General features: G+C 41.4%; 2 protein-coding genes across 4 annotated transcripts in view; both read right to left on the bottom strand.

Annotated features, from left to right (window-relative positions):
- Positions 1–19,444, bottom strand: part of CILP2 (cartilage intermediate layer protein 2) — a 29,532-nt gene extending 10,088 nt beyond the window's left edge. Inside the window, exons 1-5 of one of the 2 annotated variants that reach the window (XM_087952597.1) lie at positions 18,926–19,444; positions 10,530–10,631; positions 8,950–9,213; positions 7,923–8,114; positions 2,769–2,963 (exon numbers count right to left, since the gene is read on the bottom strand). In XM_087952597.1, the coding sequence (XP_087808723.1) occupies positions 2,769–2,963; positions 7,923–8,114; positions 8,950–9,213; positions 10,530–10,631; positions 18,926–18,989 (817 nt within the window). In that variant the 5' untranslated portion in view covers positions 18,990–19,444. The remainder of the gene's footprint in view (positions 1–2,768; positions 2,964–7,922; positions 8,115–8,949; positions 9,214–10,529; positions 10,632–18,925) is intronic. The other variant, XM_087952598.1, reaches the window with a different exon arrangement.
- Positions 19,445–23,025: 3,581 nt separating this feature from the next.
- YJEFN3 (YjeF N-terminal domain containing 3) lies at positions 23,026–55,606 on the bottom strand. Of its 2 annotated transcripts, none has more exons than XM_087952596.1 (6): positions 55,356–55,606; positions 42,811–42,916; positions 39,778–39,888; positions 33,284–33,397; positions 27,913–28,063; positions 23,026–23,663 (listed from the first exon to the last, which is right to left on the bottom strand). In XM_087952596.1, the coding sequence occupies exons 1-6, from the start codon at positions 55,418–55,420 to the stop codon at positions 23,464–23,466; spliced, it is 747 nt and encodes a 248-aa protein (XP_087808722.1). In that variant the 5' UTR covers positions 55,421–55,606; the 3' UTR covers positions 23,026–23,463. The 2 variants fall into 2 exon arrangements, with proteins under 2 accessions (XP_087808722.1, XP_087808721.1); XM_087952595.1 differs by having other exon boundaries at positions 42,811–42,919; positions 55,356–55,602.
- Between the last annotated feature and the right edge of the window lie 16,483 nt (positions 55,607–72,089).

Below are 72,089 nucleotides of genomic sequence, written 5' to 3'. Positions count from 1 at the left end.
GTGTGAAAAATGGTCATAAGTCACTTTTTTCAGTGCCATTGTAACTTTGAATGGTCACTCCACACAAGCAAAGTACCAGCAAAGGAGGGGGGAAAAACTCCAGAGACGTTCCTGAGACAGGAAGTCCAGTCCTGCCAAGAATGTAATAAGGGTTAACGGAGAGGCAGTTTCTGTAAGCAACACCAGAATGTTTCCTTCCTGCCTTCCTTACAGGATTAGGCCAGTAATTTCTTCTAACAACCGGTTCTCCGAACTGCTTAGAATGTTAACAACTGGTTCTAGCGAATAAGTGCGAACTGGTAGAATCCCATCCCTGCATGAGTCCTCACGCGGCCTGTTTTGGATGCAGATAAGGTTGCAGGGCGCATGTGCAGGCTCGGGGAGGACCAAAGATGGTCCTCCTGGAAGTTCGGGAAGGCTAGAAATGGGCCCATTTCCAGCTTCCAGAGAGCCTCCGGAGTCCGGGTAGGCCATTTTCACCCTCCTGGAGGCTCAAGGAAAGTGTGATGACCCAGGGTGGGATATAAAACAAACAGTCACAGAAACAGGTGAAGCCCCTTTTATTCCTTCAGTTTGCTTCCAAGCTCCCAATATCTTTGACGGAAGACAAAAACACTCCCACACAAACAGTTACATGAAGAAGGAAAAAAGCAACACAAACCAGGCAAGATAAGGGCTGGAAGATGTCCACAGATAACACACACTGGGAAGGATGCCAAACTCAGAGAGGAACTATAAACTAGAGATATTTACATGATTTGTTTCCAGTGTTTGCCAGTACGCAGGTCCAAACTCTTATTCAGTTGTCACACCTGCAGCCCATGAAGAGGATCAAGGCCCTCTCCTCCCGAGGAGACCACGTCTCTCCCTTATCCTCTCCTCCCTGAGTGCCCTAGGACAGGGGTCCCCAACCACTGGTCCGCGGACCGGCACCGTCCGCGGAACAAGTCTTACCAGGCCGCTGGTTGCTGGGCGCCGCCATCTTTTTGATAAAAGTGCTTCCAGTGAGCTTTTCCGGGTAGAAAGCTCACCGGAAGCACTTTTTCATCAAAAAGATGGCGGCGCTAGCGGTGAGCTTTTCCGGTAGAAAGCCATTTCTACCGGAAAAGCTCACGAAGCTAGCGCCGCCATCTTTTTGATGAAAAGTGCTTCCGGTGAGGTCACCGAAGCACTTTTTCATCAAAAATGATGGCGGCGCCCAGTTGATGCCGTACCGGGCCACGGCATTAAAAAGGTTGGGGATCACTGCCCTAGGATGGAGAGGGGATGGGCCTGGGTCCTACTCTGACTGCTCAGCCGGCCTCTGCCCTTCCCCAGCCTCCTCCACAACCTCCGGAGCCACACTTCCACTCCCTGTCGGCTGTTCCTCCTCTCCCTCAGAGTCAGTCTCCACCAGGGGCAAACACACACACACACACACACACCTGCCGTGGTGCAGGAGGATGACTAGGCCACGCCCACCATGGCCATGCCCACCCAGCAACCGGGCAGAGAACCCATTGCTAACATTTTTGAAGCCCTATTGCCCCCAACAATCTGGGTCCTCATTTTACCGGAAGGATGGAAAGCTGAGTCAACCTTAAGCCCCATCAGGATTCAAACTCCATGAGTGAGCAGCGAGTTAGCAAATGTTGCAAAATAGGGAATGTCGGGGGCAGTGGCACCTTTCTTTCAGCCAAGGCCGAAAGCTGCCTGACCTCCATCTGATTACCTAACTTGTATTATTATTTTTTCCTCCTGTTCAGGGAGAATTTCTTCGAGTTCAGAGGAGGGATTGCTTGACAACCTATCTCTTCCTAAATTGCTTTTTCTTTTGAGTACGGGCTCTGCTTCCCTGGAAGCTGCAAATCAGCTCAGCTCTGTAATTGTGATTAGTTAATTAGCACCCAGGCCCGGCTTGTGCTGCTATCTGAAATTGCCATGATCCTCCTTTTGTATCCTAAGCATCCAGGAGCATTTTTAAGCTTGGCTGGCATCCAGGCAAGCCTTTCAAAGTGTATTCGCTATTGTGTGCTTGTAATCTCTTCCTTTGCAATGAGCAGAAATACAAACATTCATTTCCCCTGGCCAATTATTATCCCAGAATCGAGGTGTGGATTCTGAAGGGTGGGGAGCGGAGGTGGTATTCAGCCAGTTCTGACCAGTTCTGGAGAACCGGTAGTGGAAATTTTGAGTAGTTTGGAGAACCAGCAAATCCCACCTCTGACTGGCTCCGCCCCCATCTACTCTCTGCCTCCCAAGTCCCAGCGGATCGGCTGGGTCTTCTTTGGTTGCCCTTCTCAGGAGAACGGAGCTGAAAAGCAGGTTAGTGGGGTGGGGAGGGAATGGAGATTTTTCAGTAACCTTCCCCTGGAGTGGGGTGAAAATGGAGATTTTGTAGTATATCCTTCCCCTGTCATGCCCAGCAAGCCATGCCCACAGAACCGATAGTAAAAAAAATTGAATACCAACTCTGGTGGGGAGTGTGGAAAAGGCCTATAAGAGTTGCCCCCTTTTCCCAGCTTTCTTGTGAACTGAATTTGAACCTTCCCTGCTGTTAGGACTCCTCTGGCTATCTGGGCTTGTATCTTCATGAAATTGTAAGTATTTAGGAGCCATTTCTTAATCTTTTCTAAGATCTATTAAAGTCCTGGCTTCTCTCCTTTGGTATTCATCCTGCAAATTCCAAATTAGGTGTTTGACATGCAGATTAACAGAAATGTTGCCTTTAAGAATTTGTGGCGGGAACAGTGAGGGCCACAGAAATATGTATGCACAAGTCACCTAACCTTCAAGGCTAAGTACAGTCGGAGAGGTTTTATTTCCTGGACAAGGTATGTCGGCACATATCTTCACCTCCAAGGGACGCCCAACACAATGTGAGTGCTTCGTTTTTTGACAATTTCGATGACGCACTTGCTTCCTACCACTGCCGCATGTTTTTGAGCAAGGACTCCAGGCTCCCCATTGGCTCCATTTGAGTTCTGAGGGTGAGAGAAGCCACTGGCATTAATAATCAATTGTGCTTTTGCTTTCATGGAACAACCTGTCTAAAAGTTTCTGAAACTGGCATAGTTGACATCAGCCCCACCTATTTTTACTTGGACTGAGTCCTCTGGAAATCAATAGCTTTGGTGTTCTCTGAGTGGGGTTGTTTTCTTGCAAACATTTCATTACCCAACTAGGTAACCTCATCAGTTGGTAGCAGTGACAATATTACCTAGTTGGGTAATGAAATATCTGCAAGAAACAACCCAACTCAGATAGTGCCAAGGACGCCACAGTTCAACCTTGAGCTACAGATGTCTCTTCTACTGGAAATCAATACAGGTAGTTCTCGACTTCCATCAGTTCATTTATGACTGTTCGAAGTTACAAAAGCAATGAAAAAAATTACTTATGACCGTTTTTCACACTTACGACTGCTGCAGCATCCCCGTGGTCACATGATTTACATTCAAATGCTTGACAACTGACTCACATTTAAGACGGTTGCATTGTCCCAGGGTCCAGAGGTGGTATTCAGCAGGTTCTGACCAGTTCTGGAGAACCGGTAGCGGAAATTTTGAGTTGTTCAGAGAACCGGCAAACACAACCTCTGACTGGCCCTGCCCCCTTCTATTCTCTGCCTCCCGAGTCCTAGCTGATCGGCTGGGTCTTGTTTTGTTGCCCTGCACAGGAGAATGGAGCTGGAAAGCCGGTTAGTGGGGTGGGGAGGGAATGGGATTTTGCAGTAACCTTTCCCTGGAGTGGGGAAGGAATGGAGATTTTACAATATCCTTCCCCTGTGATGCCCACCAAGCCACGCCCACCAAGCCATGCCCACAGAACTGGTAGTAAAAATTTTTTGAATCCCACTACTGCCGGGGTCCCTTTTGTGACCTTCTGACAAGCAAAGTCAATGGGGAAGCCAGATTCATTTAACAAACCAGGTTACTAATTTAACAACGGCAATGATTCACTTAACAAATGTGGCCACAAAAGTTGTAAACTGGGGCAAAATTCACTTAACAAATTTCTCCCTTAGCACATAAATTTTGGGCTCATTTGTGGTTATAAGTTGAGGACTACCTGTAGCTTTTATGCCTGTGGAGACATGCATATGATTGTGCTTCAAAATCCGTGAAGAAGAAAATTCAGGGATATCCTTTGTCCCCATTTATTTAGATATCTCATTAAAGAGTTTTACTTGAGGGGTGTCTTCATATAATACTATGCCACTTTTGTGTTTAAATGTACTTCTCTTAAACAAAACAGAAGTCTATTGGTATCCATCACTAAAAAAAAAAGAGCTGTTTATTATAATTTTTGCGAATGCATATTATACTGATGTTCCTCAGATTTTAGTCCCAACCTCAAGGAAGGCTGTGAAAATTACTTTGGAAGGTCAGATCTCTTGGCACTAGGAACAGTTTGCCTCTTAAAGCATGAACATTAAAGGGGCTTTAGACACCCAGCCCTGCCTTGCATTGGCAAAGCTCTTTTGGAACTGGTGACAAAAGTCCTGTGGTTTTTTTTCCCCTCCCCTTCCTCTCCAGCGTCTGCTCCCAAACCACAAACACTTCTTCTGGTTTCTTTTTTTTGTTATGAATTTATTCTATGACTTATGCAAAAAAAAACATGTGTGTTAAACCACGTAAAAGTTCAACGTCTCAATTCTTGTTCCTGAGAAGGTAAGCAAAAAGAGACAAGCAGTTGGCCTGCTTCTCCAATCCAAAGCTCCAGACACACATTTTGAACAGAGAAAATGCTGGAGTTTTTCCCTAAAAGATTGTCTGCCCACCAAGTTATTCAGCGCCACTGGAGAGTTGTACCACCTTTTCAACCAATCAGAATAGAGCTGGAAGGGACCTTGGAGGTTTTCTAGTCCAACCCCCTACTCAAGCAGGAGAACCTATACCATTTCAGACAGGTGGCTGTCCAGTCTTTTCTTTAAAAACTCCAGTGTTGGAGCACCCACAACTTCTGAAGGCAGGCTGTTCCACTGCTTTATTGTCCTCACTGTTAGGAAATTTCCCCTTAATTTCAGGTTGCTTCTTTCCAGGGGTAGGATTCTACCAGTTCACACCTATTCGCTACAACTGGTTGTTAACATTCTAAGCACTTCGGAGAACCGGTTGTTAGAAGAAATTACTGGCCTAATCCTGTAAGGAAGGCAGGAAAGAAACATTCTGGTGTTGCTTACAGAAACTGCCTCTCCGTTAACCCTTATTACAGTCTTGGCAGGACTAGACTTCCTGTCTCAGGAATGTCTCTGGAGTTTTTTCCCCTCCTTTGTTGGTACTTTGCTTGTGTGGAGTGACCATTCAAAGTTACAAAGGCACTGAAAAAAATGACCTATGACCATTGTTCACACTTACAACTGTTGCAGCATCCCCACAATCATGAGATGCCAGGCAAGGAGATGCGTGTCTCGATGTGAGTGATATTGAGTTGGCCACACGCAGCCAGTCACATGACCACCAAGCCATGTCCACCCAGTCACATGACCTCCTAAGCCATGCCCACCACCTAAGCCACGCCCACAGAACCAGTTGTTAAAGATTTTGAATCCCACCCCTGCTTCTCTCCTTGATTAGTTTCCATCCATTGTTTCTTGTCCTGCTTTCTGGTGCTTTTAGAAAATAAGGTTGAAGAGCAAGACTATAATGTAGTAGCAAAAATGACAATGACTGTGGGAAAAGAGGAAGGGATGAGCTCTTGTTCACAAAACACAGCACATAAGAATAATGTAAGATACTTTATGTGTAAAAAAAACCTATCTAAAATAAGTTTAGAAAGTGGAAGCAAATGTGTCTTCAAGAAAATAAATAGGAATAAATACATTTTGACAAAATGATACTTCTTTATTCATTAGATTGGATCGATATACCATCTTAGTGGTTAAATAATATTCCTTCTACTTTTTACCTTTACCTTTAATCCAATAATGTATATTAGTCTCAGAGAAGGACTGGCCTCAAATCACCTCAAATCAGTCTAGTAGCACCTTTTCTGATCGACACATTTTATTAAAAAGCATATGGTATATAACTACACCTTCATTTTTGGCTACCAAGGATTAACACAGCTGTCTTTCTGCAGTGTTGTTGTGCTGCAAATCCACTCCCATACTGGCTACATTACACAAATATAGCAGGAATTTGGCCAGTCACTCTCTTTTAGCCCAACCCATCTCACAGAGTTGTTGTTGTGGAGGAAAAAAGCAGAAATAAGTATGTTTGATTTGATTATTTATTGTACCCTATGACTATTATTAAGTATTCTACCTTATGATTCTTGACTCTTGACGAATGTATCTTTTCTTTTACGTACACTGAGAGCTTACGCACCAAAGACAAATTCCTTGTGTGTCCAATCACACTTGGCCAATAAAGAATTCTATTCTATTCTATTCTATTCTATTCTATTCTATTCTATTCTATTCTATTCTATTCTATTCTATTCCATTCCATTCCATTCCATTCCATTCCATTCCATTCCATTCTATTCTATTCTATTCTGTTGCTGTCTTGGGCAAATTAAAGTTGATAAAGTAATAAAGATGAAATAAAAATCTAATAAAATAAAATAAAAGATACCTGCAGGATTAAACCCCTTGTCCTCCAGAAGTTTAGAAGGAAGGAAGACTGTGTAGCAAATCATACAGGGCAGCAATGGGAAAAGCTTTATTTGATCAATTTTTTTATTGTTAGTGGCACATGCTCTTCTCACTTGGAACCCTTCGTTGGGCATCACAGGTCAACTGCCATCCCTGGAATTCCCATCACCAATCTCAAGAAAACACACTGTGCCGGGCTGATATTTTGGATCATTTTTTTTTTGACAAAGAATGTAGACAACATTGATAGATGTGTGCGTACTTAGGGTCAAATTCACCTCTTAGCCCCATCAGAACAAAGGATCGAGTGTCAGATCTTCTGGACAAAAATGTTTCATGCTTGCCCAAAAGCGTACTTGGCAGGAAACCTTGGCAGGGATCATGTTAATTAAAAAGGAATTGCCTTGCCCATAAAAACAGAAGCTCTCTGGCCCTGACCGCAAGACCATTGCTAACATTCCTTGCAGGTGATGTCTTGACCCCAAACCTGGGCATGGTACAGCTGTGTTCACTGCCTAGGCAAGTAAAGAGTTCTTCTTCCTTGAAAAATGTCAGAGGCTTCACAGAGAAAAAAAAATATTCTAGATGGCATCTATGGCCTTGAGAGGCAGTTTGGTGTAGTGGTTAATGCACCAGGCTAGAAACTTGGAGGCTGTGAATTCTAGTCCTGCCCGAGGCCCAAAGCCAGCTGGGTGACCTTGGGCCGGTCATTCTCTCCCAGCCTTAGCAATGAGACAATGGCAAACCACTTCCAAAATCTTGCCAGGGACTTGTCCAGGTAGTCGCCAGGAGTCAAAACAAAAACACACAAAGTATTGGAATTCAGAGATCAGATGTGGGTGGGAAAATGTCAGGGGGTGTAATAAAAAGGAGAGGAGGGAAGAATCTTTAATCAAATATTTCTCTATTTTGGTAATAAGAAAAACCATACAAATTTTGTCTAAATGTCTATGGAGATTCTCAGTCATCCAGGTCATTAGATTAGATTGGATTGGATTGGATTAGATTAGATTAGATTAACAGAGTTGGAAGGGACCTTGTAGATCATCTAGTCCACCCCCACCACCCAAGCAGGAGACCCTACACCATTTCTGACACATGGCAGTCTAATCTCTTCTTGAAAGTCTCAAGGGGTGAAGCTTCCACGACAACTCATGGTTGTCCCAAAGATGCTTTTTTAAAGAGGCAACTGGACTTTCAGTTGCCTCTTGGAAAAAAAATCACACACTTTCTCTAAATTCTTGTCAGAAATGATCCAAAATATCTTCATGGTCACCAGATCCCCATGTTCCCCACCCTGACCCCAGTATGAAATTAAAGTAGGTTGAGGGCCAAAACGAACCTTGACAGGGTTCAGATCTGCAGGTCCGACGTTCCATGGATTTCCCAGGGCATTTTGACAGCTGTCCTGGCACTGGTGAAGAGTTCTTCAGGCAGGTCCGGTGTCTGGTTTCGATGCCACTGAGGCCACATGCTGTCAAGGAACAGGGACTCCAGGGAGACCAGCTGGACCATCCTGGCTTCTGCACAGGATCTGTTGGGCAGAACAAGTTAAGGGGAAAAGAAACTCAGAACGAGAATTGTGTCTAGAAATGTGATGGTTTGGGCAGTAAAGTCTTTACAAGGGAGGACCAAGGCTTTTCTTCCTAGGTTCTGTTATGTTGAAGATGTCTTCTTTCATGGAGACCTAGAGTCCAATCGCTTTTATTTTATTTTATTATTTATTTTATTTTATCATTTTTTAAAATGAAACACATTTTGTCATGAAAAGAATGCAGGCTAGATTTCTTTGGGTACAAATAAAAAACTAAGAGGTATTCACCGATATTTCTTTGTTTATTTTGGGGGCAAAGGGTAACTACCATTAGGAGGGAGGGAGGTACACTTCGCTGTCATCGTGGATCTAAGAAAAAGTGGGATGCTTGTAGGTAATTTAATGATCAAAAACTGCTTTTAAAAATGTCTGTACCTCCAGATCTCCCTGAGTTGCCAGAATTTGGGGAACTAATAACATGACTAATTAAATGGCTGCTATCAGTTGCCTTGTCAATTATCTTGGACTGCTCATGAAAGCTTAGATTTTTCACACTTTTAATGCCATGGCCATAAAAATCAGACAGAATGACTAAGTAAGAGTTGAAAGGGACCTTGGATGCCATCTAGTCCAACCCCCTGCTCCAGCAGGAGATCCCTAATAACAGAATTGGAAGGGACCTCGGAGGTCTTCTAGTCCAACTCCTACTCAAGCAGGAAACCCTATAACATTTCAGACAAATGGTTGTCCAGTTAAGAAGAAACTTCCAGTGTTGGAGCACCCACAACCTCTGAAGGCAAGTTGTTCCACCGATAAATTGTTATTTCCCACTTACCCACAGGGCAGAGGAATCGGACATGATAGTTGGAGCAGGTCCTATTGCTGGGCTGCTCTTTGTTGAGGCAATGGAAGCCTTCTTGGGGGCTGAAGCGCACGACTTCTCCCACTTCCTTGGGAAGCTCCCACTTAGTGGTGCGGGCTTGGATAGAGAGGGGCCGGGCACAAATGCGCTTGGGGTAGTAGAACCGGATGGCCTCCAGCGTCTCGAAATCCCCTTCGCCTCCAGGATGGTCCACATTGAACCAAGAGGTCCATTCCCCTGCAGGTAGAAGAGGAGGAAAAAAGACTCCCATGACTCTCAGTGGTGTGCGGAGGGCTGCTACTCTACAACAGGGCTTTCCACACCAGGCCATCCAGAAAGAGGCCCATTTCACAGATGGGTACATCAAGAAATCAAGAATTCCCTTTTATTAGGACACGGGTTTCAAAGGATCAAAACAAGGAAAAAAATAGATTCATAATATCCACTGAGAATGGCAGAAGAAATAATTTTCAAATGAGCTTTCTCCGCTTCATTTCTGTTTCAAATTTATATGATGCTCAGCTACCCACAACTTGGGCTGTCTCACAACAACTAAAATAAAGAAAATATAATTATAAGCAATGATGTCAAAAGAGAGTAGTTGTTATATCAATTGTGTAAGCTAAGGACAATTGTGGTTCAGTCGTATATTATGCAAACACAACAATTATTAACCCAAATTCTTACTATATAGGTAGTCCTTGACTTACAATCATTTGTCTAATGACTGTTCAAAGTTATAACGCCACTGAAAAAAAGTGACTTATGACAATTTTTCACGCTTACAGCCATTGCAGCATCCCCATAGTCACATGTTCAAAATTCAGACACTTGACAACTGGCTCATATTTATGATGGTTGTAGTATCCAGTGGTCATGGGATCACCTTTTGTGGCTTTTTGACAACCAAAGTCAATGGGGAAGCCAGATATATTAACAACCATATTAGTAACTTAACAACTGGAGTAATTTATTTAACACCAATGACAAGAAGGGTCATAAAATGGGGCAAAAACGTGCTTACAATTTTCTTGCTTAGCAACAGAAATTTTGGGGTCAACTGTGATTGTAAATTGAGGACTACCTGTAATGAAATTTTTCCTAATACTAAAATTAAAGCTTTTGTTGAAAATAAAACGTTCATTTTTTCATGATTTCAGAACCATGTTTTATAAAAGGAGAAGGAGGGTTGTAAAAAACCCAGAAAGCTGTTAATTCCAATTTTGGAATTATTTATATTCCTTTCTAGTCTAAGCACAATTAAGAAGAAATCAAAGAGAATTAACAACCAAACAAAAGACAGTTATCAATAGAATGGAATGCTGGGCATGAAGTATAGCTTGCAGCATCAGAAGTGTCCACCAGGGAGGTCAAAAAAGTCAAGATGTTGGCCACAATTGCAATCAAAACCCCGCCCCTTTTTATACATATGACATCACAAATATTACAAAGGGGTGGGGCTTTGCTTGCCCAGTCACAGCCACCATGTTGAATCTTTGCCTTATGTCGTCAACTCATGAATTAGCCTTCATATTTTTAAAAAGGTGACCCACCAACTGTTTTTTCATCAAGACGTGTCCTGGCTTTTATCCTTTTTTTATGTTTATTCAGTTGTTTTGTCTTGGCTGACTCAGAGTCATTTTTCATCTGCGGATCTGTGAAGAAAACCACAAGTTCAAATAAAAAATAATATTTTTATACTTTGAGGTTAAGCAGTTGCTTACTGATTAATATATACCTCACTGCATCTAGAAAACACTCCTAGGCCAACACCAATCAACTAGGTTTATCTGACTAGGTTCATCTATTCAGCTAAATTCAAAATTTTTTACTACCAGTTCTGTGAGTGTGGCTTGGTGGTCGTGGCTTGTTGGGCGTGGCAGGGGAAGGTTACTGTAAAATGCCATTCCCTCCCCACCCCACTAACCTGCTTTCCAGCTCCGTTCTCCTGTGCAGGGCAACAAAAGAAGACCCAGCTGATCAGCTGGGACTCGGGAGGCAGAGAATAGATGGGGTCGGGGCCAGTCAGAGGTGGTATTTGCCAGTTCTCCGAACAACTCAAAATTTCCGCTACCGGTTCTCCAGAACTGGTCAGAACCTGCTGAATACCACCTCTGAAATAGACTAATTCTATCTATCAGACTAAACCATCTGGCTCTGGTTGGAAATCCAGCTGCATTATTTATTAAATAGCTTTACAGTTTTTGACTGGCAGATATGGTAGATAAGGAGCTGTAATCCACAAGTGGAGATGAAATTAAAAGGGAGTTCTCTGAAGGCTCCTTATTTGTCCCCAGGATAACAACCAAAGCTGATTATAGGACTACAAATTTATGTATGTATGTATGTATGTATGTGTATGTATGATTTATAAAACTTATTGGCTGCCAATCTTACCATAGGGCCATGATGGCAAACCTATGGCATTCATGCCACAGGTGGCATGCAGAGCCATTTGTGCCGGCATGCAAGCCACAGGCAAACTTACCTCACTGCGTATACGCGTGCCTCACAGCTGACTTTTCTGCTGGTTTGAGGCCTTTTTCGGCCTCCCAGAGGCTTGGAAAAAGCCTCTGCAAGGCTTTTCAGGATGAATAGGCCTGTTCGTCACTTCCTGTAATACCGGAAGTGACGAAATGAGCATATTATTCGGTGGGGATTGCGTGCGCATGAGCAGGGGGTGTGTGGGGGGGCACACATTGCATTCTGGGTGCTGGCACGTGAGTGCGTGTGTGCTAATGCGCGCACAATTTATGGCACAGGAGCCCGAAAAGGTTAGCCACCATTGCCATAGGGTAGCTCTTGGTGGCTTTCGGTCATAAAAATATGTTTATACGTATACATTTAAAATAAATTCACACACACACACACCCTTAAGCAGGCTCTCTGCTCCATCAGTAAAGTCACGGGAAGTCTTGATTTATTAAACCAGAATGCTCCCTTGCTACCAAACAGCTCTCAAGGGATCAATTGGCTAAACTGAAGACTATAAAACTCAGCCGTTTAAGGTTCATTATATCAAAGCACTGCCATTAAAAATAAAAACAGCACCCACTGGCTAGACGGAGATGGAATTTCTTCAGCTGTATTGAAGAAGGTGCTGGACAAGAAGCAGAGAAACTCAGGTGCTAGTCTCCTACCCCCATCCGTGGAAGCTCATTGGCTGACTTTGGGCTAGTCCCTCCCTCTCGGTCCAAGAGTCAATCAGGTGTAGCAGCGAAAGTGCTGGGCTAGAAGCATATTCTAATTGCCCCTCGGCTGTGACAGCTCATTGGCTGATTTTGGCCCAGTCCTTCTCTCCCGCCACAACTTACTCTCTACAACAGGGGTCTCCAACCTTGGCCTTGAACTTGTGGACTTGAGTGCCAGAATTCCTCAGCCAGCTTTGCCTTAAAATAGCCAAGGTTGGAGATCCTTGCTCTACAAGGTTGTTGTAGAGAGGGAGTACTATGTACACTGCTGATAAAGGCAGGGTGTAGTTCTAATAAATAAGCTCAATCTGCTACATCTGATAAATAAGGGGAAAAAAGGACCCAAAATCTGCTTAAAGCAGGGGTCTCTAACCTTGGCCACTTTAAGACTTGTGGACTTCAACTCCCAGAATTCCTCATCTGGCTGAGGAATTCTGGGAGTTGAAGTCCACAAGTCTTAAAAGTGGCCAAGGTTGGAGGCCCCTGGCTTAAAGGATGCTCACTCACTGGCATCCAAAAACTGCCCCAATGGCATATAATTCCTTTTCTTTCATCCTGCACCTGGCAAATCAGGCATTGTTACTGGGCCCGCTGCTCTCCTCCATGAGATGCTCTATTTACCCCAGCATCTGATTTCCAACTACAGCCCACAAAGAGGCATCATTTCTGCCATGTTTGTTTTGTAGCACCATATAAACTGGAAGAAAAAACTACTATGGCTTATGTAGTTATAGCTAAGTCTTCACTACCCATGTCCCCTTCAATACTGTTGGACTACAGTTCCCATCAGCTGAAATCACAGAGCCTAATTACAAAGTCAAATGTCCCTTGCAGTGACGCAGCTACTGTGTACTGTATTTACTTTACAGCAAATTATAATCTATCTTTACAAAGACACAACATGCCCACCAGTGGAAATATTTGGATAATGTCTTACTAAAAAAAAAAGTCGATAAGCTTAATGAGGAAGTCTCTAACAAAATCCAGTTGCTCAAAAAGAAAGAAATAATTATTTTATTTAGATTGACAGGACAATATCCACTTGGTAACAGATTAAAATGAAAGCTCTGCAGGATATATTGAAAATTTAAAGGGCTTGTTATCGGAACGGTTTAATGTTGAAATTATTTATAGTATGTTATTTTTTTAAAATCTTTAATTTTTTAAAAAGGATATCATGGTAAATAGTGATTTCAGCAAAGATATATCATTTAAACTTCACTAATTAAATGGTTGAGGAAAGTTACTTTGCTTATTCCATAATTTAAAACTGTGTTTCTCTCATGCTGGCTGGGGAATTCTAAAGAGTTGAAATCCACACATTTTAAAATGGCAAGCTTGAGAAACACTGCTTTAAAGGCTAAATGTTGGTTCCTTTTATATTCCTTTCCCAGACATTATTGATTATTAAAAGGAAGAAGGAAAGGACATGACTCTGGTGGCAGGGACTGCAGGACTGCCGAGCAGAGCAACAGAGCTCCTGCCCTACACATATCTGACAGCTTTTCCCTGCTGTGCAGCCATGCTGGGAATCTTCCGGAACCAGCTAAACCTCATGCTGGGAAATTGAAATTTATCTCACCTTGAAGGTCACACAATTCAGAGATGTAAACTGAGCAAATGTCAGCAGAAGGTAGAAAGAATAAAATAAAAAAACTCTCTAGGAAGAGTAAAGTGGTCAAAAGAAAAGGCAAATGTCTCTTTCCCCCCCCTCAATATTGGATATTTTTTATTTTGCCCTCTCTACTTCTCCAGAAAGAGCATCCCCAGGGAGTTCAGGAAAGTCACAATGGTGGCTGGGACCACATTTAAAAGCTGTTATTTTGTCTTTTTTGGACTCCCGTGGGTGCTGTGGTCCCAACTGTTTTTATTTTATTTTAAAGCAAGCTTCAATCCTGATATAATCATATCTTCATGCAAAGTAGGAAACAGATGGCTCTTTGGAGAAATATTTGCAAGACAGATACTTAAACATGTTGATGTTTCTCAGATAACCATCTGTGTGGAGGAATGGACAAGCATCCCTATGAGGAAAGGTCAAAAGATCATTCTAGAATTACAAGGTTCAAAAGGGCCCTTGAAGGCCTTAGGAAGGATCAACCCACTATTCATGGCAAAACTCTAGATGCTGATGGCTGTCCAACTTCATTCAGAAAAGGGATCTTCTGATTCTGTTTGATGGGAAGCCAGTTTGGGGTAGTGGTTAAGGTACCAGGCTAAATCCTAGTCCAAGGCATGAAGTCAGCTGGGCGACCTTGTGCCAGTCACTCTCTCTCAGTCTTAGAAAGGCAGCAATGGCAAACCGCTTCTAAAATCTTGGCAAGAAGACTGCAGGGACTTGTCCAGGCATTTGCCAAGGAGTTAGCACTGATTCCCCCTCAACACATACACACAAACACACACACACATATACAAATGATCCAGCCACTTCCTTCCCTGATAATATTAAGATACACGTAGATACACTCACAACCACAGTTAGGACCAGGGTTTTCGTTGCTAAGGTAGGTGGTTGTTAATGAGTCACACACAATTTTATGACCTTTCCCCCCACCCCCCATGGTTAAGCAAATCACTACAGTTAAGTGAATCATGCAGTTGTTAAATGCGTCCAAGTTTGCTTGTGGGAAGCCCACTAGGAAGGTTGCACATAGTGATGACATGTGCCTGAAACACAACAACTATAGTAAATACATGCTTTTGCCAGGTGCCCAAATTTTGATCATGTGATTGTGGGGGTGCTAATTGAGTACCAGGACTGGTTGTAATTCACTTTTTTCACTGCCATTGTAACTTTGAATGATCGTTAAATAAAGGGTTGTAAGTCAAGGACTACCTATATATTGTATTATATTCAAAATCATACCGAGATAAGAAGAACCCTAGTGGATTAGGCCTTGGATCCATCTCATCTGGCATTCTCTGCCATCACTCACTGGTCAAGTGGATAGGAATAGCACTTATATACTGCTTCACAGTGCTTTGCAGCCCTCTCTAAGCGGTTACAGTGTCAGCATCTAACACCTTTAAATGGTGATTTCGGGTGTTCTTTCTGGGAGTTCCTGGTAGCTACCTCTCCCTGGTGTTTGCTGACTCTCATATTTCTCGTTGGGAGAGGGAGCTGATGAAGAAATTACACCTACTAGGTTTTACAGGGGATGCTCTGGGAGATTATGGCCTTAAGGACGCCCAATTTAGGGTAGTCCAACAGCTTGTGGACATTGATTTGCAATATCTACGAGCCAGAGCTAACAAAACTTGCTCCCCTCTGATCTTCAGCCAATTTAATAATTACGGACTGAGGATGGCTTCCTATTTTTACACTCTAACCATTCCCAAGTATAGAAGAGCTTTCTCCCTAGCTCGCTTTAATTTTTTGCCCTCAGCACTACTGGATGGGCGATTTAAGAGGCTCCCGATTAACGAGCGGCTATGCCCCTGTGACAGAGCTGAGGTTGAAACTGTGGAGCATGTCCTTTTATATTGCCCTATGTATAACGCAGGCAGATCTAAGTTACTATCTCTCCTTGAAACAGACCCTTCTAGACCCAATGTTAGTAATTTGTTCTTATATTGTCTAGGGGATGGCTCCTCATATATCACTTCTTTGGTTTCCAATTTTTTTTAAAGAGCTGTAACCATCAGAGGAGAACGCTGTTATTCCCCTTAGTCAAGTTTTTGGTGACCAATTGTTCATGATTAATTTTCCCATGTTCTTCTTTTATTGTACTTGTGTTTTGGTCTGTGACCGCACATAAAGTATTATTATTATTATTATTATTATTATTATTATTATTATTATTATTATTATTATTATTATTAGTGGTTACAGCGTCAGCATCTTGCTCCCAACAATCTGGATCCTGCATCCTCAGAGATGCATTTGGGAAGCTTGCCAACCCAAGTTGGAGGCCAAGAACCCCCTTGAAATATTGCTTCCCAGCAACCAATATTTAAGCCTTGCTGCCTCTGCGTCAGAAGGCAGTAAACCATCATTGTTAAGAGCATTCATAGCCTGACCCTCCATGTTCTTAACCAGACCTCTCCAGATGCTGCCTTGAGCCTACAGGCTGATAGCAAACCCTATTGTTTTATCATTTCCTTCTCTGTGTGTTGAATCTCCTTCTGCCATTCTTTCTGTGTTGCTCTCGCTTTGGGGTGAGTGTGTGCTATATGCTTCCTTTCTTTTGGGGGTGGAAGACAATCTGTACAGGGCCACCCAATATACTAACAAGTGGAGGAGCTCTTCTCTAGAGAGCATCACTTACAAACCTTGGCAGACTCCAACATCACAAATCACTTGGATTTTATTCAAAGAGAAAGCTGGTGCTTCAGGATCTTTCATGGTTTTATAATTTATTTCTAACAAATACGGAACACAATGCAGTTTTACAATTCCAGCTTAGGGTTTCTTTCAGTTTTTAGTGGCTGTTTTTGGCAGATGGGCATTGATTAATTAATTGACTCAGCTCCTCCTAGCCCTCCCTTCTGCCCACTGGGCTCACAACATCTGGTTCTGCAGGGGAATCTGCCCCTTTTCACCATTTTCTGAAGGGGTCGTCAAGACACGCACCAGCTCCTTCTATACCCAGATTTAGTGCTCTTTGGCTAGAATTCTAAATTAGTTTTAAAGAATTTAGTGGAAGTGTTTTAAGAACAGAAATAAGTCTCCTGAAAAAGTGCTAACCCACTGCTGCATAAAAGGTGAAATTAAGATGGTAAAGAAAATGGGGTTCTGCCAGTTGCATAATTGCTGATTCTGGTGCCATTGATCATTACGCGGCTTTTCTTGACAAGGGCATTGTCCTTTCTTTACTGGTTTTATTTCTTTGGGCAGTGTAGCTGTCAAGCACAAGAAATCCGAAAACCCAGGCAGTTCAAATGAATATAAAAGTTTATTGCAAGCTTAAGGTCTCTACAAAAATCTGAACTTCTACGATCAAAACAAATTGGTGGTGGTTAAGAGTCAATGGAATTCAAGGCAGGCTGGAGTTAGATCTCGTGTGGGCGCGAAAGGAGTCAAGACTAACGATGTGTTTGACCCTCCCTCAGGCTCATCTCTTACACTAGCACTATTGCTAAAGAAGCCACGTCAGTCCTTCAAGGTAGGCCAGGTCGAGAAACAAGCACCAGAGGGATTCCAGGAATGTCACTTTATTATACAGGATATCTTCAAAGCCTGTCACTTTGCTAAGGACAATATTGTCCAGGGTTATTTTAACACTCTGTCTCACTCTTTCTGCTTTCCTAAGGTTTAGCGACTTTTCGCCTCTTCCTTCCAAAAGCCAGCGCTAAATACCTCTGCAGCTGGGCTAGTTTTAGAGATGGGTTTCTTTTAGAAGAGCACTAGACCCAGATTACTTAGGCAACTTGACTGGTGGTTAACCCAGCTCATCTAAATTCCTGCTTGCATTTGCTGGACCCACCACACATTAAAGAGATTGATTGGTGGTTGTTTTTCCTGTCAGCAGATGACACTCAGCAGGAGAGGGGAAGCCTGGAATATCTACCAATTGTTTCCTTAACATCTTCCATGTTAAAACAGCAAAGGCAACACTATTCATCAGCAGTGATTCTAGGGATCAGACTTCAGGCAGTGCAATTTATGCCAGCATAGTTCTCTGCTGCCTCATGGATTGGAGCTCAGCAGTTTAAGATGTCATCTGCTTATGCCTCAATGCTCCCCTTTACTTAGCTTTACTAAACAATCACCGGTATTAAAATCATGATGGAAAAGCTACATGTGAGAACATTAAAAGTGACTGGATCAGATTATATGGGTCTGTCTGAACTGGTGTCTTCTCTGGACCAGGATACCTGTGGTTGATCTTCCCCACTATAGTATTTAAAATTTGCAACTAGACCATCTGTTCCCATGGAGGACACATCTGACTTTTGATATCCAGGGACTGACATATGCAAATTGGAAAGTAATCTGCTGAAATGAATAAGGTTCTCTCCCTTTGTTTATAATAAGTAGATTTAAATATGGATAGATCTAAAAATAATATAGGAGGTGATCTGCACAGAAGAGACCAGGAGATCTGTCCAATCTAGCAATCTGAGCTCATAGACTGGGCAACAAGATGCCTTTTCAAAGTTTATTCCCCTCATCCCACCCTGAATAATTATCTATCTCTATCAAGGCCATGTTTAATCATTGTGTTATTAGATCTTTCTCCCCCATAGATAAGGCCAGTCACCATTTCAAGTTAGCTATAACTTGCCTTAAGAACATATTTGCCTTTTGTCAACACAACAGTTCACTCTCATTACCTCTTACAGTAGTGCATTCTGGTCACAAATCATAGGAAGAAGCCCCTTCTTTATATAACCTCAAATTCTGATCTCACTAGAAAGGGAGAAAAGATTCTATCTTTTATTTCGCTGGATCTCCGTAGCATATCATCTAGCAATTACGGACAATTATCAACTCTCCATTAATTGCAGCTGCATCGTAAATTAGCCTCAGCCCTCTTGCAAGCCCAACCTACGTCATAGGGTTGTTGCTGTGGGGAAAAATAGGAGCAAGAGGGTGAGGTATGCTGCTTTGGGGACAGAAGACAATAAAATTAATGGAGTCTGTCCTCCTTGTTCTTGAGGATTTGTGAACCTTGTTGCCATTTTAATTCCTAGGTAGCTATTCAAATCGATGAAAAGGCTGTCATGTGGTATGGGAAGGGGCAGAAAAAACCTCTCTCTTTCTCTCTCCATATACACACAAATAAATACATGCGCACGTTTAGATGTACCAATACCTTGAGCCAAGGCGCCGATGAAGACAAAATAAATGAAGACAAGGGCCGGTTTGAGTCCTGTCATTGCTCCAGAAGGTCTTCTTCTGGGGCCTGGGGGTCAGAAAGCTTCTCTCTGCACCTCTGGAAAGAGACTTCTAGGCTGAGATCCTGAACTTAGCTGGAAAGATCCTAGGCGGAGCAGAACAGCAGGTTTTTATAGGACTCAGCCTTCAGCCTTCATTGGTTGGGAGTCCTTCTTGGATAGACTGCCTGGACAGGAGAAATTAGAGAGACGCAGAACCCAGAGCCTTTCAACCTGAGTAGCACTTGGAAGAATATCAGGGGATTTTTGTGTTATTATTATTGCTTTTGGGAAGGCTTCAACAGAAGCTATTCTAGTTGCTAAAATTGGACAGAAGCTGGAAGGCAATGAAACCACAAATGAGCTAATGTGAAGCGAGGTCATGCTAAAGAGTTCTCCTGATAGAGGTGGCTTTTAAATTGTGTGCGGGACAGGAGGAGGGAATAGAGACCTTTGGATTCCTTTTGAAGTCAGCAGTTAAAAGCTGTCATTATACAAATCTGCCCACCAGTATTTTTAGTGGGGGAACAGAGCACTTTTTGAAAACTTTGTGTCAGAATATCTGGACAGCACAGGCTGTTTGTGATGAAGGCTCTCTGCTTTTTGTAAGGGAGGATCCCTTCTGAAATGCTTCCCATCAAATAGAGATGATAGACATAGATATGATAGAGAAATAAATATAGATGATAGATAATAGAGATGATAGTCAATGGAAAGCTAGAGAGATGAAAGATGAGAGAGAGAGAGAATGGACCCATGTTAATAGGCTACATAAAATGATAACATAGCTTAATTGATGGAATCCAGTTTACCCCACTTTTCAGAGATAATCCAGAGAAGGACAATAAATACTAGCTCTATCTTTATTGTAAAGTCACATTAACAGCATCTTGCAAGTCTGAAAGTTTTTCTCCCCTCCTTTCTTTTTACTTTCTGGAATATTAGGGAGGAGGGGGTGCCTTCTGGAACGCTTCTCACAAGTCCCCTGTCTCTTTCTGTGGACCGAGATAACGTGAAATTTGAGTAGGTATGCGGCTCTTCCTACATCTTCCAAGGTCATTCAAAGATACTATTAGGCTCATCCTGCTGGACCAACTGGACAGCCAGAGACAATCGGAGATAAGCTATCCCTCAAATAGCATCCCCCCCCCAGACATGATAATCAAAGGGGCAGAGCTTATATGGTAACACTTTTTTTGTCCTTTAGCCTCCTTCTGCAAATGTCTGTGATCTATTCCTTCATCTTGCTTTCTATTTCTCTCAACCACTGGACTCATCACTGCTGCTATTCACAGAATTGCAGCAGCCATCTTGATTTTCTTCTCCCCACCTCCAAGATGCCCCTCCTTCCATATTTAGTATCATAATTATGCCTTCTTTAAGTTGGCTAGCAAAGTGGCAATGCCTACATCTCTACAATTATTCCAGTAGAAGAGAGTATGTGTAGATGAAGCTTGAATTATTGGTTCCTTGATGTCTTCCGAGTTGGTTGTTTTCTGGCAAATCTTTCATTACCAAGCTAAGTAACATCATCAGCACCCCTCAAGAAAACTTCCCTGCTATGATGAGATACAGGTAAGTCTTCGACTTACAACCACAAGTGGGATTGGAATTTCTGTTGCTAAGCAATGCAGTTGTTGAGTTACACTTGGTTTTACAACATTTTTTGCCACAGTGGTTAAGCAAATCACTACAATTATTAAGAGAATCAGATGGTCATTAAGCAAATCTGGCTTCCCCAATTGACTATGCTTGTTGGAAGCAGGCTGGGAAGGTCACAAATGGGGATCATGTGACCCCAAGATGCTGCATACATGCGGGTTGCCAGGCACCTCAATTTTGATCACATGATTTGGGAGGAAGCTGTGAGAGCCATAAGTGTAAAGAGTGATTGCAAGTCACTTTTTTCAGTGTTGTTGTAATTTTAGTCACTAAATGAATGGTTGTAAGTCGAGGACCGCTCCAAATTAAAGAGGCATGGCGATAACCACGAATCCTTATTCCACTCCTTGCTTGTTGTGAACTACTCAAATTCTCCAAATTCATTTTTTACAATAGCTTCTTGTTCATTATTCCTCAGGAAAATAAGTGTTCTGTTACATCTATTAGTCTTACTATATTCCTCATTCTGGCATGAACTACACACGGATTTTGCACTAGTCTATTTATTAGGTCCATACCCGAACTTTATTCTTTGTACAACTCAAGAAAGCACACGTAACACTCGTTCCAACAACAGCCCTTGTAAGCTCTTGAGGACAATTTACACTTTCTGGCTCAGTTTTGGCAGCAGCTAGTCAAAGCTTGACCAAGTTGCATCTAGACAAGAATCTCTATTGAATACCAAAATAAGCGGTTGGTTGCCTCTCTCTATGGGAGAATGTAGTTTCTCTCTCATTCTCATTTCAATTTAAATCCAGCGCTTCCTTTTCCCACTTTTTTCACAATTTAATGGCTTCTTGCTTTGCTCAACTCGACTTGGTACTGGATGTTTTGTTGGTTGTTGTCTTAATCAGCCTTCCCACAGTTAAACTTCCAAATGTGTAATTCAGTAAATTCTATACAAAAAGGACTTTTGTTTTGTCTAAAAAGAAGAAGAAGAGAAGGGCTCACATCTGTGATATTTATGTTTTAAAAGCTTGTATTGGGAAAAGTTTACAAATATGACATCAGGAACATTTGTGTTAACAAAGTGTTTCTCTGGGAAATTCCATTACAAACCATGCACATTAAGGTTGTGTACAAAAAATATTTTGATATTTTGGAGAGTTACAGATGTAAACAGACGCAAATCATCCCAAGATTGGCCAACCGAGGGACATTTCTGGAAAACCTTTTAAAACTCCAGATAAATTAGGCCCTTTAGATTATGCCCTACTCACAAGGGTTGTTGATGGTCTTAAAAGAACTATTCTGGAAGCCTAAAAATTCATTTGGAAAAAAATAAAACGATCTCTAGAGGGAAGCAAAAGTCTTTTTCTATATCTTTACTGCCATCTCATGGTAACAGGTAGACCTCAACTTATTACTGGTTGCTTAGCAACTATTAGAAGCTATAATGGACCTCCCAGTGCTATTTACAACCTGGATTCAAAGTTCCAATAGCCACACCCACATATGATCATGTGATCATAGTTTGGGTGCTTGGCAACCGGCCTACGATTTGACGTTTTTCCCCAGAAACCAGTGTTTACTTACACAATGCATTTGCTTAATGACCAGTCCATTCACTTAATGACCGCCATAAAAAAGGTCATCAAATCGCTCAGGATCACATAGTGATCCACTTAACAAGTAGCACGATTTACAACAATAATTCTGGGCTCAATTACGGTCATAAGTCAAAGACTACCTGTATGTCCTTTTTAATAGAAGGGGAGAGCGGGATGCCAAACTGTGGGGAGAGAAAGCTTTAAAAATGCCAGTTGCAATTGTACCCATCTGTTGACCTTCCATATTTTTTTTTTATATTAAACACCTCCTGTTTTTCATGGTGTGTATACATTAGAAGGGCAGGGAATTTTAATATAAATAAGGATAAATAAATAAATAGAACATTGCTCATCCCTTTTCCATCAAGGTCTAACTTCTATCCCAAACTGTTCCTTAAGGCCTAGCAAACTTGAATGCCTCTTCCCAGCACCTTTGCCTCACCTATACATTGAGATCTTTCAGTTCAGGTGTGTTCACCTGAAGGCAGAGTGGGGTGGGGTATTTAAAATTTGCAAGAAGTGGGCATATTAGCCCCTTCCCTTGCAGCCACCCCTACCTCAATTGCAATGGCCTAGTCCCAGATGGAGTGAGACCATCTTGAGAGAACATACCCCCTGAAAGTGTTCTAAGACATATAAAATATATTTAGATCCGCTTTTGGCCTTAAATTGCTAAATACTGCTTTGGGCTGTCAAGAGGGAAGAAAGAAAGAAAATTTAAAAATTGAGTGTGCCTTCATAAAAAAACACACTCTCTTTTCTAAGGGCACACACACACACACACACACACACATACATAACCTACACATAAATCAGCTTTCATCAGATTTTAAAAAAGAAATTGGCTTGAATTTTAATGGGTTTCATAACAGTTATTTGAAGAGGAATATATGCGTGTATCTTTTAATTTACGTTTTCCGGAGGGGTCCTCTTAGGTGGCTCAGTTGTCTGAGCATTCTGTTTCTTCCAAATGGTTTTGCCAGATTTTTTTACAATGAATTAAACAATACTATTATACATTCCAAAGCCTAGACATGGAACTGATTAATACTGGGGATCTCATTTTGACATTCAGGAGAAGCAAACCAGGGAGTTCTTAGCAGGGCCAAGATATCCAGAAGCCACAAACGTCTGGATGATTCTGAGCTCTACAGCAAGGTTGTCCAACTTTGGCAACTTTAAGACCTGTGGACTTCAACTCCCAGAATTCCCCACACTGGCTGAATCCAGAAGTCTGAAAGTTGCCAACGTTGGAGACCCCTGCTCTACAGAGAAACCACACACTCTGTGCCAGGGTATTCTGGCAAATTCAGTTCGAATTTTTTCTGCACGTCATAGGGGAGGAAGCGCCCAGCCACCAGGTGGTGCTTGCCCATAAATCTCGTGGCACATTGCTTTGGAGCCGCCAAGGAGACGAGAACATCAGGGCTGATTCCATCACTGCTGCCCATCTCTACATCCCAACCTGCAAAGAAAGAGCAAAAATAAGGCAAAAAACCCCAGGACAACTACAGGAACACCGCCTGACCTGAGCTCTAATTATCCAGATATCCCCAGCGGGGAGTGTATTCTCTATTTCTCTTTCAATAATTCATTTTCAGAGATTTTTGCAGCTTTAATTAAAGGAAACTCTAAATGCTAAAGTTTTGTAGTACTATTGGCCTTTGTACATCCCACATGGGAGCAAACTTCCCAAACTTGAAGGACTGTCCCAGGATAGGGGGGTGGGGAACTGATTTTATTTATATATATTTATTTTCTACTTTTATTGTTTTTATAAATAATGTAGGGCAGCAAACATACTTCATACTCCTTCCTCCACATATTTTCCCCCCAAGGCAACCCTGTGAGATAGATTAGGCTGAGAAAGTGACTGGCCCAAAGTCACTCAGCTGACTTTTATGCCTAAGGCAGGACCAGAATTCACAGTCTCCTGGTGATTGGCCCAAAGTCACCCAGCTGGCTTTCATGCCTAAGACAGGACTAGAACTCACAGCTCCTGGTTTCTAATATGATGCCTTAACCACTAGACCAAACTGGCTTATTTGTCATTACTCCTAAATAGTGGTGGGATTCAAAAAAAATTTTAGTACCAGTTCTGTGGGCGTGGCTTGGTGGGCGTGGCAGGGGAAGGTTACTGTAAAATCTCCATTCCCTCTCCACTCCTGGGGGAAGGTTACTACAAAATCCTATTCCTCCCACCCCACTAACCTGCTTTCCAGCTCCGTTCTCCTATGCCGGGCAACAAAAAAAGATCCAGCCAATCAGCTGGGACTCGGGAGGCAGAGAATAGATGGGCGCGGGGCCAGCCAGATGTGGTATTGGCCGGTTCTCCGAACTACTCAAAATTTCCGCTACCGTTCTCCAGAACTGGTTAGAACCTGCTGAATACCACCTCTGCTCCTAAAGGGAGGGCAAGAAGCCGATCCAAACTCAAACTAAAGAAAAATTTCCCGCCCGTGAATGCTATTAGGCAATGGAACAACTTGCCTCTTGGAGTGATGGAGGCTCCATCACTGGAGATTTGCAAGAAATGTTTGGTAGTTGCATGGTCTGTGGATTCTGCCATGGGCAAAATTTGGACTAGGAGGCCTCTAAGGTCTCTTTTGATCCCATGATTCTACCTGGTAGTACTAGAACGAATGAGACGAATTGTCAAGGAGGTAGACACAGAAGAGAGATTAGGAAGACCTTGACAGTAACAACTGATGAACGGTAGAATTGATGATTGCGTGGAATGGTTTCTATCCCTTCAGTGGAGATTTTCAAACAGAGTAACAGGGAAGGTGCAGTGTTTCTCAATCTTGGCCCCTTCCAGTTGTATGGAGTTCAGTTCCCAGAATTCCCTGGCCAGCTTGTTTAAAAACAGACCAATGCTTTGTGACGGTGAATACCACATTTCTTGTTCCTTTAATTTAATTCAAATTAAATTAAGTTCTGATTATACCATTGTCAGTGGAAAGAAATTTGAACATTTAGGGGAGGAGAAGTTTATTCCCATTCATGTCTCATCTGCCTGTTTGTTCTTCCACAGAAGAAATTCCTTCCCTTGATGGTGAAAGCAGGTTTCAGGCTACCACACTCTCTAGACACAGCAAAACGTGTCTGAAGATGACATCATGTCTCATTTTAGGAAAACTGATTCCTTCTTACAGCAAGTTCAAAAGAACCGCCTCTTCAGACAGCCACCACGGGTGCCAATGAGCCAAGCTGGAACTTGGCAAGAGGAAGGAAGTATGAAGAAGTGAAGAAGGGATTAAAATGAAGATGAGGGAGAACCAAGGAATGTCATGTTCTGAAAGAACAGGGAAGTGGAGATTGTAATGCGCGGGGGCGACATTAATAGAGGCTTCTTGTTTGTGAAATTTATCCTCGCAAGCAGCTATCCCCCTACCTGGAATTCTGATGTGTTCAAACTACTTCTTAGAATCTCTAACCAGCAGTGAGCATTTTGTCCTAATTTAGTTTAGTTTGGGGTTTTTTTTATGACTACATAACAAATATTCCACCTACAAAGCTTTAAGGAATGCATGGAATCATAGTATGGAAGGGATGTTCTAATCCAGAGGTGTCAAACTCATGTTGTCACGGCAGTGTCATGTGATGTATCGGGACTTTTCCCCCCTTTCTCTAAACCAGGCGTGGGCGTGGCCAGTGCATGACGCATCCGGTCCGTGGGCCAGGGGTTTGACAGCCCTGTTCTAATCCATCTAAACCAGTATTTGTTAATCTCAGCAACTTTGTGACATAGGGACTTCAACTCCCAAAATTCCCTAGGCAAGGCTTGGGATTGGGAGTTAAGTTGAAGGGAGTGGCTTATTTCCATTTTATGAAAGTAACTTCTGAAACATATTTGATTTAAAAAAAAAACACAGTTGTGGCATTGAAGGTAGTGTGGATATAAATGGAGTTGATTTGATTAACTTGGGATCCTCCTAAATTCTTCCACATCTATCAATTGACTTCAGTGAATATGGCAAAACTGAAATTCCATGAGCAGGAGTAGTCTACCATCAGTTATCAAATATTGGGAATGAATGATACCCCACTGCACTCCATTTTTTGGCCTCCTAGGCCTCAGGGAAGCCTCCTGGGCAAAACAGTAAGACAGCAAGGGGGATCCCGGCACAGCTGATCATTGGAACAGTTGATCATTGGGAGGAAAAAAAGAAATATCGTAAGGAATGACTGAGCGGGGCAGGGCGGGCGGGTGGGGAGAATGTAGTCAGTGATGTGCACGATGTTACACATATGTGAAAAGGACTGACTGGGAGGGGAGGGGCGGGCCAGCCAGGGGCATGGTTTGCTGGTTCTCCAAACTGGGCAGAATAGTAACTAGTTCTATAGAACCAGTCCGAACTAGTAAATCCCACCTCTGGTTTCCACCCATTGCTTCTTGTCCTACCCTCAATTGCTTTGGAGCAGGGGTCGGCAACCTTTTGGACCTCAGGGACCACCAAACTCATAATTTTAAATCCCGGGGACCACTAATATGAATTTTGACTGACGGTGGCATGCTGACATTGGTGAGAGAAAGAGAGAGAGAGAGAGATCTGATCTAACCTCTCTCTCTCTCTCTCTCACACACACACACACACACAGAGGCAGGGGTGGGATTCAAATTTCTTAACAACCGGTTCTGTGGGTGTGGCCTAATTTGTGGGTGTGGCTTGGTGGTCATGTGACTGGCTGGGCATGGCTTGTATGTAAATATTATAAATATTTATATAAATATTGAATTTTTTATTTAAAAAAGAGCAACTTTTACCCAAAATCAGGCAAAGCAGGCAGGCAGATTGAGTTGCTCACAGAATCATAGATTCATTCAGAGATCTATGATTCTGCCATCAGCTACCTGAGTTTGTCACATAAAATTTGCTAGCAAGCAAACTCACAAAATTAACTCACAACACACCATGTATGTAAATATTGAATTTTTTTATTTAAAAAGAGCAACTTTTACTCAAAATCAGGCAAAGCAGGCAGGCAGATTGAGTTGCTCACAGAATCACAGATTCATTCAGAGATCTATGATTCTGCCATCGGCTACCTGCACTGACAAATAGAAGCTTCAGTCCTAAGGAAGGTTCAGCTGTGCTTAAAAGCAGAGCCGAAGATCTAAAGATTAGCTAGAAAGCAAGAAATGCAAAGATTTCCTGCTTTCTAGCTAATCTAAATCTCCTGGCACAGCAGAACAGCTGATGGTCAGGAAAAAAAAAAAGGAAAAATAGCAACTTAGCAGGCAAGTTTGCCAGGTAAGGGATGAGTGGGCAGGGAGGGTTCCTGCAGGCCATGTGGGCAGGCAGCCTGGTGTTCCCACGCAGCCTGGATTAATTGCTTTGTGGGGTGCTTGACATTTCTCTGCAGACCACCAAAATTTCCTTGCGGACCACCAGTGGGCCATGGGCCACCAGTTGGTGACCACTGCTTTGGAGAATAGTTTGACTCCCTCTTCTTTGTGGCAACCCCTGAGATATTGGAACACTACTATCATGTCTCCCCTAGTCCTTCTTTTCTTCAGACTAGATATACCCAGTTCCAGCAACCATTCTTTATATGTTTTAGCTTCCAGTCCCCTAATCATCTTTGTTGCTCTTCTCTGCGCTCTTTCTAGACTCTCAGCATCTTTTCTACATCGTGGTGACCAAAACTGGATGCTGTATTCCAAGCATGGGCAGGGGAGCAAAGGGAGATCAGAGCTCTCATCTACATACCTGATGGAACATCCAGGCTGACAAGAGGAATCCGAATTTGTTTGAGAGTTGACAAGATTGTGCAATAGGGCTCCAATAGTTCCCCCAGGCTGTCTTCTACGCCAAGCATGGCATCAACCACCAGGTTGTATGCATCACTGATTAGCTGAACCTGCCAGAAGGAAAGGGAAAAATTGCATTCAGTGCCATATTAACCTTCCAAACCCTTCATTATTATTTCCAAAATAAAACAAGCTTACTCAGAATTCATCGTGCAGGTGTTTCTTTTTTAAAAAATGCATCCAACTTTATATTTAGCCCCTTGCACAGGAAGCTTAATGTTTCTGTTTACATTGTGTCACATTGGCTACATTACAAATAAATTATGATATTACGGTTTAATTTAATTTAAACAAATTTAATTTGCTCAGGGATATAATCACCAAGCCAAATCTGAATCTCTCTCTTGGGCTCTGGTATTCGTATATGTACTATTGTATTGTGGCATCTCCCATGGAAGGGAGACTGTGACAGCTCGTTACCCCAAATATCTTGAAATTCTTCTACACTGATGGGAAGATCTGAAGACAAAATGTAACTTGACCAAATGCTTCCACAGTGTGCAGGAAATAGCATAACTGAATGCTTGAAGAGGACATCTGTCATTCCTGATTATCTAGAATAGTTCTGTGTCCAGTGTTTTTCAATTTTGGCAACTTTAAGTTATGCTGGCTGGGGAATTCTGGGAATTGAATTCCATACATCTTAAAGTTGCCCAGGTTGAGAAACCCAGCCATAGACAACACAATGTTTATTAAGTATTAAGAAATATAATTAATAAAAAAAATCTATGAAAATTTAAAAAAGAAGAGAAATACAGCTGTAGACCCTTAGCTCAAACAGCCTCGCATGAGGAAAAACTTGATTGTTGTACTCAAACTCTTGGAGGAAAATTGGACATAAATCTAAATGAAGGAATGAACAGGGAAATGCATAATAACCAAACTAGCTTGTCAATGAATGAAACCAGTGTGATAAATTAAATGGCATGGATATTTAGCAGAAGCATTGTACCTGCATCTCTCTTTGGATAAGAGGAAAAACAGAGCAAATGTTTTGCACGGTCCCGTATTATTTTTACCATTAGAGGTTTCAGTTGTAAGCTTTTATTTGATTTAATATCTTTGTATTCTCACAAAACTTTTTGTTTTTCACTTGACTTCTAGGTGGCTTCTATACCGCAAGATTGCTGAAAGGAACTTCAATTTCATGAGGTGAAGTCAAATTGCAAAGCCAAAACCTTTTAAAAATTACTTTTTTTTCTTCCCTGCCTGCATCCGTACTGAAATTAGGAAAACTTTAGAATCCAGCAATCATTTAGAGGATAATGCTTTTGGAAAGCTTCAACGGAAATCCAGCCAAACCCATTTCTGCTGAAGTTTCTTGCCAAGAAGGCAAGAGCAGCTGTATTAGAAAATGTGATTCAAAGAAGCTGGTTGGATTCTGCTTTGTTTGAAAGATCAAATTGAAGTGTTGAATCAAAGCCAGATACAATTGTTTGTTTGTTTAGAAAATTTATATCACTGCCCACTCACTCTCGGTGACTCTGGGCAACTTACAAAAAATAAAATCCCAATATACAACCATAACATCAATAATCTGCCATCTTCCTGGCGACAGCAATGTCAAACAAGCCAGTTGATGGGCTCCATCCCACTCTGGGTTACTCAGGCAAAAATTTTCAAGGGAGTGCCATATTTTGCATAGAGATGCAAAGAAATGATAAGGATTTCCTTAGCCCTTTTTGGTGGTTTTCAGTGCATAATAAAATTTAACAGGCCCTAAATGGACATGATTTTACCAATTATTGGAAACAAAATAAGCATCAGGAAAAACAATAGCCTGCAAAATAATATATAAGAGAATGAATGCAATGTTTATAATATAGATAAATATCCATGTGCATTTTTTAAAAGGCATAAAAAGTTTTAAACACACAAACCCAACATTAAAACTGAGAGTGAGTGGGTGGCCATATAAATTCTCTAAATACATAAATAAAAATAAAAATTAAGTGATAAGTCATATAACTCACAAATGCATACAGGGACATAGGGTTCATGTATCACAAATACCCATTAAAAATGGGTGTGCTTCGATTTTACACTTTTCAGTAGCATAAATATTGAATGTGCTGGCTTAACCATAGCGCAGAATAAAGGGATCAGTCAGGCTAATATAATAACCCTGAATTAATAGCAGAAAGAGAAAAGATAAGAAAGCAACTGCTATACATCCTCAAGTCTGGATATCTCTCACAAAAGGCCTCCATTTCTTCAGAGAATGCAGAGCAATTAAGAAATTATCTACAGAGCAATAGAATACAAAGCTTACTCAGAACAAAATAGGTCATGAAAATTCTGTACTGTTGCTAAATCCCATACAATTTGTATAATATTCATTTGTTTCCAGCACATTCTCCCTCTTTCTATTGGTCCCATAAAATTCAAGTTCATTAGAAGTAGAAGCATGCTCATGCCAAGAAGGTTTTCTATATTGGTCCTTTCCCCAGCAGATCTGGACCAATGATGACCTATAGGTGAGACCAAATTTGGTACAAAAAGAACATTATGTAAAATAGATATAGGGAATTAAAATCTAAGTCAGAAATAACTCTAGTATCTAGAAATATTTTTCAACCTTAAGAAGACCCAGGAAGAATCAGGTATAAATTATTAAATCCATGTCATTGAATCACTAATCCTCATTTAGCAACCACAATTGGCACTGGCAACTGGATCATTAAGCAAAACAAACACGAAGAAAAACCAAGACTGTGTTCAATGGGTGTAGAGATTTTCAGACATCCAGGTCATAGTTGTCTCAAAGGAGCTTTTTCAAAAGGCAACTGGACTGCCTCAAGAGCTCTCAGGGAGAGTGCTAACAACCAGATGACTGCAAAGAAATATGATCTTTCCAATCCCTCCTCTATCCTGACAGAACTAAATCCTTCCATCGCCTCCACCATCCCACCAGAACTAATTAAGCTTCTTGGATAAGAAGCGAAATGTCTTCTCACAAAAAAGCAGTCCAGTTGCCTTTTGAAAAAGCACCTTTGACACAACTGGGCTTATGATCTTATTTCAGCTTTCCTTCACTTTACAGATCTGCAATGGTAGTCATGCAAGGATTAGTCTCAAAATTATTTTCCATCATGTCTTAACTGTGAACACTCACTAAACAAGGCTATTGCTAAATGAGGAGTACTTGTACTGCTGATGTGTTGTGCTGTCATGCATAAAAGAGTAGGTGTACTGAACAGCATATTAATATCAGTTTCAACCTTATTATCCTCATGCATCTATACCCAATGGGAGGAATTTACTATATTGCACATTCCAGAAGACCACCCAAAACTACACAATCAGCAGTCAATGCCTTCAACCTCTTATTGCTAGCCATGTAAGGCATTAGCAGAAGTATTAAAGCCTTTTTCTAATTCATCAGAAACATTTGCAACTGCCTTCCCTTCCCTGAGAAAATAAATCAAATATAATCCAAGCACGCACAATTTAAATCACAGGCCACGTATCCCATCCCTCGCCTTCTGAGGGGCCCCCAAAAGACCTCCAAAGTTTTGCCAACTTATCATTGTTAATAGGGTAAAATGATATACTTATTAAATGTAGAGAAAGAAATGTTGACAATGATTTAATTGGATGAATTACTGAGAACCCAGAATAAGCATAATAACTAGATTATCTGTGCTTATCCTTTAATACTTCTAAAACTAATTCTGGAAATGGAAGTTTAGGATTCTCTTGAAATTCCACATTGCCATTTCAGTGTGTGCTCTGCACTATAGATTTAACGATACAAAAATATGCATTGAAACAACAACGATGACATCATACGTATGATTGCACTGAGGTGGGCACTATGCTTTGGGGGAATCAAACATGTGCAATCAATGCTAAAATATAACCCAAACACTCTTGAGTCAACCTGAAATTCAGATCACATGAAAACTGCAGATAGCTCAGAAATGATTGCTCAGAATACATAATTAAGACAATGAGCTCCTAGTATACACTTGTTGGAAGAAATATCCATCTGGTTCAGTTCCAAGTGGAGAGAAAGAAACTGGAAACATGGAGGCTGATTGGAAAGATGGTTTATTAACAGGACCACATGGGCTTGAGGTCCTGGGCAGCTGACCACAGGGAGTAGAGAGTGAGGGTTATTTATACCCTCTCTTGGGTCTTGCCCTTGAGCTTCCTGTTCCTGTGCAAGAAATTTATTCTATTGGCTGCTGTCAGACTCCCATGGAGCCATGCCCAAATCCTAGGAGTTTGTCTGAGATAAGTTTGGTTGAACCTTGTGCTTAGATTTTGCAATGCAGTGAGCTCTGCTGCTAGATAATCCTATAGTGTCCTGGAGGGTCATGTTTTAATCCCATCGCCCTGGAGCTGAAGGTCCTTTGGGCACCAAATATCTTCTTGGAGCAGGAAGCTGAAGCTCTGAATTTCTGTCTCCCTTAAGATTTCTATTTCTCTTTTAGGGGAAATATAAGCTTCTGCCTTTTTTAATATTTCTTAAAATATTTCATTCTTCTAGGAGGGGTGGATGCTAACTTTCAACACAGAGAAAGAGAGAAACACACTCTACCTCCCCACTCTGGTTCTGTTCAACTATATCTTTACTTGCATAGCTTTCACCTACAGGATTACGGGAATTGTAGCCAAACACATCCAGAGGACAAAAACTATGAGATATCTAACCTCCTTCTAATGAGAAAGGCAGCAAACAACAGTTCTTTCGAAAAAGAGATCTAAATCATTTTATAGGTAGTCCTTGACTCGTGACCACAATTGAGCCCCAAATTTTTGTTGCTAAGCAAGACAATTATTAGCTGAGTTTTGCCCTATTTTACCACCTTTCTTGCCACAGTCGTTAAGTGAATCACTGCAGTTGTTAAGATAGTAACATGGTTGCTAAGTGAATCTGGCTTCCCCATGAACAGGTCTCAAAAGGTGATAGTGTAATCACAGCACATTGCAAGGGTCATAAATATGAGTCAGTTGCCAAGCATCCAAATTTTGATCACATGACCACAGCGATGCTTCCGTGGTGGTGTGAAAAATGGTCATAAGTCACCCTTTTTTTCATGGCTCTGAACGGTCCCTAATGGTTGTAACTCTGAACGGTCCCTAAACAAATTGTTGTAAGTCGAAGACTGCCTGTACTTTAGCTGAGATGCTAAAATGTAAGTTTCTGCCCACATAGTTCTGAAGGTGGGATGAAAACATTAATACGTGGGAAAGCTGGAAATAAAAGGATTTTTACTGTAATCGGCTTCCTCTCCCAAATGCGATTAAGTGTCTCGCCTTACCTCTGTTGGCAGATAGGAAAGGAAAGGAATGTCGATCTTTTCACACTGCGTGATGAAATCTCTGTAGAGAGGATTAGAAGACTTTTTGGGATAGAAAATGGTCGGCTCGTATTCCTGGAATAGAAAACAAGAGATGACTGCAGATAAGCATCAAGGGCAATCATTCTGTCAACTCATAAAACATTTTGTATACACGTTTTATAGTTGACAATAGAAAGGGGGAGGAGTTTCAAAGAGCAGGTGGCAGTGTGGAATTGAAAGTACATTCCATTCATATTTTCTTCAGAGACTGATTAGATGACTGAAGCTTCTGCGAAAAAATCTAATTGGAGAGCATGATTGATGACTCTTGGCTATGGACATTTTTCATTGGATGATACATCCAGAGGGGTGGGGGGAAAAGCAGGATCAAGGGTGACAGTGAATTACATATCCCAGAGTTGGCTATGTCCAGGTAAATGCTGGACGTAGAATGTTACCTTCAAATAAATCTTTTTTAGTCCTGACACACTTCCCTCATTATAACCAAAGCTAATGTGAAGGTGTCTAATCCCAGAAACCATTCCAATTACATTAAAATTTGAGAGGCAGGACACGGAAGAGAATATAGGTGAGGAAATAATGAAAGAAGAGTTACAAACTGCTACTGGGAAATTCCTAATGAGATTTTCTTTATGAACTATGAGGTGAATTAACTGGATAACACTTCAAGCAGCTTTGCAAGAAATCCTGGACATTATGCTAAGTGCAGGAGTTTAAACTTCAAAGTAATTTAGGATATTTTCAAGGTTCTGGATGCTATTGTTTTCAGCAGCCCTCTGTAAGGGTACCCGAATTATAAAAAACAATCAGTCAGAATCCTGTCCCGGTTCCTGCTGTGCTCGCTGCCTTGGTGCCTCCGATCCAGACGGATTTGGAGGATATAGCTGCCCCGTAGAGGCAGCTGAAGATAGGGGGGATCCGGACAGGGGTTTGGGGGTGTCGCAGACCCCCTCTCCAGCTGGCAAAAACCCCTTTTCCCAAGGCGGTGGAGCGGCGGTCAGCAATGGCCGCCACAAAGAAGCCTGCAGCTGGACAAGATCGTGCAGGAGGAAGAAAGTGAAAGTTTTTCTTTGGCTGAACCGGGATAACGAGGAACCCTTAAAAACCTGGAAACTTGATTTTTTGATTGCTACATTGTTTCCCAGAAAAGATTGCAAGTGGCGGAAGAAAGTTTTGAAAGGGAAAGTTATTTTTTCTCACTCTCCTTCTCTACAGAAATAGCTGATGGAAATCTGAAAAACCTGCTTGGGCATAGAAGGTAAATAAACCTAAAAATTAAAGCCAAGGGGATAAAAGATTTTGGAACATTGGAATTTAAAATTAAATTTTACTGCTATAAGTGGGAAGGAAGAGGTAAAAAACTTATTCTAAGATTTTATTGAAGAAGACTGCTTGGAGTTTATAAGACTTAGAAATATGTGGCAATAAGGCTTCCAGAAAATCATTTTGAAACTGTAACTGAACTTTACCCCAGGAAGAGAAATTAAACAAAGAAGAAGAAGAAGAAATTGTTAATGAGACAGTTTGTTCTGATTTGGACTGCTTTGGGACTTTGGGACCTTTGGGTAACTATTTTTTGAAAGACTAAAAACATTTGGGTTGCTTTAAAAAAAAAGAAAAAGAAAATGGCACTATCTGTGGAAGAACTACAAATGGAATATCAAAAGTTACAAGAAGAGGAGCAAGAAGGCAAGGGCTCTTCTGGATCTATTTTTCACTTTTTGGAAATGGCGATTTTTACTTACCAAGAAATACAACAACAAAAGGACTGGGATGAAGAAGAAGAAGCCATCTTTAATGGACAAAAAGTCATAGTTGAGGAAAAGAAAAAAGGGGGAGTGAAAATGGAGAATTCAGAACTTAAAAAAGCAACCAAGAAAGGGAAAAATAAGATGAAAAATCGATACAATGTCAGAAAGCAACAGAAAAGAGAAACACAACAGAGAGAGAAGATTAAGAGAGTGGAATTTGAGAGATGGGGGGGCAAAAAGATTAGAATTGATAAGAAAGGAAGGGGAAAAGGAAAGAGAAGTCATAAAGGTTTAAAACAAGATGCTAAAAAACAGATATTTTTTTCAGAGATAAAGGGTAAAAGCTATTTAAAAAAATATAAGATTTTGCAAAAGTACATAAGATTGTATTGTAGATATTAGTATTTGAAATTGAGTTAGAAAATTGAACTATTATATGAGTTAATAATGCATTAAAGGGAATGTATAAAATGTTTAAGAGTTAACAATAGAGTTTAATATTTTATGGAATATTGTTTTTATTATATTATAAACTCAATTCCTTTTCTATCTTTGTTCTATTATTCTAAAATGTATTACTTAGAATGTACTAAGCAAAATCAGTGTGGAAAGTATGTATTATTTCAAGTGTTAAATTTAGGGGAAAGATAGAAAGTTGTCATGCTTCAACCAGTGATTACAGGAGAAATATTGTATTAGAAAGAAAAGATAAATAGATGATTGAAAGAGAACGGACAAAGGATACAAGTATAATTATTTAAATTGAGATGAAATAAACATAATAGAATTAAGAGAGTGAATAGAGGAGAGAAAATATATAGAAAATACAGAATGCTAAATAAGATATGAAATAGTCTATTAAGTGAGCATGAATTTGATTTATGTCTGTACAAAAAGAGGTAACCCGGGTAAGCCGCTTTCCAAAAAGAAGTTTTATGTATTTATGTTTTGTGTTTTGTTTGTCTATGTCTGAATTAATCAAATTTTAGAAGAATGTAAGAAGAACATTGGAAGAGAATAATGAAATTGTAAATAAGACAGATGGATATAAAGAATATATATAATCTAAGGCAAAAGAAATATAATTGAATAGTAGAAGGAAAGGGAGAAATAAAGAGAAGTTGGGATAAGATATGAAGTTGAATAGATAAGATAAATATATATATTAAATTGTGTTTGTATGGAAATGTGATAATTTGGAATTATTCTGTCTTTAAATAAGATGTTTTATTGGTTTTTTCAGAAAAGATGCTTTATGTTATTACATTCTACGTTTAGTTTGTTTATGTATTGTTTTTTAAAAATTAATAAAATTTGTTTAAAAAAAAAAAAAGAATCCTGTCCTTGAGAAAACATAAAAAGATTTCAGTTAAGTAATTAGAAAATTGAAATCCACTCTAGCATGGCAAAGCTTTTACAAATGTATCTGACCATGTCTACTCAAACATGAAATGGTGAGAAACTGGATTGACAGATTTCATATACCAAAGACATTTAGCGCTCCCAAACAGAAAATTCATTCTCTTTACTTTGTCTCAAAGAGATATAATAACTGCTTATCTATCAACGAAACCTTGTGTTGATAGATGAGTTTATCAATACTCTGATCGACAGAAATGTATATTAAGAATGCCAGCCCTGCCAGGTGGCAGTATCTAAACCAGGGTATCTCAACCTTAGCCAGTTTAAGACTAGTGGACATCAAGAATTTCAGAATTCCTCTGCCAGCCATGTTGGCTAGGGAATTCTGGGAGTTGAAGTCCATTTGTTTTAAAGTCACCAAGGTTGAGAAACACTGATCTTAAATGTCCTGGGCTAATCTCATAAATGTAAGCAGGGTAAGGTTTAGTTAAAACTTGGAGAAAGAGTAGTAAAAAGTGAGAGGGGACCACAACAAAAGCTAAATTTGATTTAATTGATGTTACTTTGGTTTCCCTGTGTATTTTTCTTTCTTTCTGTCACATTAAAAATTTGTAATTGGTGGCATGGGAGAGGTTCAGAAGATCATTTCCAGGACTTTTATTGGTTACATAAGACCCTGAACATCTCATGTTGGTTATAATCCAGTGATCAGAAATCTATGTAATAGATTCTGAAATACATCTGATCCTCTTTGCCTCAGAAAATAAGATTCTGTAAACGCATTTAAAGCTAGGATGTTGGCAGTGTTCTTAAGAAATTCTGTAATCCAAATTTTGTAAATCTGTTAATTTAAGATATAAGATATCTTGTGCAGGATGGCAGGAACATTTGTTTAATACTTATTCTTATTAAGGAAACCTAATTTTGCACTTCTGGAGTTACTAAATGCATGGGAATACCATGATCTATTAAATTGCCAAGTCACTGAATTATGTGATACAATTCTTGGCTTAATAGCAACTGTACAAATGTAATTTTTAAGGAAAATATGTACAATTAAAATGAATGTATCATGTTTGGTGGCCCTGAATATACACTGCTCAAAAAATATAAAGGGAACATTTAAACAATACAATGTCACTGCAAGTCAATCACACTTCTGTGAAATCAAACGGTTCACTTAGGTAGCAACACTGATTGACAATCAATTTCACATGCTGTTGTGCAAATGGAATAGACAACAGGTGGAAAGCATAGGCAGTTAGCAAGACATCCCCAGTAAAGGAGTGGTTCTGCAGGTGGTGACCACAGACCAACTCTCAGTTCCTATGCTTTCTGGCTGATGGTTTGGTCACTTTTGAATGCTGGCGGTGCTTTCACTCTAGTGGTAGCATGAGACAGAGTCTACAACCCACACAAGTGGCTCAGGTAGTGCAGCTCATCCAGAATGGCACATCAATGTGAGATGTGGCAAGAAGGTTTGCTGTGTCTGTCAGTGTAGTGTCCAGAGCATGGAGGTGCTACCAGGAGACAGGCCAGTACATCAGGAGACCTGGAGGAGGCCGTAAGAGGGCAACAACCCAGCATCAGGACCGCTACCTCCGCCTTTGTGCAAGGAGACAGGAGGAGCACTGCCAGAGCCCTGCAAAATGACCTCCAGCGGGCCACAAATGTGCATGTGGTTGCTCAAACAGTCAGAAACAGACTCTATGAGGGTGGTATGAGGGCCCAACGTCCACAGGTGGGGGTTGTGCTTACAGCCCAACACCGTGCAGGACATTTGGTATTTGCCAGAGAACACCAAGATTGGCAAATTTGCCACTGGCGCCCTGTGCTCTTCACAGATGAAAGCAGGTTCACACTGAGCACATGTGACAGATGTGACAGGGTCTGGAGACGTCGTGGAGAACGTTCTGCTGCCTTCAACATCCTCCAGCATGACTGGTTTGGCAGGGTCAGTAATGGTGTGGGGTGGCATTTCTTTAGGGGGCCGCAAAGCCCTCCATGTGCTCGCCAGAGGTAGCCTGACTGCCATTAGGTACCGAGATGAGATCCTCAGACCCCTAGTGAGACCATATGCTGGTGTGGTTGTCCCTGGGTTCCTCCTAATGCAAGACAATGCTAGACCTCATGTGGCAGGAGTGTGTCAGCAGTTCCTGCAAGATGAAGGCATTGATGCTATGGACTGGCCCGCCCGTTCCCCGCCCGTTCCCCAGATCCAATTGAGCACATCTGGGACATCATGTCTCGCTCCATCCACCAACGCCACCTTGCACCACAGACTGTCCAGGAGTTGGGGGATGCTTTAGTCCAGGTGTGGGAGGAAATCCCTCAGGAGACCATCCGCCACCTCATCAGGAGCATGTCCAGGCATTGTAGGGAGGTCATACAGACACGTGGAGGCCACACACACTACTGAGCCTCATTTTGACTTGTTTTAAGGACATTACATCAAAGTTGGATCAGCCTGTAGTGTTTTTTTCCGCTATAATTTTGAGTGTAACTCCAAATCCAGACCTCCAGGGGTTGCTAAATTTGATTTCCATTGATAATTTTTGCAAGAGTTTGTTGTCAGCACATTCAACTATGTAATGAACAAAGTATTTAATAAGAATATTTCATTCATCCAGATCTAGGATGTCTTATTTTTGTGTTCCCTTTATTTTTTTGAGCAGTGTAGTATATGAGAATCAAGATAATAGCAATCCTGCTCATGGGTGAGAAATGTTTGCCATTGAGCAAGTTACTAAGTTTGCTATAGCAGCCAGAAAGCCTTGGACAAGGTTTCTCAGTGGCATTGTTGCCTTTAATGCAAATAACTGGAGTTAAAGGATTTTGGAGGGAATCTTGACTGGAAGAATCTGCATTTAAAAGGCTCAAGTTGGTGGGGCAGAGACTCAGCCAAGGAAACTGTTTGCAAATGGTCTACAAAAAGGACAGCCAATCTATCAATTCCCTGTGCTTGTCATGCTCTTTGGCATCATCTATTCATTCACTGGTCTAGTGGTGAAGGAACCAATCTAGAAAGCAGGAGGCTGTGAGTTCTAGTTCCACCTCAGACAAGAAAGCTGGTTGGCTGACTTTGGACCAATCACAAGGAGACTGTGAGTTCTAGTTCCGTCTTAGGCATGAAAGCCAACCTTGGGCCAGTCACTCTCTCTCAGACCCACCTTGCAGGATTGTTGTCAGGAAAATAAGTGGAGGAAGGAAGACAGTATTAGATATGTTCGCCACCTTGAGTTGTTTATAAAAATAATAAAGGCAAGATATAAATAAATCAGTTCCATGATCCAAAGGTGATCCACCCCTCACGGCATTCAGAGTTAATTGGATACTTACAAATACACGCAGATGTCGGGCACATACCAGGCCGATTGCCCCATTCTGTTCACAACCACAGATCACCAATAGTGTCGGCTGCTTCTTTGAGAGAGACTGCCTGGGGAAAACCTGAAACAAAAAAAATCCAGCAAATGAAGGTGCACAAGTAAAACAAAAACAACAACAACAACAACAACAACAACAGTAATAATAATAATAATAATAATAATAATAATAATAATAATAATAATAATAATAATAATAATAATAATGGGACCAGAATCCAGACAGACAGGCAACTGCTAAATAACACCCCGGACTTAACAATTGTTGATTAGAAAGACAAAATAGTCTGGATAGTGGATGTGGCAGTGCCCGGAGAAAAAATACAAAGACCTACAAATAGAAATAGAACTACTATGGCAAAGGCAAGCAAGGGTAATACCAATAGTAATAGGCGCCTTGGGTGCAGTCCCAAAACTACTGGAGCAGCACTTGAATACCATAGGCATTGACAAATTTGACATCAGTCAATTGCAGAAGACAGCTTTACCTGGAACAGCTTCCATCCTGCGGCAATATTAGTGACACTATCAAATATCCAGATTTGCCTATCCCAGGTCCTTGGTAAGGACTTGATAGGTAGACAAAAATGCCAAACCCAATCTGAACATCTGGTTGACTGTGCAATGTATAATAACAACAACAACAACAACAACAACAACAACAATAATGTTGTACAGGTTCACAATGTTCCTAAAAATAAAGCCTAGATCAGGAAGAGGGCGGGATTCCAACACAGTTCACAGCACACAAATGACATAATGTATTTCTTCAACTTAGCGGATGAAAGAAGTTTATGAAATTGATAAAAAGTCTCCCAGTGTCATTGAGAATCAGGAAATATAACAAACTGAATTATGCAATTAAATAAATGATGATACCCAGTAATACATTCTCCAATCCTGGCTAAACTGATGATGCTGTTGCAATGCTGACTGAATACCAGGTAGTCCTCAACTTGTAACCATTCGTTTATTGACCATTTGAAGTTGTAATGGCACTTTAAAAAGTGACTTATGACTGTTTTTAGCACTTAAAACCATCCATGTGGTTATATGATCAAAATATGGATGTTTGGCTTGTTTTACAAGAACAATTGAGCCCCAAATTTCTGTTGCTACGTGAGACATTTGTTAAATCAGTTTTGCCCCATTTTACAACCTGCAAACATCATAAATAAATGCCAATTGCCAGGCAACTGAATTCTGATCACATGACCATGGGGATGCTGCTACAGTTGTAAGAATGAAAAATGGTAATAAGTCACTTTTTTAGTGGGGTTGTAACTTTGAACGGTCACTAAATTAATGACTGTAAGTAGAGGACTACCTGTAGCAGTTTCCCATCACATCTTTTTTTTCTGAAAGATTACAGGGATGAAGCCCAGCAATTTTTTCTGATTTCTTTTAAATAGATTTTTTTTAGTGATGTTGTTTTCCCTTCCGTTTGTTTCCTAACCGCTGACCTAAATAGTTGTACTTTGCAATGGGCATTGAGCGCTGTGGGTTGCAGCTAATATCTGTTTAAATCATGTCATCTATTATTTTTTATTGGTCTCATGACTGTCTTCCTAGAAATCACGCTCCAAATATCTCAATTTGTCTTGCTGTGTGTTGCATCCACTGGAGCTATTCATGCTTAAATTGAGTTAGCTTCTGTTATGGATATATAAACCGACAATTTTGCCAATGCTACATATCCTCCAATTTTATTCTCCCAGTTTCTGTATCCTGTACAAAAATACATTGCCATTCTCTGACAGGGTCAAGGCTGCAGATTTCCCTGCCTCTCCCTCCAAAATCCAATAACCCCTGCTTTGCTAGGCTTCAAGAGATGATTAAAAACAGAGGTTTTAAAAAGCCCTTAGAGATGGCTCCTTCTTTTTGATTAACTATATTATGATTTTACTTTCAATTATTATTGAGACTGGAGATGCCTCTTTATGGCCGCTGCTGCTAAAAGTCTGTTTTGTGCACCTGTTTTAGAATCTCAATTAGTCACTGAAAATCCTTTTTAATGTGTTCTTTGTTTGCTTTATGAAATTGAGGAAAATGCAATTGCAGTTTGTGTTTCCTCCAGTCTACAGATTATTTTTAGAATTTTTTATCCAAGGGGATAGGAACATAGTACAGAGCAAAATTCTGCAAGGGAAGATAGATGCAGAACTAAGAAGATACACAGGTAGTCCTGAACTTACAATCATTTGTTTCGTGGTCATACAAAGTTACAACAGCACTTTAAAAAAGTGACTTACAACCGGTTTTCACACTTACAACCATTGCAGCATTCCCATGGACTTGTGATCAAAATCTGAGCACTGGGAAATGGCATGTATTTACAATGGCTGCAACATCCTGGGAGACATGATTGTCATTGGCAACTTTCCCAGACAGCTTCCAACCAGCAAAGTCAATGGGGGAAGGCAGATTTGCTTAATGATCTCATGATTTAACAGTTATTGTGATTCACTTAACAACCTTGGCAACAACAAAAAAAGGTTGTAAAACCAGGCACGGCTTAATTAACAATTGCCTTGCTTAGGAATGGAAATCCTGATCCCAATTGTGGTTGTAAATCAAGATCTACTTGCAAAGAAATAAAAATTGATTCCCACAGAAAAATCCAAATATGATGTTCTATCTCTATGCAGTCACTTTTCTTCTTAAACCTAAAGCCGTTTCCTCAATGACCCTGACCTGAAATCACTGTTGCTGTTTCCTTGATCAGTGCTTCTCAATCTCATCTCTCCCTTCAAATATGGGGATTTCAGCTTCCAAAAAGGCTGGGGAATTCTGGGAGTTGAAGTCCACACATCTTAAAGTTGTTGAAGTTGGGAAAGTCTCGCCTAGATCCAGCTGACCAGCTATCCGTACTGCCAGGGCGGCCAACTGAGATTCTTTGAAGCAGTTTCTTGATAATGAGGTTCCTTACATTATATTTGATAACCTGGAAAACTTTCATTGGCTATCATGGATACTATGAACTCACCTTGGTCACTGCCATGGCAGATGCATGACCCCAGATCTCAATTAACTGCTGATGGCCAAATTTAAACTCTTCTAGCAGCTCCTTCTCAATAGCTGTGGCTTCGGCTCTGCTGCAGAAGAAGGAAGGGTAAGGGGGAATTACAGTTACATTTCTCCTGAAAATCCCATTTGTGCATGTTCTTTCAAAAGCTAGGCTGTAATCAAAGCGCTGGAGGAATGGTCTGACGAATGTCTTACCAAATTACCTGACGGACTGACCACATTCAGAGGTAGTTTAATTCTAAATTCCAGATGCAAGAACAAACAACAGACAATAAGAGAATAACAGTAAAACAGAGCTGGAAGGGACCTTGGAGGTCTTCTAGTCCAATCTCCTGCTCAAGCTGGAAACCCTGTACTATTTCAGACAAATAATTGTCCAATCTTTTCTTAAAAACCTCCAGAGCACCCACGAATAGAATAGAATAGAATAGAATAGAATAGAATAGAATAGAATAGAATAGAATTGGATAGGATAGGATAGGATAGGATAAACATAGTTGGAAGGGATCTTGGAGGTCTTCTAGTCCAACCCCCTGCAGGAAACCCTACACCACTTCAGACAAATAGTTATCCAATCTCTTCTTAAAAACTTCCAGTGTTGGAGCATTCACAACTTCAGGAGACAAGTTGTTCCGCTGGTTAATTGTTCTTACTGCCAGGAAATTTCTCCTTAGTTCGAGGTTGCTTCATTCCTTGATTAGTTCCCATCCTTTGCTTCTTGTCCTGCCCTCAGGTGCTTTGGAGAATAGCTTGACTCCTCCTTCTTTGTGGTAGCCTCCGAGATATCAGAACACTGCTATCATGTAGTCCTTCTTTTCATTAAACTACACATACCCAATTCCTGCAACTGTTCTTCATATGTTTTAGCCTCCAGTCCCCTAATCATCTTTGTTGCTCTTCTCTGCACTCTTTCTAGAGTCTCAGCATCTTTTTTATATTGTGGTGAGCAAGACTGGACGCAATATTCCAAGTGTGTGGCCTTACCACAGCATTATAAAATGGTATTAACACGCGATCTTGATTCTACCCTTCTGTTAATGCAGACTAGGACTGTTAATTTTTTGGCAGCTACAGCATACTTGCCTGCTCATATTTAAGGGACTAGGATGCCAAGATCCCTCTCGCAATTACTACTGTTGAGCCAGGTACCGCCTATTCTATACCTGCGCATTTGGTGTTTCTTGTCTAAATGTAGAACCTTTCTTTTCTCACCATTGAATTTCACTTTGTTAGATAAGGGCCAGTGTTCAAATTTGTCAAGATCCTTCTGAATCTTGAGCCTAACTTCTGGAGTATTGGCTATTCCTGCCAGCTTGGTGTCATCTGCAAATTTGATGAGTACTCCTTCTATCTCCTCATCTAAATCATTGATGAAGATATTGAAGATATCCTAAGAGAGAGCCTTGGGGTGTGTCACTGCGTGCTTCTGTCCATGTAGATGCAGTTCCACTGAGGCCTACATGGTTTTTTTTAAACAAATTTTATTCAATTTTTCACATAAAAACAAAAAGCTCTTTTTAGTGGACAACATATTTCCGGGTCATCACTTTTACATACAAATATGACAGCAATTATACATTCATATATGCATACTTAATTCTACTATTACCTTTTCCATTTCAAACTTTCCGAAAGGAGAGAAACAAGCAAATTAATCCTAGTCTCTTACATTAATCTCAATCAAAACATATTTTCGTTCCATTTCAATTATTTCAAATATAATCCTTTAATATTTGTTTTAAAAATAAAAGTAACAATATAAATTTGCCTAATTAAAAAAAAGTTATCAATGTCTCTCCTTCCTTTTAATAGTCTGTATTAGCTTATTAATTTAAGTGGTTCTTTAATCTGTCATATTTGCTTTCCATCACACATTCTTTCTATAGATTCTAGGTTAATACAAGTTTTAACTCACACAAAAAAAAACAAGTATAGGTTTCCCCCCTTTTACTGCTTTAAGTGCGACACCTCAGTGGTTAAAATATACCTTTATTCCCTCATCTTAGTTCCCAATAAACCATTATTTTTAAGTAGTTACAACAATAATCATTACATTTTTTCATTTGGATTCCACAACATATTTTCCCCCCTTAATTTTATTTCTAATTTCAAGGGAAGTAAAAGAGAAAAAATTGACTATTCAATTTCTGGTCACTGATATTAACCTCATTTTTAAACATCTTCACATCCATTTCAATTATTACAATTTCTTCAGTAAACCTTAACTTTTCTTTTGAAAATAAAAATAAAGATATATATTCATCTAATAAAAGTTATCAATATCTATCCCTCCTTTGATAATCTATATTACCCTATTTTCTAAGTATTTTTTTTTAATTGCAAATAGATTGTTACCCCTTGTCACCCTGCAGAATCCCCTTTTTAATTCATCAACCATTAACTCTGAAAAAAATATTTCTTTTCATCATTTTACTATTTCCATAGTTCTTTATTTCATGCATCTGTTTCTTACTGCCTCTCCTCTCCCTCTTTTTCCCATATCTTTTCTCATTCCGGTTTAAATCCCTCTCTTTCTTGATATCTTCCTTTCCCCTTTTCTGCTGGATCTTTCTACCTCTCCTAATTTCACAGGTATTCCCTTTTTTGATTACCTTCTTAAATCTCAACTTTTTAACCTTCCTTCTTTCCCCTCGTCTTTGTAGTGTTCTTTGTGTTAATTGTCTATTTAAGATGGCTTTTCCTTGAATCGACTCCTCCTCCTCTGAAGCTCTTTCTTCTTGTTCTTCAATCGCCATTTCCATTTCTTCTAACACAGAGCAAAGTTATTCGCCTCTTTCCTGTAGTAGTTCTCTCATATTTTTAAGTTCCATTTTTAATTCGCTAAGAGATATCATCATTACACACTCTTATATTTTATAATCGTTAAAGTCCACAAAAAACACTTTTACTTTCCTTCTTTCTTCTTCCAATTTTCTAAAGTTCTCAGTTGTTCCAGCCCAGGGTCTATACCAAAAGCGTCAATCAATCCCACAATCAGTCTTTTCTTGCTTTTTTCTTTATTCTGATTCTGCTTTCACTCTCTAAGATTCTTACTTTGTTTCAATATTTCTTTAACATTATATCAACCCAAGTTCATACAGAAACAGGATGCTTTCCCTTTTGGTTGAATTCAAGTTTTTATCCGAAGATGGCACTCTCCGTTATACAAAGTCCTCACTTTTTTCCCTTATTTTTTTTATTTAGGGTTTTTCGAACCTCAATATTCCAGCACAATCCAGTCTCCAATTTGTAAGTTTTATTATTATTATTATTATTTGTCAATCTTAAGTCGAGCTTTATTTTATGCCTGTTTATTGCCGAAATATTTTAGTCCAATTTAATTAAGTCTTTAGTTCCAGCTTCTTCCTTTCCCGGTTTGAAGCCCCGCTTAGCTGTCAAAATTATTTTCTTATTTTTTTCCTGTCCCTTTGTATTTCCGCCGCTCACTTTTCTTTTCTTAAAAGTTCAATGTTACCTTAATCCCGGGGTACTTTTTGTTTAGTTGTTTCATCCAATTGTTCCGGTTCAGATGTTATCCACCTCTTTCTTCCCTCCTGCACAAATCTTAGTCCAGCTGAGTCCTCCTCTTCGGGGTGGCCATTTTGGACCACCGCTTCAGTCGTCTTCAGGGGGAAAAAGATGCGGCTCCCCTCAACCTGGCTTGCGGCTTCCCCTTACTCCACCGACCCTCCAAGGCAGCTTCAGCTCCTAATCGCAATGATCAGGGCTCTCCAACGAAAGAGCACAGACCATAGCCACGGACAGTCACGATCTACGGTCCGTCAGCGAGTAGGGCTCAACCTGGAAGTCAGGACTACATGTTGAGTGCAGTTGGTTAATGTTACAAATCCATCGTGGTGGCCCACACTTAAAAACTAAAAGTTACCACCAAGGTGTTATTTTTCATATGATAAAAGGAAAACATTAAGTACATTATGAGTCATATTAATTGAATTTAATTCAGCTACATTTAGATTTACACTAAATGTCATTTACTGTCCTGACACCAGCCATTTCTTTGTCTTATCCATTTGCATCTTGGAGTAGATATGCCTTAACAACCAAATGCACTCTTTGCTTGAATCTCTGCTCTACATCAGTGCTGTAGACATTTTTCATTGGGAAAACAACATCAATGTGATTTGTATGTCTGATTGCTAGCTTGTGAACTATTTTATAGCCCAATGGTCTGAATAGGCCTACAGGTTGTCCTTGACTTACAAAAGTTCATTTAATGACCATTCAAAGTTACAATGGTACTGAAAAAAGTGACTTAGGACCATTTTTCACACTTATGACCACATGATCACGTGATCAAAATTCGGACGCTTGGCAACTAACTCATATTTATGACAGATGCAGTGTCCTGGGGTTATGTGATCACCTTTTCATGATCTTCTGACAAGCAAAGTCAACGGGGAAACTAAATTCACTTATCAACCAAGCTACTAGCTTAAGAACAGCAGAGATTTACTTAACAACTGTAGCAGGAAAGGTCGTAAAATGGGGCAAAATTCTCTCAGCAACAGTCTTGCTTAGCAAGAGAACTTGTTGGGTTCAATTGGGATCGTAAGTTGAGGACTACCTGTATAACCTATTTCTACACCAGCTCTCCAGATGTTCATATACAATACTATATAATTTTCTTCAGTGAGTGTTAAAATAACACAGCTGAAGACTCTCCCCCCCTTATTAAAACAGTTGGGCATTTACCACTTTGTGAAAATACAGCAATGACTATCCTCCTATGTACATGCCCTCAATCTGTCACGTTTCTCTGCTCAACATATACAGGCTGACCTTTTAATTAGGCTTGAATTTAGGCAATAAAAAGTGTTTGGCTGTGTATGTGTGTGCGTGTAATGTGTGTGTATATGAATATATTATACATATATTCATTTTAATTGCACAAGTCAAAATCAGGTCATCTGGCTTCCAGACAAAAACGGGTATAGACTGTTCCCCTCACCCCGTTTTTCTTCCCTTACAGTTACCTCTGGGCTTTCCATTTTGGAACGAGAGAAGCCACAGACAGGAATTTGTAACATGGCAAAAATGGAGACAATACTCTGATTGTTCTACTCCTGGCTCACAGCCCCCAAAAGCCCTGGCAGGCGGTGTAAGGCCGGGGTGAGGGATGGAAAGAACTGTTCACATATGTCAGTTCATTCAACCCGAGGGATCAAAAAGGAGACAGAAAGGTCACATTACTGACCACCATTGTTGGTGGGAAAAGGAAAAGTGGAGTGAGGTGGGTCTGGAGGAAGCCTTGAGGATCTGCCCCTGGTATTCTAATCTTTGGGAACAGACAGCATAGCAGTTAAATAAGTGCAAGTTACTGGATGTAAGGATCTAACGGAAACCTTGGAGTGAAGATTACTTCATTGATCTTAAAATATGATCCCCCAAGCTGGCTGCATTTGCTTTCCTTCCAGAGAACTCATACGCAGGAGGAACCTCTGGCCCTCATTCCATCCATGTGCATAGATTGGTAATTCTTAATCTTGGTAACTTTAAGATGTGCGGACTTCAACTCCCATAGTTCTCCAGTGAGCTGGCTGGGGAATTCTGGGAGTTGAAGTCCACACATCTTAAGCAACCAAGGATGAGAAACACAGTCACAGACCGACCACAACCTTCCAAAAAGGTGCCAAGACTGGGTGATGCAGAAGTCAAAGACTGTGAGGAAGAAAAGACAAGAGGAGCCCACCATGCCAGAGGTAGGGGCCTACTAGCTTGAAGACAAATGCTGAGATTAAGTGGTAACATAGATGCAATGGTGGAAGGACAAGGGGACTGAATTGGATGGAATGAAGCAGAGAAGAGAATAGGCATGTGCGTGTTGCTTAAAAATAAAAACAGGGTGTTGATTTGCATTTTACCTCAAATTTGCATTTTGCAAATTACCTCATTTATGTAGAAAAACAGCTATTTAAGAATAAGTTAACCAAACCTTCAGAAATCAGAAAGGCCCAATCATATTAGCCTTTCAGAAGGCCCTAAAAACCTGGCAATATTCCCGTGACTGGGGTGCTGAATACATTAAGGGCCCTGCTTGTTTATTGCTTCTTCCCCCCTAAACTTCATCCCTTCCCCACTTTCATCCCACAATCTCTCATAAGTCTACACTATAGTAGTTTTCATGAAGTTCCCATTCAGAACCATAAAAAGTTTTCAGCCATCATGGTTTCAGGGACCTCTTAATTGTCATGGTATGTGGGAAAGACCTTGGGAGTTGGAGAAAGAGATGATGCCTAGGGAATGAACAGATAAGAGTGGGGAAGTCCTCAGCTGCCCAATGAGCAGAGAAAGAAACTCAGAAAGAATCCTTCCTAACAATTGATGTAGATGCTCAATCATCCAGATTATGGTTATGGTTAAAAGATGCTTTTCAAAAGGCAACTGGACTTCCTTGGGGTTTTTTTTTCCTTGAAAACATTTCAATTCTCATCCAGGAAAATGTTTGCTTCTCATCCAAGAAGCTTCTTTGAGTTCTGACTTCAGTTCTAACTGAACTAAAGAAGCTTCTTGGATGAGAAGGGAAACATTCTCAAGAAAAAAACCAAGTAAGTCCCAGTTGCCTTTTGAAAAGCAACTTTGGGACAATCCTCCCTATCTTATCAGGTTGTGAAAAGTGTCAGTGGGAGATTTGTACTTTCAGACTTGCAAGATCCCATTAATATAGCCTTAGAATAAAGTAGAATTACCTCAGCTGGTTATGTTTCTTGTCTGGTCTACCTTGGAAGGCTGACACTAATGGCTTCAACATCGGGGGAGGGAGGACATGCAGACCTACTATTGCCAGTTGCTCAACCCAACCTTGCAGCTAGATTAGCATAGCATGCTGAGCTGGGTTTTGAGCAAGGTTAGTTTGGCTTGTTTGTGAATTAGTTGGATATGCCGTAGGACGTGCATTAATATTAAAGAATTGAATGAAAACGATACGTGCATGCATATGTGGGAATGGAGTCACACAAGGCACACACATGCTCCTCCTCCTCCTTCCCTCCCTTTCTTTCCACCTACACAGCTGTTCCGTAAAGGCCAACTGAAATGGCAAGAAAGGGGAAGAGCAGCAGATTAAAAACCATCCATCTCCTTCTTCTCAGCTATTTTCTGATGACCAACTAAGCAGAGTAACTGATTGAATGACTGACTAATTATGTGCCATCTAGTCAGTGCAACTCTTAGCAACCACACAGAGATATTTTCTCCATGACGATCTACCCCTAAAGTGGTCCCTTAAGTCTTGCAACGGTGCTCCCATCGCCACTGTAACCCAGTCCGTCCAATTGCTGCTGGTCATCTTCACATCTTTCCTTCCACCTTTCACAACATTAAGACATTAGAATGGAAAAATAAATTGGTGTTTTTTTTCCCCTCTAAGCATCAGGTCTGTCACTACAAGAACAAAAGATGGAATCTTATCTTTTCACTCAGATGGTTCAAATTCTGCACACTGCCCAGGTGGCAGGCAAGGGACCCCTAAGCCATAGGTGGTTTTTTTTGTAAGTGCTAGTCATGGATGCTCCTTTCTCTGCTATTTAGCTGAATGGAGGGAGGTAGAAGAGATGCTGGAGGGTTGGTTAAAGACTGCAGAGTTTACTGTGGTTATTACTTCTGTGCCTGAGGCAAAACAAATTATTTATTTATTGCATTTATACCCTGCTCACTCTCGGAAAAACCAACCTGCAGCAATTTGATTTTACATTTCCTGGAGATTATATGTTAACCAGCGGATCTGTACACTGCCTGCATTATGGACAACATATAGCAGAGATATATGCACACTCATCAAGGCTTCCTAGAGGGATAGAAGTTAATTGGGAAGTGCAGGTAATCCTTGACTTACAACCACAACTAAGATGGCACTTCCATTGCTAAGCGATGTGCTTTTTAAGTGAGCTGCACCTGATTTTGCAATCTTTTTTGCCACCGTTGTTAAGCAAGCCACACAGCTGTTAAGCAAATCCAGCTTCCTCACTGATTTTACGCATCAGAAGCACCCTGGAAAGGTCACAAATGGAGATCAGGTCACCTCTAAGAGGCCACAACTGTACTAAATGCAGGCTGGTTGCCTTGTGCCCCAAGTGTGACCATGTGACTGCAGGGATGCTGCAACCTTCAAGCGAGGACCAGTCTCAAGTCACTTTTTTCAACACCATCATAACTTGGAATGGTTTTTAAATGAATGGTCATAAGTCAAGGACTACCTGTAAACATATTTCTCTTTTTTGTGCACAATACATATCATTCCCCATGAAGGGAATGTACAGAACATGCAGAGCTGTAGGCTGAACAATGCACATTGCACATTTGCCGTTTAGCCAATATTACGCCTACTCTAATATTTCTAATTAAAAAGCCTTGGGGGCTAACACAACTTTGCAAGAAACAGTAAGCTGAAATTTGAGAGATATGTACCTTTATATGCACCTCACATGGCATCTGCTAGGGCTTCCTGTATAAATGGGGCATAGTATCCTCCCCTTAGTGTGACTGTGAGGTCCCATGTCAAACAGTAGATCAAGGATCTCCAACCCCTGGTCCATGGACTGGCACTGGTCCATGGCCCACCAGGAACCAGGCTGCACAAGCAAGCAAAGCCCCATCCATGCAGCACCCAAAAACCCACACTCACCCCAGTACGCAGAAAAACCACCTTCCACAGAACTGGTCCCTGGCACCTGAATGGTGGGGCACTGCTGTAGATCACATTATGACTGGTTGTAAGCTGAGCACATATACTGGTCTAGTATCTGATTTTTTTTTTCATATAAACAATGCTGAGCTTCAATGGTTAGATGGCCTAAACCAGAGGTGTCAAACTCAAGACCTACAGGCTGGGCCGGCCGTGAGATGCTTAGATCTGGCCCACGGGGCCACCCTGGAAATAGCGAAGGACCGGCCAGTGAAAACGAAGCTCGTGGGGGGGGGGTGTTGCAGCCCTCTCAGTCTCTGTTTTCACTGGCAGAGATCTTCAGGATTCCCCCAGGCCCGCCCGGGCCATCACAGTGACATCGAGCTGGCCACACCCACCCCAGCTATGCCCACCCAGCCCCCACACAACCCTGATGTGGCCCTCAATGCAATCGAGTTTACACCCCTGGCCTAGACATTGGAATTTGAACATAGATACTTTTAACATTTATATTTAATTGTGTTTTATTATTCTGGGACAGAGGTGTCAAACTTGCGGGCCGGATGCATCATGCGCTGACCACGCCCACCCCCGTTTTAGCAAAGGGGGGAAAAGTCACAATAAGTCACTTGACGACAACATGACGCCATGAGTTTGACATCCCTGATCTAGGAGAAGTCTAGCTAATCCATGTATGATATGCCCTACGCTAAACAAAATAAATAAATGAGAGATGTGTTACCCATAATTTCTTAACTATTCCTCAATCATTCTCCCTTTGTCTCACTCCTAAACCTTTGCCAGTCTTGTAAACTACTTATGTAGTATCAGTGTTCCAAAGGAGTATGGAATAGTACTGTTCCGATATCTCAGGGGCTGCCACGAAGAAGAGGGGGCCAAGCTATTCTCCAAAGTATCTAAGGGTAGGACAAGAAAGCAGTGGATTGAAACTAATCAATGAGAGAAGCAATCTAGAACTAAAGAGAAATTTCCTGACAGAACAATTAAGCAGTGGAACAACTTCTCTCCAAAAGTTGTGCATTTTCCAGCACTGGAAGTTTTTAAGAAGAGATTGGACAAGCACTTCTCTGAAATGGGTTTCCTGCCTGAGAAGGAGATTGGATTAGAAGTTATCCAAAGTCCCTTCCAACTCTGTTATTCAGTTATCTCCTCTCTAGGCCTACAAGGGGTCTTCTGTGACTCCCACATTCCCAAGTACATTAATGTCACAACTTTGTCCTTATGGTTGTCTTTTTAGTTTGCATATCTGTTGAACAGATTTCTTATTCAGGAAAGATCAGTTCCTTTGCCACTACCCTTAGGAGTTTAATACTTAAATCAGTCGGTAAGTGCATATTCATATGAATCAATGCTCATGGACTGTAAGGCACCAATTCATGCTCAGCCAACCATATCCATGTACTGCAGCTGATTCTGAATCACTGATAACTTCATTGATCATTGAACCTATGAGAGAATTATGTTAAATGAATAAAAGCCAGGTGGTTACAGTATAAAGAGACAATTAGAAGGCAGGATGGAGTTTTTTAAAAATTAGGGACTTCATAACATGTCATAAAAATATGAGCATTAAAGAAAAAAAAATCACTGTTTTCATGTGTGAAATGTTGGATGCTATGGCTATAGAAATACAGGTTGTCTCTGATTTACAACCATTCAGTTAAGTGACCACTGAAAGTTACAACAGCAATGAAAAAAGTGACACATGACTGGTTCTCATACTTACGACTGTTGCAACATCCTCATGGTCAAGATTCACTTAACAACTGCAGTGATTCGCTTAACTATGACAAAAAGGTGGTAAAATCAGCTACAACTCACTTAACAACTGACTTACTTATCAATGGAAATCCTGGTCCCAATTGTGATTGTGAACCAAAGACCACTTGCATTAATGTTCATTTTTACATCATCTTCTCTTATCTGACTTTAATTCCCATAATCCCCAGCCTGTGCAATTGGAAAATAATTGTTTGCCCTCTTCTCTCTCACCCACTTTGTGGGAAAGCACTTCCAGAGACCTTTTCCCCTCTTTTTTTCTTTCTGAAAGAGACTCCCAAAAAACAAGCATTCCAGCTTGATGGATCCTTTGGATCTGTTGCTACAGTAACAGAGAAACAGGAGGATTTTGTTCAAGAGAACTAATCTGATTTAAGCAATACAGCAGCAGCGCACAAACAGATCCTGATGACTTCTGTTGGCCCTAAAGCCACTGATTCTCTGTACCTCTGTATATTTAATCCCCGTACTGCTCGCCATAATGGTAACGCTTCATTTTTATTTTTAAAAAAGGAAACTTCCGGCATAATGTCTCTTCCCTGAGTCCTGGAAGCTATTTTGTAGGATGATGAGTATATACCGAGTGGGTTTCTCACCCACCACCCGCTCCCATTTTGGAGCAAAAGCAGGGAATCGTATCCGATAAATTCTCCTAAAAAGAATCTTCCTCACGCTTTGATTGTCTTTTGCTCAGAATGACTCAGTAGCAGAGAGTTCCTTAGAGTCTGCTATGCCCTCTTGCAAACGGCAGTCCTGCAAAGAACCTAGAGATTTCTAAATGCATGAAAGGGCATTCATTGCTCTATTCTCCTATATAAATGCATGTACTTTGGGGTGTCCATCCCTTTTCTCCTCCCTGGAAAGGCCTTTTTCAATTCCCTCCCTCCACCTCATTACAGTATTTTTTTGTTTTGTTTTCTGGTTTGGAACCTCTTACTCTGTGAAATCAGTGGAAGACTAAATTCTAGCCAGCAGTCAAATTAAAACCGGCTCTATAAGCTTGGATTCAGAAGGACACCAGCCTTTGCCAGCAATCAAACTGTTAAGCATTGCAAAGAAAATGCCCCCCCCTTCCTTCCTTGCACACCTCACCACCCACATTTCACTCATGAACGTGGCTCCCTGATGGTCACTATGGTGATCGGTGGCAAAGGGGTACACCAAGCTATTCACACAACTCTCTTGTCAAATTGCAAAGAGGGTGGAACAATTCTGGTTGCCATCCTACTCCAGGAAATGGGGGAAGGGGTGTTTTTTTTTAAAAAAACAAACAAACCCACCTCCTCTTCTCCACTGCTGGTTTTTTTTTTTAGAGGTTTTGGGAATGTGCTTGTGGACCTAAGCAGAGAAGGCAAACTTGCAAACAGTGGCCGCTGCATCCTTCTGCTCTGTGCATCGTTCATGAATTGCAGCCAAAATGTGTATCAGGTGTGCAAAAGAGACTTAGCCGGTTTATTTTTAGTCCGCATCCTTCCTTTCTACTCTGCACAGCCTTGTTAGGTGGGGACGGCCCCAAACTCAACAACAAACTTAGGGGCTAAGCAGGGACCTCCCCGGTCCTACTCAAAAACATTAACGGCTGCACAATAATGACACTTGCAGCATGCAACTGCATATGGGGGGGGGGGGAGTTGGAGGGCTGGGATGGGAAAAGAAGGGGGTCAGAGCTGATACTATCATATTTTACTGATTTGCTTGTTGTTTTCATTAGAGGAGCTAGCAACAGTTTCACTCTTCGTTCATCTCAGCTACTGCGTGGTCAGCAACCCCAGTATAACATTCTCCCCCCGGATTTCCCTCCTTGGTCCAAGCCCTGTTTCCATCAGTTGACAACTCAATAACCCGGGTGGTGTCTGAACGCCCCTTCCTAGCTAGGATTCTCCCATGTTTTCTTTTGCCTGGGACAATTAGCACCCAAAAACTTAAGGTCGTTCTTTTCAACTCAGGAAAAAAAAAAAAACCGGGCACAGGGGTAACTCGCCTCTGCCTCCCATCCCAGCAGGTACAGGAGCCCTGCCGAGAAGGGGGAAACATGGCAACGGTTCACCACCACAGCCACTTACCTAAGATAATGAAGGGGCTGGATCGCCTTCTTGTTGTGAGTCGAATTGCAAGTGGGTTTCTCCATGGCAGGAAGGAAGGGAGGGAGGGAGGGAGGTTGGCTTTCCAAGTTTACACCTGGGGACCCTGCTCCCCCCACCCCCAAAGAGACCCTCGACAGCTTCCTCCTTTCTCTCCTCTAGGGCTGGCAGAAGATGGGAGAGAAGTCATGGGAAAGAGATTAAATGAAATGGGCAGCAGTAACCATTCCCCCCCCCCAAAAAAAGCTGGCAGTTTCACCAATGCGGGCACCCCAGGAGCAGAATGGCGCTTGATTGGCTGGCTCTTCCAAAGAACAGAAATCAAAGAGGTGGGGGGGGGGAGAAAGCTTTGCAGTTATCCAATGGAAAAGCAGAACTGGGGGGGGGGAAGAGTGGTTAACCCTTTCTGTTCTCAAAAAAAGGGGGGGATTAGGGTGGCTTGCCTTCTACACCCTCTGCTCTCTGACTCAGGTTGGCAAGGAAGATTTGGAAGAGAAGGTGGAAGGTGCACATGCCCAGAAGACCTCTAGTTCAGGGGTTTCCAACCTTGTCAACTTTAAGCCTGGCGGACTTCAACTCCCAGAATTCCCCAGCCAGCTCTAGAGACCCCTGCTCTAGTTTATGGGGTGGTCTTGGAAAGTTGTCCAGGTTTTTCAGATGGTAACTTTTTTTTTTCTTTGATGAAAATAAGTCCAATTGCCACTCAAGACCATTATATTGGATCCTAGGTTTGGTTTTCTTGGTAACCCAGATGGCATTTTGAGACATAATAGAGTTTTTTTAACTGGGGGCAACCTGATTGGCTGCAGCAAGAACTAGGAAATGATTTGTATATCACGATAAGGTGGCAGATGTGCTGCAAAACATTGACCCCCCCAAAGGAAATTTTTGATAATGCATTTTTTTTACTTCTCCTGGTTTAAACTTATTTATAGTAACAAAGGCATAATGTTTGAGTGTTCTACATTCCACATAAACAGTCTAATTAAATAACCCTGAATGTATTGTGCTTCTGTTCACATGCCCCTGTATTGTTAATTGGAATAATAGACATTCTTTTATAACATCAACCTTTGTTGTCATTATTATTATTATTATTATTATTATTATTATTATTGTTGTTGTTGTTGTTGTTCTTGTTTCTGCTGCTGTTTTTAACCAGCTCATTGCTTAGTCAGAAGATTCAAGAAAAAGAATGATGATGTAACATTGCAACAGTGAGTAAAACAGGGAAGCCAAACAGAGAGAAAGATTCAAGTCACCGACCCACAGTCACCAACTGCAAAAATCATCAAGGAGAGATATTAATACGGATAATCCTCAACTCATGATCATTATTGAGTCCAGAATTACAGTTGTAAGTATTTGCACTTATTAAGTTAAAGTGTCATGTTACTGGAACCAATTTTTTGACTTTCTTTGCTGTAGTCATTAAAGGCAATTGGCCATAGAGATGAGTCTGCTGCAAAACACCCCAAATGCAATGACCATGGGTGCAGGTTGGGCAGAGATGGTATTCAGCAGGTTCTGACCAGTTCTGGAGAACCGGTAGCAGAAATTTTGAGTAGTTCGGAGAACTGGCAAATACCACCTCTGACTGGAGATTTTACAATCTCCTTCCCCTGCCACGTCCACTAAGCCACGCTCACAGAACTGGTAGTAAAAAAAAATTGAATCCCACCGCTGGGATGGGGGAGGAATGTGGCAGCCTGCATATATAAGTGTTCTGCCACCTGTATAAATCAGGAGGAAAATTAAGCTGAGAACATGGCCCATAATTCACCTGGCCTAACTATGTGACACCCAAGCAAATTTTTATATTTTCCTCTAACTTGGTTTACTTGCAAATTATCTGCTGGTATAGTTGGTAAACTTTTTTCTCCATTTCCACCATCTACAGGTATCCCTTATGCATTCGTTCAACGTAGTGCTTTTCTTTCTTTCTTTCTTTCTTTCTTTCTTTTTCTTTCTTTCTTTCTTTCTTTCTTTCTTTCTTTCTTTCTTTCTTTCTTTCTTTCTTTCTTTCTTTCTTTCTTTCTTTCTTTCTTTCTTCTTTCTTTTTCTCTCTTTCTCTCCTTCCTTTTCTCCTGCCTTCCTTCTTTCCTTTCTTTCTTTCCTTCTTCCTTCCTTCCTTGAACAAAAATGTATTTTTAACGGCTAACCGGCCTCAAAAGACAATCTGCAAGATTTAAAAAAAAGGATGAATGGCATCATAAGTCCATGCCAATCAGAGCTGGGCAAACATGTTCTTGCTTCAAAATACGTGGATTACCTTTTCTGCATGCTCAAAACGTACAACGGAGGGGAGGTGTGTTCATAAATTAGGGCTCTTATTTAGCAATATACATTTGCTTTTACTCCAAACTAAGAAATCTGGTTCCTCACATCTTTAAAATTCAGTGAATTAGGGGGCACTGTCAGGCAGTTCCTACAACAGGTTGCCAGCTAGGATTTTAAAAAGGGGTGGGGATTCCTAAAAATAGAAAGGTGAGGGTAATCAACAGCATTGCAGGATTTTATTCAGAAAAATCTCAACTCTGTCAGCTCGAGCAACGCTTGCAAACCTGTTCTTCCCAGCTGAGTCCCAGCTGGGAGGAGAGCCACAGACTATGAGTCGCTACCCGTGGAGAAAGAATTGTGAATGGAGAGTGACTCCTGGTGGAAGGAAACAAGATGATTTGCACACAAGAAAAGTTTTAGAAATAATTTCTTTGAAGAGGTCGGGATGTGTGGATTTCAGCTTCCCCGGTCAGCTACAACTACTTGCTATTTGTCTATGTAGGCAGTTCGCAAAAGGTCTCAATATACACAGATGCAGAGGGGGAAAAATTTCCCCACAAAACCTTTCATGTTCTTTATCAGAGCCTTTCTCTGCATAAAAGCTATTTTAGTAATCTGTCTTTAGTACTGTTGAAAAGTTTTGCAACGTGTGCAGAGGTGGGATTCAACTTTTTTTATCACCGGTTCTGTGGGTTTTGGCTTGGTGGATGTGCTTTGTATGCGCACGTGCACTTTGCACATGCGCCAAACACACACTTTATGTGCGCGCAGAAGGTTTGCTACTGACCATTTGCAATCCTGCACTCTCCCTGTGTGTTTGTTTGGTTAGCCGGCAGTGGGTGCGGACGGCTGAGGAGAGCGAGGACTTAGATTAGGGGCCAGGACCATTAGGGAGCGGACTGCTGCCTTCAGAGATTGTGGGGGCTGGCAGCAGCGATGAGGAGGTTCCCGAGGAGCCTGTGCCCAGTGCACGTGCACACAGGATTGCTTGCAGGAAAGAGCAGCTGCAGCAGCACAGGCGACTCAGGAGTAAGGCTGCAAGGTAATGGCCCCTCCTTCAAGAAGATAAAAGCCAGCTGTAAATCGGATGTTCTTTGTAGGAAGCAAAAACGTTTTGAAAGTCCAGCCTCCTGGACATGGCAGTATCTTAAGTTGGTATTTGAAGACTCTTGTGTTGTAAAATATTTCTTACCTGTTATTCTTGGCATCTTGGCACAGTTTTGGCAAGGCTTGTGCTTATCAAAGTTAATTAGTTTGCAGCAGCCTTTTAACCGGGGATTCGTAAGAATCATTCAAAGGTTCTGTTCCCTTTGGTTCATGTTTGTTTTATTGGAAAAGGGTTTGGGTCAGAACAGTGTTCAACAGCTGACGTGCGGCAATCCGCTGTGCCGCGCACAGCAGCTGAGCTTCAAAACCAAGAAATAAAAGTCAATATAGAGCCGGGGTGAGTGGGAGGGCCCAACAGCTGATTGTCGGAGCAAACTGGTTGCTCACACAAGATCCTCAGAGCTACTGGTTTGGATGAACTGGACCGAACCAGTAGAATACCATCAATGAACCTCTGCCTATTTTGGCTACCTCTCCTTGTGTCTGCAGGAAACAAAGATGGTCTGTGCAAATCAGCCACCTGTGTTGTCTGGATGCAGACAGGACCAAGATAAGCTCCCTTCCCAAGATCACAAACAACACACAAAGAACATCTGTTAGAACATCTTAAGTGATTACACATACGTAAGAGGATAAAGTTTTGCTTCTTCTTCAACATGGGTGAATTCATTATAAATGTAGTGAAAGCCAACCTCCAGAAACTGGAGTTTCTGCATTTATTCCATAACCTATAAATAGACAAGCTATTTTCTATTATCTTGACTTAACTGTCTAAAGTACATACTTGTTGGAGTCTGTTCTCATCTTTAATGCATTAAATAATACACCTTGCTGCAATTATGATTCTTTCTTTTTTATTATTATATTTTCTTCCCAGATTAAATTCCTTGATACTGATGTATACGAGCAAGAACTATCCAGGGTCACCAAGTGTGGAGAATAATCTACATCTGTACCCAGTAGTGCATTCACTGCTCCTGTAATCAATTTCCATTCCCCCTTGCTGCTGGTTATATCCTCTTCTTTCCTTTCTTTTTTTCAATAGAATAGACTTCTCCAGAGACCTACATCTTTGCATAATTCGTCTGAAGTAGAACAGTTTTGTGTCTGGTCATTTGTAACTTTAAATGAGAACTCTGAGTTGATTTGTCCAATGATTTGTTTTCATGGCTATCCATGATATTCTCAGGAGACTTCTCCAACACCAAAGTTCAAAAGTGTCCACACTCTTCCCAAAAATATAGAATAACAGAATTGGAAAGGAGGTCCAAGCCCTGCTCAGGCAGGAAACCATTTAAGACAAATGGTTATCTAATCTCTTCTTAAAAACTTCCAGTGTTGGAGAATTCACAACTTCTGGAGGCAACTTGTTCCACTGATTAATTGTTCTAATTGTCAAGAAATTTCTCCTTTGTTCTAGGTTGCTTTTCTCCTTGATTAATTTCCACCCATTGCTTCTTGTCCTGCCCTCAGGTGCTTTGGAGAATAGCTTGACCCCCTCTTCTTTGTGGCAGCCCCTGAGATATTGGAACACTGATATCATGTCAACAATAGTCCTTCTTTTCATTAAATTAAGATATGATTAAACCGTGGCCCCACCCAGTCCAACCTACTCAATCCAGACTTTGCTGAATAAAACTCTGACCACTATCAAAATCCAATTGTTCCATATTTCCTTACAACTCATGCCCCCGAGTAGTTAAAAATGGGTCAAAAGCATCTCCTCAGCTATAATACACTGAATTTTACCAGTAAACTCTGGCACTAAATATCTCTCTATATTAACAATTCCACCAAGTGTATTATGTCAGCGCAGGATTTCTTTGAAAGAACCATCCTAGTTTTTGAGGTCTCGTGGGTGTAAGTATATTCAAAAGCATCTGCTGAATCTCTCAGAAGACAGTCTTTGAAGTAAAGAGTAAGTATACAGAAAAGATAAGCGTATCATGACAAATTCCAGATGTCGCCCTCATGTAAGCGGGTCCCCATATATTGTACAACGTGCCCTTTCATCTTCTCTTTCATTAGTAAAGAACAGCAAGAATGCTACACGTCTTAACAAGCTAAGGGGGGAAAAAATATCAAAGAATGAGCATCGGGGAATACAATCTACTCTGAGGTTAAGGAAGAAAGACGCACTGGTCCAATTAAGATAAGCAATGAGGCACCAGGGAGGAAGAAGAAAGAACTGCTCAGGAACCAGCTGAGCTCCCAGTTGGTACTGTTGAGCCCCGTATATTTTCATAGCTTCTTTACAGAATAACAGAGCTGGGTGGGACCTCAGAGGTCTTCTAGTCTACCCCGCTGCTTAAGCAGGAAACCTTATAGCATTTCAGGCAAAATGGCTGTTCAGTCTCTTCTTTAAAACCTCCAGTGTTGGAGCCTCTATAATTTCTGGAGGCAAGCTGTGCTGTCCAGCCAGTGTATGGGAATTGGATAGTTAGTTAGCCATTGTGAGCTGTTCCCTTAAGGGAACGCATCATGGTAAATGTGGTTAAGGTATCCTAGGAAATGTAGTCCATATCACGTGACCACATCTGTAATCCTGATTGGTCACTAAATTGACCCTCGATGGGTTGGAGGAGGTTTCCTCACTCTTGGCTGAACTCACGGACTCGTGGTAACTGTTCTACTTCTATCGCTACGAGATGAGAGAAAAGGGATAGGAGATAACCATCTTTTTACCTACAAGACTACCACTGTACAGAATACAGAACACAAGCCGTTCCACTGATTGTTCTAACTTCAGATGGGCTTCCTTTCTTCTCACAGACTGCCTTTTTAATGTATCAATGCTGCCGTACAAAACCAAGCCAAAGTCATGTAGGGGGCAGGGAGCAGTTTAAGACCTGTAAAGATTTGCTCAACCGTGAGATGGGCAGCAGATCAATCAGTGGTGGGATTCAAAAAAAATTTACTACCGGTTTTGTGGATGTGGTTTGGTGGGTATGGCTTGGTGGGCGTGGCAGGGGAAGGATATTGTAAAATTCCCATTCCCTTCCCACTCCACTAACCTGCTTTCCTGCTCCGTTCTCCTGTGCAGGGCAACAAAAGGAGACCCAGCCGATCAGCTGGGACTCGGGAGGCAGAGAATAAATGGGGGCAGGGCCAGTCGGAGGTGGTATTTGCCGGTTCTCTGAACCAATCAAAATTTCCGCTACCGGTTCTCCGGAACTGGTCAGAACCTGCTGAATACTACCTCTGATATAAATGTAATAAATAAATAAAATAAACAAGGAGCCACAGTCACCGATAAAAGAGAATACTTGTAGTTCAAGGTTGAAATGAGGGGTCCTTGGTGCTCTCTGAGCTTGGATGTTCCTTATCCAAACTAGGTAACATGATGATGCTATCTAGTTGGGGTAAAGAAACGTCTGCAAGAAAACCAAGATCAGAGAGCACCAAGGACCCTCAAATAAGGAGCTAGATGTCCTCCAATATTTGAGGGGCTGCCACAAAGAAGAGGGGGTCAACTTATTCTCCAAGGCTTCTGAAGCAGTGGTGGGATTCAAAAAGTTTTACCACCGGTTCAGTGGGCATGGTTTGATGGGTGCGCTTTGGCACGTGGACACTTTGTGTGCGTATGCCAAACACACACTTTGCACAGGTGCAGAGGCATTCCAACTCACCTCCTGCAAGCCCGCACTCTCCCGGTTGCTTCGGCAGCTGCCGCACGGCAATCTGCTGTGCCGCACAAAGCAGCTGTGCTTCAAAAGCAGAGGATCAGGGGTGGGATTCTACCAGTTCGCACCTATTTGCTAGAACCAGTTGTTAACATTCTAAGCAGTTTGGAGAACCGGTTGTTAGAAGAAATTATTGGCCTAATCCTGTAAGGAAGGCAGGAAGGAAACGTTCTGGTGTTGCTTACAGAAGCTGCTTCTCCGTTAACCCTTATTAAATTCTTGGCAGGACTAGACTTCCTGTCTCTGGAACATCTCTGGAGTTTTTTTCCCTTCTTTTGCTGGTACTTTGCTTGTATGGAGTGACCGTTCAAAGTTACAATGGCACTGAAAAAAGTGACTTATGACCCTTTTTCACACTTACGACTGTTGCAGCATCCCCACAGTCATGAGAGGCCAGGCGAGGAGATGAGTGCCTCGATGTGAGTGATATTGAGTTGGCCACACCCAGCCAATAACATGACCACCAAGCCACGTCCACCAAGTCACATGACCACCAGCCCACGCCCACTAACTAAGCCACGCCCACAGAACCGGTTGTTAAAAAATTTGTATCCCACCCCTGCAGAGGATAAAGGTGAGTATGGGAGCCCAGGTGGGTGGGCCCAACAGCAGAATGGCAGAGAGAACCGGTTCAGTCTCCACTGCTCATTGCCGCTACCGGTTCGGCAAAACCGGGCCGAACCGGTAGAATACCACCACTGTCCTGAAGGTAGGATGAAAAGCAAAGAATGGAAACTAGTCAAGGAAAGAACCAATATGGAAATAAAGATAAATTTCCTGACAATGAGAACAATTAACCAGTGGGAAGGCTTGTCTTCAGAAGTTGTGGGTGCTCCAACACTGGAGTTTTTAAAGAAATGATTAGACAACCATTTGTCTGAAATGATATAGGGTCTCCTGCTTCAGCAGGGGCATGGACTAGAACAGCAGTCACCAACTGGTGGGCTGCTGCCCACTGGTGGGCCACGAGAAAATTTTGGTGGGCCGCAGAGAAGTCGCACTCCCAGAGCGCCCTCCTCCAAAACAATTAATCCAGGCTGCGCAGAAACACAAGGCTGCGCTGCCCACATGGCCCGCGGGAACCCTCCCTGCCCACTCACTCCTTACCCAGCAAACCTGCCTGCTAAATTGCTATTTTTCCTTTTTCCGACCATCAGCTGTTCTGCTGTGCTGGGAGATTTAGATTAGTTAGGAAGCAGGAAATGGTTGGATTTCTTGCTTTCTAGCTAGTCTTTAGATCTTCAGCTCTGCTTTTAAGGACAGCTGAACCTCCCTTAGGACTGAAGGTTTTATTATTCAGTGCAGACTCAAGGCAAGCAAATTTTATGTGACAGACTGAGCTAGCCAATGGCAGATAGATAGATCACTGAATGATTCTGTGAGCAACTCAATCTGCCTGCCTGCTTTGCCTGATTTTGGGTAAAAGTTGCTCTTTTTTATAAAAAAATTCAATATTTATATAAATATTTATAATATTTACATACAAGCCATGCCCAGCCAGTCACGTGACCACCAAGCCACACCCACAAATTAGGCCACACCCACAGAACTGGTTAGTGGAACCTGGGATTTAAAATTATGAGTTTGGTGGTCCCTGAGGTCCAAAAGGTTGGCAACCCCTGGACTAGAAGACCTCCAAATCCTTTTTCCAACTCTGTTATTGTGTTATTCCCAGGACAAGTTAGCATGGGATAGCCGAAGGCTAGCTAGATCTCATACAGAGGGAGCATCTCCCATTTTCCAAATTAAAATACAGAAGTACATATTGTACTCTTAGTATCTTGATCCTGTCATGACTGTATGATGAATACACATAAATATGAACATACTTGTTCATGCACGAGGGACAGAATAGCACTTGGTTTAACTAACAAAATACTGAGAAGCACATACCGAAGACGCACACATTGGCCAGACGAGGAATAATGGATGGAAATAATGTTGTTCACCACATTATAAAAAAGATGTTGAGACTCTAGAAAAAGTACAGAGAAGAGCAACCAGGATGATAAGTGGACTGGAGGCTAAAACATACAATGAATGGTTGCAGGAACTGGGCTTGGCTAGTCTAGTAAAGAGAAGGACCGGGGAGACAGGATAACAGTCTTCCAATATTTGAGGGGCTGCCACAGAGAGGAAGGGGTCAATTTATTTTCTAAAGCGCCTGTAGGCCAGACAAGGAATAATGGATGGAAACTGAGCAAGGAGAGATTCAACCTGGAAATAAGGAGAAACTTTCTGACAGTGAGAACAATCAACCCATGGAACAGAAGTTGCCCTCGGAAGTTGTGGGAGCGCCATCACTTGAGACTTTCAAGAAGAGATTGGACTGCCATTTGTCAGAAAGGGCGTAGGGTCTCCCGCTTGTGCGGGGGGTTGGACTAGATGACCTACAAGGTCCCTTCCAACTCTGATTATCTGTTATCTGATCTGATCTGTTAACTGATAAAGGATTCAACCTAGAAATAAAGAGAAATTTTCTGACAGAACAATCAACCGATGGAACAGAAGTTGCCTTCAGAAGTTGTGAGAGCTTCATCACTGGAGGCTTTCAAGAAGAGACTGGACGGCCATCTGTCAGAAATGGTGTAGGGTCTCCAGCTGTGGCGGTGGTGGGGGTGGATTAGATGAACTACAAGGTCCCTTCCAACTCTGTTGTTCTGTTACATTGGAATACGAGGTTAGGCGAACCCTCTGGGATGTAGAAAAGAAAACAGGAAGCAGGTTTTTTCTTCTCTTTAACTTCGTTTAAAAAAACATGTTTTAAGATTATTTCTCCACCCCCCTTATCTAGCATGGCCCCATGAACATGAGACCTGCTTACAAAACAAGCCGAGTGAATGCAAATAGCCTCAAAGTCTTCTGACAGATCACGCCCCTTCGCAGATTAACCATGTTCGAATTTGGAACACTAAAGCAGCCAGCTTTCTAAGCTCATGAAGGTAATGCAGGAAGAGTTATTAGCAGTCTAACTACGTAGTCCGTCCTCTTCTTAAAGGAGCTGCCTAGCATTGATGATGTTACCTAGTATGGTAATGAAACGTCTGCAAGAAAACCACCAAACTTAGAGAACACCAAGGATGCCACAACAGCTCAATCCTGAGCTGCAAATATAGGGTTTAGCCTGGGGTGGGTTTCTACCAGTTCTGTCCACCTCTGTAGAACCGGTAGCTCTGAAGAGCAGCAGACATAGAACCGGTTCTATGTCTGCTGATGTTTTTGCCCACCCGCCCGTCCGGGCTCTTACCAGACCTTTATTTCCTGCTTTTTCAACTCCAGCTGCCGTGCAAGGCACAGCTGCAGTTAAAAAAGCAGGAAAAAAGTGCTTTTTGAAAGGCTGCTTCTCTGCACGTAGCGTGCTGATGACGATTTACAGGCGCGCGCCGGCAGCGTGCAGGGAAGCACATCGTAAATCACTGAACCTCGTAAATCACCGAACCAGTAGTTAACCCTGTCGGATCCCACCCCTGGTTTTGCCTATGGTGCACTGTTTGGCCCAGTGAAAGGTTACAGGGAAAACGTTAACAGCATATATAGAAAGATACAGGACGTTTATTTTTACAGATTTTGATAGCTCATGTGGCCCTTAGTCTCCAAGATCACTATAAAATAGGTAGGTAAGTGGCCAAGTTTGGAGACCCCTGATCTTGTCTATGATAACTGTGTGCTGTAACCAAAAGCCTATTCTCTTCTGGGTTGTTAGGTGAAACCATGGTAGAGGCATTCTGCCATAATTAAAACGGTAGCAACCAAGTGCAGTTGATGGGAAAAATCCACCTCCTTGTTTGTGTTTAAACAAAGGAAATACTATTTCCCTCTGGATTGTGTCTCTGCAAACAGGAAACTCCCGCCCCCCAATCAGCAGGAAAAGTGAATTGTCCTTCCAAGTGTACAGAAACTTGAAAAAAGATATGCCGTATTCTGAATGCTTCAGAAAAGCTATTCATTTAATAAGGACAACATGGGGGTTATTGGATTCCTGCTGATTAGAATATCAGTGTTTTTAGATGTATTTCCCAGGCATGGATCTGTGTTCCGCATGCTTTACACAGCATGACTGTAATACACTGAAGGAGATTCTTCTTATCTGTTTCTCTGTGTTTTTGGAAGGCTGTTGTTAAAATGTCAACAGTAATATGCCTCTGCTGACCATCCTGAGATAGCATCCCAGTGTTTGGAGAAGAACAAGACTTTAAAACTGCTCATGTTCATTGCGGATATAGCCTATAACTAGTGCGCAATACAGTCACTGTTGGTATACAAGTAGTTCTCGACTCAGGACCACAATTGAACCCAAAATTTATGTTGTTAAGTGTTCTGACCCATGCCCTTTTCCAACAAATCAAACACAATCCAAAAGGAACAGAAACCTTGTGATGCTTTTACAAAATAATTAGGTGTGATAAGCACAAGCCTTGCCAAACTGTGCAAGACTTGCCAAAAGATAACAGACAAGAAATAATTTGCAATACAAGAATCTTCAAATACACTCAGAATACTGAGTTTACACAAATAAACTCAGAATACTGGAATGTCCATGAGGCTGGAGTTTCAAAATGTCTTTGCCTTCTGCAAAGTACATTCCTTTCACAGCTGGCTTTTATCTTCTTGAAGGAGAGGCCATTACCTTGCAGCCTTACTCCTCAGTTGCCCGTGCTGTTGTAGCTCTTTCCTATGAACAATCCTGTGCGCACGTGCACTTGGCACAGGCTCCTCGGGAACCTCCTCATCACTGTCAGCCCCCACAATATCTGAAGGCAGCAGTCTACTCCCTAATGGTCCTGGCCCCTCATCTCAGTCCTCGCTCTCCTCAGCCATCCGCACCTGCTGCTGGCTAACCACAACACTAAGTGAACATTTGTTAAGTGAGTTTTGCACCATTTTATGACTTTTCTTGCCACCATTGTTAAGTGAATCATTGCAGTTCTTAAGTTAACAACATTGTTGTTAAGTGAATTTGGCTTCCCTATTGACTTGGCTTGTCCAAAGGTCATAAAAGGAGATCTCATGTGACACTGCAACCATCATAAATATGAACCAATTGCCAAGCATCTGAACTTTGATCCCATGACCAAAGAGATGCTGCAATGGTCATAAGTGCGAAAAACGGTTATAAGTCCCTTTTTTTCAGTGCCGTTGTAACATCAAACAGTCACTAAATGAACCGCTGTAACTTGACTACCTATAAATACATATTTGAACTATTTTTAATTGGTCTTTCATAAGCATAAAGTCTTCCAGATGCATGGGGACTAAACCTGACTGGGAATTCTGAAAGTTGCATGTCGGAACAACTGGTACCAGGCTTGAAAAGATTATGCTGCTCCTGAGCTAGATTCACACATGTTGCTAAGTCACAAGCTTGTTCACACATTTATTGCTGTATATATGATTTTATTTATTTATTTATTTGATTTGTCAATTGCTTACAAGATAATAGATATAAATATAAACATGAGTAAGAATACAGGAAATAGATACGAATAAATGGGGACAATAGGACAGGGACGGTAGGCACGATTGTGCACTTATGCACACCCCTTACAGACCTCCTAGGAATGGGGTGAAGTCAATAGTGGATAGTTTGTGGTTAAAGGAGTGGGAATTAGAGAATGTAACAACAATCAGATAGGGCATTCCAGGCATTGACCACTCTGTTGCTGAAGTCGTACTTTCTGCAATCAAGTTTGGAGCGGTTTACATTGAGTTTGTATCTGTTGTGTGCTCTTGTATTGTTGCGGTTGAAGCTGAAGTAGTCATTGACTGTCCTGTCTGGGCTGCAATAATCTGAATGACCACTAAAGGGCAGCAAAGTGATACAGAAAATTCTAATTTGTTGCTGTGCTGCCCTCTAATGGCCATCCATATAGAATCCTTGGTGCTCTCCAAGTTTGGTTGTTTTCTGGCAGACATGTTATTACTCAATATCTTTACAACCCAAAATTTAGGACCCAACATTTTACATTGCAGACCAATGTTTTTCTCAGCCTTGGCAGCTTTAAGAATTCTGGGAGTTGAAGTTCAGAAATCTTAAAAGTTGCCAAAGTTGAGAAACATTGTCGTAGACCAGGGCTGTCAAACTCCTGGCCTGCAGGCCGGATGTGTCATGCGCTAGTCATGCTCACACCCAGTTTAGCAAGGAGGGGAAAGTCCCAATGCATCACATTATGTCGCGATGTCGTGAATTTGACACCCCTGTCATAGACAGAAAGTCAAGTTCTTGTTTAAATGAGTTTTTAATCAAGTTCTAACCTTATGTGTATATAGCCATTTTGGATTTGCAGGAACTGGAAGATGGAATAGCAACTTACGTCTCTAAACCCTTAAGGATGATCAAGCACACAACTTTCCAGTTCTCACATAGAAGCCGATCAGAAATGTTTGAAGGTGTGATCCAAAATGCAGAGTTGACTCAAAACATGCAAATCCATTTTTGTGATTAAAGTATAATCAGCCTTTTCATATTATTGCTGAGTAGGATAAAAGAGCAAATGTATACAGGTGCCCAATTCAGCAGAGAAAAAAATGGGATGGTGCTGAATTGGGCACCTGTATACATTTAGTAAAATATAATTTAAAAAATCTGCAAGCAAGAGCCTTTCTTTTTCCTACCCTCTCTTTAACTGGAAGACTCAAGAATCTATTATATTCACACATGATTGGTGTAGTGTTATATAAGCGGGTCTCAACCTTGGCCTTAAGACTGGGCTTCCCCCAGGTTCCTCAGCCAGCAAGCTGGCTGAGGCTCTGAAGTTATCTTAAGGCCGTGGACCATATAGTATATTTGACACAGTATGTTATGTGAATCAGGCCACAACAGCTGCACTTAGATTAATACATTCCCATCGTTAATTATAACTTACTCAGTTAAGTCACAGGTTGCATCCCAAACCAAATCATAAACTAAAAAGACAGTTAGGTTCCTGTAATACGCTAAGTTTAAAAAATGCAATGGGACCATTTGCAATTACATAGATGTTCATGTTCAAACACACTATAGATTATCAGGCTCATGTCTGGTAAGGTATAGTTTGTTTTAACATGAGCATCTGTGTAATGAGCTGTTGGGGCTGACTAACTGATTGATTAGCATGTTGCACTAACCCAAGCAATTATGTTTGTTCTGTAAACAATGACTGAACCATGGCCCCGCATGGTATATGAACTTGACCAATAAAACATAGAGTAGCAGAGTTGGAAGGGACCTTGGAGGTCTTCTAGTCCAACCCCCTGCTATACCATTTCAGACAAATGGCTGTTCAGTCTCTTCTTAAAAGCCTCCAGCAAGCCATTCCACTGATTAATTGTTCAGTAGATTGATTGTTCAATTGTTCAATAGATAGGCAATATATGTAGTAACCACAAGGCTCCAGCCATTGAAAATTGTCATGGCTTGAGATTCACAGCTGCTGGTTTGAAGACTGTGTTTTGTATAATATACAAACACTGCAAAAATCTGGGTATAAAAATAGTTAAGTGCCCCATATTGTTTTTTTCTTCATTTTTCTCTTTTCCCTCGTCATGATTCACGAATCAACAGAGCCCAGTCATGACTCAGATGCAGCATCCAAACTATATTTATTTTCATGGTTTTTTTAAAAAAAATTGCATTATCACTGTCTCAAAAGCAGAGAGTGGCCAGTCTTTTTATCTCTGAGAGGACTTGTAAACAACAAATGGTAATAGAAAAAAATGTTCTGAAAGATTTTTGAGGTAAAGAGCTAGGTAACACATTTGTAATAAGCTCAAGCATGTCCTACTTTTTTGAGGGTATTCAGCCATACTATTAAACAATAGTTTGTTTAATCCTAGTTTATCACCCATGACTGCTGGTTGGGTTTGCTTAATATGCAAAGTAATAAGCCATGGCTTATCAGCAATGTCTGGATTCCAACAACATATTACCTTAACACAATAACATCTGTAAGCAGTATTTTTTCCCTGAAAAATAGATGTTTTAAGAGCTGAAGAGCTGGAAGAGACAAGTGATAATATAGACCAGTGTTTGTCAACCTTGTCAGCTTAAGATGTGTGGACTTCAACTCCCAGAATTCCTCTGCCAGCAAGCTGGGAATTCTGGGAGTTGATCAACTGTTCCACTGTATTAAAATTGTGTTTATACAACACAAACTTCCTGCACAGTGCAAGGATGATCAGCAAGGTCCCTTCTAATCTGCAGTTCTATAAGCACATTCTTTCCATGAGATAAGGCTCAATCTATTTTCTTGAATTGCACAACATACTGGACCATAAACCACCACCAAGGCTGAGTTTGCCCCATTCAGTAAACTCAAATGTACTTGGCTGAATTTATGAACACAGTCCAGCACTGAGTTTACAAGCATTGTTACAAGTCTACTGAATTAATCAACTTGGCTGAGCTCATGCAACACAACACTGCCTTTGCATAACCCAGAAACTTCCCAAGCATACTTTAGCCCAGGGTGTTCTGGAAACTCAGCCCGGGTGGTTAATTTATGGTTTTGTTCCTGTTGAAAGCTAAGAAATTGCAGTTATCATGGTGAAGCTTATCAAGCAGAGTGCCACAAACAAGCAAACCATTTTTAAGCCCAGCATGTTAGACAAATGCAGCAGGAGTAACCCCCAATTGTTAACTAGAATCTGGCTGCTGCTTCAATATAGAGCTGCTGATAAACACTCCCAGGTGAACAGCTTCCAACACCTGCTCTCTTAGCTGTAAATTACGAGACAGATGCTTCTCCTGTTAAAATTTGAAAGGGTGGAGTTGTTGGCACAATTAAGTTGGAGCCTTGCCCCAGGCCTTGTCCTACTTTTAAGCAGGGAACAGGCAGCTGTAGCTTTCTAAACTCAATATAAAACAGCAAGAACTATATTTCGGCAACATCGGGAGGAAAGACAACTTAAAACATCATGTAGTTCAATTCATCTTGGCTTTAGCTGTGGGAATTTAGCTGCTAGGGTTGTAAACCATGATTGATGGCTTTGTGTACAGGTTCCATAATGCATTATTGAATAAGCCCTGGTTAAGTAAATCAGGTATGGTAGATGGATAGAACTTAAATACAGGCAGTCCTTGACTGGCAATCATTTTGTTTAATGACTGTTCAAAGTTACAACACTGAGAAAGTGACTTACAACTGGTTCTTACACTTATGGTCACTGTAGCATCCCCATGGTCATGTGATCAAAATTTAGGTGTTTGGCAACTGTCATACATTTACAATAGTTGTAGGTTCCCAGGGTTGTGTTCACTGTGGTGGAGCAGAGGTTAGAGTGCAATTCTGCCGATTGCCGCCATTTTGATTCTCACCAGGCTCAAGGTTGACTCAGCCTTCCATCCTTCTGAAATAGGTAAAATGATGACCCAGATTGTTGGGGGCAATATGCCAACTCTGTAAACCGCTTAGAGAGGGCTGTAAAAGCACTGTGAAGTGGTGTATAAGTCTAAATACTATTGCTATTGCTATTTGTGACCTTCCCAATTGACCTCCGACAAGCAAAGTTAGTTGGGGAAGCCAGATTTGCTCAACAACGGAATGATTCCACTTAAGAATTGTGGCAAAAAGGTTGTAAAATCCAGTGTGATTCACTTACCAACATCCTTGTTTAGCAGATGAAATTCCAGTTCCACTTATCTTAGTAAGTCAAGATTACCCCTGTAGCA

This window comes from Notechis scutatus, chromosome 1, assembly GCF_049901735.1.
Source record: "Notechis scutatus isolate UNSWTSFEM ecotype Mainland chromosome 1, rNotScu1.2, whole genome shotgun sequence".
NCBI lineage: Eukaryota > Metazoa > Chordata > Lepidosauria > Squamata > Elapidae > Notechis > Notechis scutatus.
Note: the sequence above shows the minus strand (reverse complement) of the source record. Positions and strands in the feature narration are given on the sequence as shown.

Excerpts from the sequence above, each read along its gene's own strand:
- YJEFN3 (XM_087952595.1), bottom strand. The coding sequence starts at position 55,420 with ATGGAGAAACCCACTTGCAATTCGACTCACAACAAGAAGGCGATCCAG. Across the intron at positions 33,398-39,777 it reads CCCGACATCTGCGTGTATTT|GAATACGAGCCGACCATTTT; the intron begins GTAAGTATCCAA and ends TTTCTATTCCAG. Across the intron at positions 28,064-33,283 it reads TTTCCTATCTGCCAACAGAG|GTTCAGCTAATCAGTGATGC; the intron begins GTAAGGCGAGAC and ends TCCTTCTGGCAG.